Raw genomic sequence first — 72,089 nt, 5'->3', positions numbered from 1 at the left:
AGTTTTCGGGTCCGTGTCCGGATATTTGAGCATTTTAGGGACAGGCTGGAGAGATTAGGCAGGGTCAGATATGAGACACAGGACAGAACAATTGTCCATTAGCGATCTACATCGATTTTCCTGTGTGGGGGGTGGTGCAGTGAACGATCTTTTTGCCCTCACTTGAGCCCACTGAGGAGGAGGAGGAGGAGGGAGAAAAAAATATATTTTTATCAGTCTGTTGTGTGCAGCGTTCAGCTATATTTTGCTACAAAGTGCTGTTCTAATCTGCTATTTAAAAATTACAAATTTAAAGGGGATTTTTTTTTAAGAGCACTTGCCATGCTCTTAACTATATTTTGCTGCCATTTGCAGCACTCTAGCCTTTTCCATTTGTTTTTTAGAGCCATTTTAGTGCCTGAAAGTTCGGGTCCCCATTGACTTCAATGGGGTTCGGTGTCCGGGTAAAGTTCGAAAAAAGTCCGGGACACGGACCCAGACTTTTTTTTCAAGTTCGGCCAAACCCGCCGAACACGGACATCCAGGTGTCCGCTCAACTCTAGTTATGTATTATAGGCCTACAATTCTTAGTAATTACTGTACTGACTTAAACCTGACCAAAACAAGACTCTAGTAGACATCCCAGATGTGATAAATTTGAAACACAAACGCATGAATTATAATCTAATCAATAATATAATTTTATTATATAATATAATATATAATATATATATATATATATATATATATAAAAAGGAGGTGATACAATGTAATCTGAAATTATATATAATAAATTTATAATATATATATATATATAATATATATATATATATATATATATATATATATATATATATACATACATATGTATATAAATATATATATATATTATAAATGTATTATATATAATTTCAGATTACATTGTATCACCTCCTTTTTATGTGTTTGTGTTGGTGCAACTTTTGAATTTCCCTCCCAGTTCCGCCCCCATGCACCATTGCTGCTGCAGGGAACGGAACCAGGAAGTCATCAGAGTGACAGACGAGTGGCGGGGATCTCGGCGGCGATCACAGCAATGGGAGATCATCGCTGGATCGCCAGGAGAAGGTAAGGAACACCGCTGCAGGCTCTGCCCATCTACCCCGAGCGTGAGTTAAAGCAGAACTTAATTTGTCACTAAACCCTCATCATAAAAAAAACTATCAATTAATGGTGTATTACATGCTGTTCATACTCATCCATTGAGATTCCTTTTCTGTATTCTGCAAAAAACCTGGTTGATCCTTCTGCTCCCTATCTCCCCCTCCTGTCCATGTCCCCAATGCTGTTGGGGATTTTTCAGAGCTGTGGTTGCAGCTAGTGCACATGCTCAGTTTGTAGTGAGTTCCTATGCTGAGCATTCCTTCCTTTTACATCTGAGCAGCCCATGTGACTATAGAGTCACATGTGGGCGTATACACAGTGGTATATGACAGCCCACTCCCTCCCTCCTCCTCCATGCCCACTAACCAGCTAAACACAATGGGGGCAAAATTTTGCATCTTGATTGATGGAGGCTTTACCTCCCTCTTATTCTAAGACATAGGCTGGAGGGGAGTGACACAGCCTACGACTGGCAGAAATCTGCCCACACCATGTTATTGCCAAAAAATAATAAAGATTTGATTTTAAATATGTATATTTTCATGACAATTTAAAACAGCGTATTGATATTATTTATTTTTTTCACTCTGTATCCCAAAGGCTGATATTTGGTTTTTATTTTTTATTTTTTGAACATGTGACCACCAGCAGCAGAGAACTAGAAGCTCCTCCCCTCCTCTGCCTATGTTTCCCTGCAGATCAGCTGGGAAAGATCTGGGTCATGTGACAGCTGCATATTGATTAGGAAAAATATACTTTTTTTTTTTATATAGATTATTTCTTTTTATAAAAAAAAATTACATTGCCATCATCCATATACAGAAATAGAAGGGACAATGTAAATTAAACAGTGTGCGTTTATTATCACTTTAACTCTAATGAGCACCACAAACCAAAAACACTATTGAAATTATTTTTAATATTCACAGCAAACTCACTCTTCCATCTATGTCTCCATTACATAGTTACATAGTTGGTGAGGTTGAAAAAAGAGATCAGTCCATCCAGTTCAACCTATGATGTGTGTATGATTGCTGTTAACCGTACATTGTATACCCCTGTATGTTGTGGTCTTTAAGGTGCCCATCTAATAGTTTTTTGAAACTATCGATGCTCCCTGCTGATAAGACTGCTTGTGGAAGAGAATTCCACATCCTTACTGCTCTGACAGTGAAGAACCTCTTACGTATTTTAAGGTTAAACCGCCTTTCCTCTAGTTTTAGTGAGTGGCCATGTGTCTTATTGTATTCCCTTTCTCTAAAAAGTTTGTTCCTTATGCTAGGGACCTCACCAGTACAGTATTTGTACATTGATATCATATCCCCCCTCAATCGTCTCTTCTCCAGAGAGAATAAGTTCAGTGCTTGTAGTCTTTCCTCATAGCTGATGTCCTCCATTCTCCTAATTATTTTTGTTGCCCTTCTCTGGACTCTCTCCAGTTCCAGCACATCCTTCCTGAGGACCGGTGCCCAGAACTGGACAGCATACTCCAGATGCGGCTGGACCAGAGTCTTGTAGAGTGGAAGAATAATCTCTTTATTTCTGGAGTAAATCCCCTTTTTTATGCATCCCAGTATTCTCTTGGCTTTGCTTGGCTTTGCTTGCAGCGGCTTGGCATTGCATGCTACTGCCAAGCCTGTTGTCTACCAGTACCCCCAGGTCTTTTTCCATCCTAGACTCACCCAGAGGTTCCCCCCCCCCTAGTGAGTAGCTTGCTTTCGTGTTTCTGACGCCCAAGTGCATTACTTTACATTTTTCAACATTAAACCTCATCTGCCATGTAGTTGCCCACCCCGTTATTTTGTTCAGGTCCGCTTGTAAGGTTTCCACATCCTGCATAGAAGATATTGACATGCTTAGTTTAGTATCATCCGCAAATACCAAGATTGTGCTAGATATCCCCTCCTCTAGATCATTTATGAATAAATTAAACAGGATTGGTCCCAGGACAGAACCCTGGGGGACCCCACTTTCCACACCCGCCCAATCCGAGTACTCCCCATTAATCACCACCCTCTGGACTCTCCCCTGGAGCCAGTTCTCTGACTTCCTGAGGTGTATTATTTAGTTTTGCATTACAAGCTGGGTTTGTGTAGCCCCCCGATTCTTTTGTGAAGACTGAAGAGAAGAAATTACTTAACACTTTCACCTTCTTTCTGTCCTCTGTGGCCAGATTCCCTTATTGTCTTTTATGGGACCAATGTGTTCTGGCCTCGCTTTCCTACTATTTTTATACTTAAAGAATTCCTTAGGGTTTTTTTTACTTTCTTCCGCTATATGTCTCTCATGTTCTATTTTAGCTGCCTTGATTTTGCCTTTACATTTCTAATGCTTTATTTTGTATTATTATGCTCAGAAACCACTTTGAAAAACACCCGTGCCCATCTTAAGTAAGGGCAGATGATCCATGTAGCATTTACTTCCTGGAATCCATCTGCCCTTAGCTCTGGCGCGCAGGCGGGGGGGGGGGTGGGGGGGTGCTTAGCTGAGAATGCCCCTCCTCCAGATGAAAGAAAAAAAAGCTCATGAAGACTCCTGGGATGTATGACATCATTTGGACTGAGGCCAGAAACCAGGAAGTAACTGAAGAGATGTGAAAAGTTACATATTTCGATTAAAATAGTTGATGATGACTGAGAGAGTTTAGTTCTGCTTTAAGTGGAAAAGCAGCAACATTTAGTGTGAAAAATGAACTACTTCTGGGCAAAGAGCCAGCAATAGGGTGAGTAATGCAGCCAGAGCTGCTTTTTTTAAATTTAATCTTAACTCGATTCTTTTTTTTCTTTTTCATTTTTCAATTCTTTTTTTCTTTACATTATTTTCTTTTTTTTTTATTTGAAGTTGGGCTTTAAAGCCTATCTGAATACTTTATTTGCTAAAGTGCTATGTATAAAAAAACCAACGGCCATGTTTTTCTAATTGTAAAATACAGATTTCACCCTTCCTCATCCCTTTTTGCATCTCGGTGTTGCTGACATCATATAGCCTCTTTACAGTCACTTCATGTCTATGTGTTCTGGTGTTGGCTGCCCATCAATGCTCGGGGCTGGCTTCCTGATGTTGGCAACAGCTGAACTTACCAAAAAGGCAGTTTTCACCCCATAATGGGAAGTGTCTGAAAAAGGACCTTCATAGCAGGATCACCATTATTTTAATTAAATCTACAGATTTAGTGCCACTTCACACTAGGAACTGCACAGGAACATGGTCCAAAAGTAGGGCGTGTACTTTTTTTAAAAACACACTGCAACCGTGCGATCCGGTGCCCAAACCAAGTGTGTTTGGAATGTGTGCAGGAAATGCGCACAGAACGCAGGTTTCCCACGTCACATTCTGGTATAAACGGGCATTTAAAAAAATTAAAAATTAAAAAAAAATTAAAAACATCTTTTCAATATACAAGTGTATATATATCCAAAACTTTTTTTCAGTTTTTCATTGGTGAAGGAAATGAGGGGAAATTTCAAAAACGCAAACAAAAGTAAATCTTATTTTTTTTTTTAAATGTTAGAACATATTTCACCTTTTTATTGCCGTCTGTTTTCATGTTGCAGATTTTCCCTCACCATTTCCTCCCTAAAGCTGGATACACACTATACAACTTTTGTTGTTAGATTTCCTTTAGATTTAAGCCTCGTACACATGCACCGAGTGTTGTTGTGTTGGTTGAAATGTGCTCTAGACTGCACACGAATTTTGTCGGCCAACAACAACCAACTGCAGAAGTGATGTCATGTTCTGGTTTACTTTCTGTGTGTTTTTTCTTCTCTGAGCATGCCCAGTCTTGCTCATCTGATTTTTGTCTGCCGAAATCTGTACTGACTGACGAACAATCGGCCGTTCTGTTGACGGCCAACAAAAATTTTATAGCATGCACGCCAGATTTTGTTCGGCCGAAAAGTCGCAGTCGGTTGTCGGAAGCATCATACTAACAACCGACAATCGGCCGATCGGACGTTGGCCGAAAATTCACGGCCAACAATCGGTGCGTGTGTACGAGGCTTTACCTTCAACTATGTAGTGCAAGGGCCTGCCTGATTGCATACAGATTGAAAGTGTTTAGGTCTGACCTCATATTATAGCTGCAAGAAAAAGTATGTGAACCCTTTGGAATGATATGGATTTCTGCACAAATTGGTCATAAAATGTGATCTGATCATCAAGTCACAACAATAATCACAGTCTGCTTAAACTAATAACACATAAAGAATGAAATGTTGGCATGTTTTTATTGTACACACCATGTAAACATTCACAGTGCAGGTGGAAAAAGTATGTGAACCCCTAGGCCAGTGATGGCGAACCTTGGCACCCCAGATGTTTTGGAACTACATTTCCCATAATGCTCAACTATACTGCAGAATGCATGAGCATCATGGCAATTGTAATTCCAAAACATCTGGGGTGCCAAGGTTCGCCATCACTGCCCTAGACTAATGAGATCTCCAAGAGCTAATTGGAGTGAGATGTCAGCCAACTGGAGTCCAATCAATGAGATGAGATTGGAGGTGTTGGTTACAGCTGCCCTGGCCTATAAAACACACACACCAGTTCTGGGTTTGCTTTTCACAAGAAGCATTGCCTGATGTGAATGAAGCCTCGCACAAAAGAGCTCTCAGAAGACCTACGATTAAGGATTGTTGACTTGCATAAAGCTGGAAAGGGTTATAAAAGTATCTCCAAAAGCCATGCTGTTCATCAGTCCATGGTAAGACAAATTGTGTATAAATGTAGAAAGTTCAGCACTGCTGCTACTCCCCCTAGGAGTGGCCGTCCTGTAAAGATGACTGCAAGAGCACAGCGCAGACTGCTCAATGAGGTAAAGAAGAATCCTAGAGTGTCAGCTAAAGACTTACAAAAGTCACTGGCAAATGCTAACATCCCTGTTAGCGAATCTACAATATGTAAAACACTAAACAAGAATGGATTTTTATGGGAGGATACCACAGAGGAAGCCACTGCTGTCCAAACAAAACATTGCTGCACGTTTACAGTTTGCACAAGAGCACCTGGATGTTCCACAGCAGTACTGGCAAAATATTCTGTGGATAGATGAAACCAAAGTTGAGTTGTTTGGAAGAAACACACAACACTATGTGTGGCGAAAAAGAGGCACAGCACACCAACATCAAAACCTCATCCCAACTGTGAAGTATGGTGGTGGGGATATCATGGTTTGGGGCTGCTTTGCTGCGTCAGGGCCTGGACGGATTGCTATCATCGAAGGAAAAATTAATTTCCAAGTTTATCAAGACATTTTGCAGGAGAACTTAAGGCCATCTGTCTACCAGCTGAAGCTCAACAGAAGATGGTTGTTGCAACAGGACAATGACCCAAAGCATAGAAGTAAGTCAACAACAGAATGGCTTAAACAGAAGAAAATACGCCTTCTGAAGTGGCCCAGTCAGAGTCCTGACCTCAACCCGATTGAGGTGCTGTGGCATGACCTCAAGAAAGCGATTCACACCAGACATCCCAAGAATATTGCTGAACTGAAACAGTTCTGTAAAGAGGAATGGTCAAGAATTACTCCTGACCGTTGTGCACGTCTGATCTGCAACTACAGGAAATGTTTGGTTGAAGTTATTGCTGCCAAAGGAGGTTCAACCAGTTATTAAATCCAAGGGTTCACATACTTTTTCCACCTGCACTGTGAATGTTTACATGGTGTGTTCAATAAAAACATGGCAACATTTCATTATTTGTGTGGTATTAGTTTAAGCAGACTGTGATTGTCTATTGTTGTGACTTAGGCTCCATGTACACGGGACGCTGGAAATGGCCGTTTAGGAGCAGTTGGGCGTTTTTTTCAGAAGCCCCTGAACCCATCTACATTTTATCTTATCTGTCCATGTACACCAGGTCGTTTACAGTCATTTGCAGGCAGTTGCGTTCAGGGACTGTTTTTAGAACGCAATTATTTGCGTTCGAACGTGTGTTTCCCGGCGTTTCAAACGCACAAACGCGTCCGAACGCGTCTAAACGCGTCCGAACGCGTCTGAACGCGATGACCCGCGTTTAGCGTTCGCGTTTTTCCATTTTAAAGGGGAATAATTTTTTTGACCTCTAGGAACGCTTCTAAACGCAAACGCCCGCAAACGCTGCTAAACGCCCGCTAAACGCGGGTACAAACGCGACTGAACGGACGTTTCAAACGTCCTAAAAATTCCAGCATTCAAAGGGACTTTTAACAACGTCCCGTGTACATGGAGCCTTAGATGATGATCAGATCACATTTTATGACCAATTTGTGCAGAAATCCATATCATTCCAAAGGGTTCACATACTTTTTCTTGCAGCTGTATATGGTTTTGGTAAGTCTAAAGGAAAAAAATCCAAAGCCAATTGTATAGTGTGTATCCAGCTTTAGAAAAGGCTGCCTCCCAAAAATGGAAGGGAAATACCTCTAATGCAAACTTATATAAGAATCAGTTCCCGCCTGCCCACAGTACATTTATTGGCACGAGGAGGCTGGATCACGTATACTGTATATGTCATCCAGCCTTTTCGGGGTCAGAGGCGCCCTGCTAACCCATGCTGTCACTGGCTACAGCAGGATTTTGTTAGAAGGTCCCGGCCAATGATTTATGACTGAGACCTACTGATCGGCTGTAGCCAATCACAGTACGCAATCACACAGGGCCTTGTACACAGATCAGCAATCTGGCTGTTTCTTCTCCCTGCAAAGCAGGGGCAGAAAACAGCCAGATCTGTTAGTAAAAGCAGCATATATTACAAACATTAAACTTGTTAGGCACACAGTTAACCCATTGATTGCCCTTTAATGTTAACCCCTTCCCAGCCAGTGTCATTAATACAGTGTACAGTATTATATTTGAATGTACTAGTGTCACTATTGATGTCAGTGTCAGTTAGTGTCCCTCCCAGCAAGAGTCTGTTAGTGCCAGATTGCCCACCACACTTTCACAGTCGCTATAAGTCGTTGAACACCACCATTATTAATATAGCATCATAGCTGCCTAAATTCCAGTATATATACCCCATTGTTTGTAGACACTGTACCTTTCAAACAAACCAATTCATATACAGTATACTTATTGGGATTTTCTTTTTCTTTTTTTTTTACCAAACACATGTAGCAGAACACATTTTTATAAATTTATGAAGCAATTTGATGATTTTTTTGATTTTTTTTTTATTGGATATGTTTTATAACAGAATGTAGAAAATATCAGGGTTCTTTTTCAAAATCTTTGGTCTTTTTTTGTTTATGTACGGTAATAAAAAAAAAAAAAAACAGAATTACCGTATTTATCGGCGTATAACACACACTTTTTCCTCCTAAAAATGGAGGAAAAAGCAGCAGTGCGTGTTATACGCCAATCTTAAAAAAAAAAACAGCCAGGAAGAATTGCCGAGAGCAGAAGGGGCGGGCCGGGCCGAGGAGAAGGAAGGACGAACTGTCATAAGAGCAGAAGGGGCCGGGCCGGGCCGAGGAGAAGGGAGAACGAGCGAGCGCAGTCAATGGAAGTCCCGCCTATGACAGACGTCACACGTCGCGGCAGAGGAGGTGGGACTTCCGATGACTGCGCTCGCTCGTTCTCCCTTCTCCTCGGCCCGGCCCGCCCCCTTCTGCTCTTATGACAGACAGCTAGTCCTTCCTTCTCCTCGGCCCGGCCCGCCCCTTCTGCTCTCGGCGCACCTTCCCGGCCTTTTTTAAAACAAATATGGTCAGTTCCAATGGCGCTTGCGAGGCTGCATATTTGGACATTGCGCTTGCGAGGCTGCATGGACACTGCTGGTGGGCTGCATACATGGACACTGCTGGTGGCCTGCATTATGGACACTGCTGGTGGCCTGCATTATTGACACTGCTGGTGGGCTGCATTATGGACACTGCTGATGAGGCTGCATACATGGACACTGCTGGTGGGCTGCATACATGGACACTGCTGATGAGGATGCATTGTTGGACTGCTGATGAGGCTGCATTCATGGGCACTGGTGAGATATCCTTTGATTTAAAAAAAAAAAAATGTTCTGAGTTCAAAGCTGTTTATTTAAAATTTAAGCTTTTTTTCCTGAAATTTCTCTCCAAATATTGGGGTGCGTGTTATACGCCGGCGCGTGTTATACGCCGATAAATACGGTATATCTGAACAGTGTACTAGTGTCACTATTGATGTCAGTGATCAAATGCCACCAAAAGAAAGCTCTATTTGTGCAAAAAAAATGATATAAATTGAATTAAAGCCCCGTACACACACACAGATCGTCGTCATACAAACGTCGGCGGACGAAAGATCGGCCGATTGTACGCGTGTTAGTATGGTGCCTCCGACAGCTGTCTGCACACAATCCGCGGACAAGAGTCTTTCTTGCAAACATGAAAATTTTTGTCTGCAGACACCAGAACGGACGATTGTTCGCCTGTCAGTACAGAAATCAGCCGACAGACCGCAGATTTGCAAGACTGGGCATGCTCAGAAAATAAAAAACACAGGGAAAGTTAACCATTACATGACATCACTTCTGCAGTAAGCTGAAGTCTGCGGACAAAATTCTTGTGCTGTCCTTGTGCTGTCTTTGCACTTTTCAACAGACACCGACATCCCGGGGAGAAAAGACGAACATTTGTATGACGACGATCTGTGTGTGTGTACGGGGCTTTACATACACTGTTGTATGAGTGCACAATTACAAATTAAAGTAGTGCAGTGCTGAATAGCAAAAAATGTCCTGGTCATGAAGGGGGTAAAACCTTCCGCAGGTCAAGTGGTTAAAAAAATAAATAAATAAATAAATAAATAAAATACTGTATATTTGTGTCTCCCCATCTCAGCTTATGAAGTACTGTATAAACTGCCTATTTTTCTAGGAAATTATTTAGTACTTACCTTACACTATAGTAAGTCCTCCTATGTCATACTGTACAATGCAGCAGTGGTATGTAATGAAATGGATTGGAGGGAAGGAGGTAACAAGACCAATTGGAAAGTGGCAAGAACGGGAGCTTCTAGGGACCAGTTGTCATGACATGACGTGGCAGAGAGGAAGGCTGTAGGACCATGGAGTAAGGTAAGTACCACGCTTTAATAAGTCATCATCTAGAAAAATGTATAATATATTCTTTAACTGCTGAGAAAGGTGTGTATTTTTTTATTTTTATTTTTTAAGAACTGACCGGATTTTATTTAGAAAAAAAAGTTTTTTTGATTCAAAGATTTTATTCAGAGTTTTCCAAATAAAGAATATACAAATAATGAATTGCATTAACTTTTACAGCAAGGGTATAATAACCAATAAAACCATAGAAAGTGCAGCGCTAAAGACATGAAAATAATTGGATAGATCCAATATATATGATAACCCAATATTATATAAACATAAAAATCAAATGCAACAAAAAACCATATGAAACTGCATATAATATAAACATCAAAAATAATATAATGACCAATAGTCAATATAAGTATAATTAAAAAAAGGTTTTCTATACGTTTACAGCTCTCATTCCAATGCCACGGGTCCTGGTTCTGTGGAAGATGAATGCTCTCTATAATTTATCCCAGGCTAGGCTTGTGATGGTCAATAACCATCGCAATTATCCAGTGATTCATAAAAGTATGATGGCGATACCTTCCTGTTGTACTCACAAGATAAAGTGGAAGTAAGTTGTATGAAGACAAAGTGTACCGGGTTCAAGAAATGAGCTGTCACTGTAAGAAGGTGACTTCATCCCACATCAAGACTGAACTATTGACATGTGATTGTTAGAAATCTTCTGTTTGCCCATTGCAGCTGATCAGTTATATCTGAAAAGGTCGTGTAGGTATCAGTGCTGCAAAGTATGAAAATCATGTTGAGCAGCCATCATTAAATGGCGGCCTGCGGTCAAAACACGGACCGAGGGACGCTCCTGTCCGTACCATCAGGCCGCTAGTGTAAAGTGGCTCATCTCCGCCGCTCAGAGGTCATTGGTTGCCGGGACTCCCAGCAACCAATGACGGCGCATGTGCACCCCACCCCCTGCTGCTGACTATCCCGCAGCTCTCAGCTCGTACTCCCTGCCGGGGTTCTGCCAAAAACTCCAACTTGCCGAGAACTTAAACCACTTCACTTTCGGTGACTCTACACCAGGAAAAATTGGAGATTTTGACCACTTGGTGTTTTCCCAGACCACCGGCAGCCTATACACTCAAGTTCATGCTATAATGAGTGGACGTTGTTAATCTGGCTGCTAATTGTCACCGCTTTATAGGTGGCCATGTTGTTGGTTATTAGCAGGCAGACTAAAAATGCACATTCATTATAGTGTGTACCAGAGTGTATACGCTACCGCCTGTTCTGTGAAAACACCAAGTGGTGGAAATCTCCACCATTATTCCTGGTGTAGAGTCACTGGAAGTGACGTGGTTGGAGTTCTTGGCAAGTTGGAATATTCGGCAGAACACCGGGCTGCGAGGTATGGCGTGACATCACCTGCACCTCCCGCCCCCTGCTGTCCACTATCTTGCAGCTCCCAGCTCTCACTCCCTGCCGGCTGTGAGGTATTGTGTGATGTCATATGTGGGCCCCGCCCCCTTCATCAAGATTCCCTGAGCAGCTTCCGCCCCCTGCAGCTGGCTACCTCTACCGACTCCTGCTCCCTGCCTGCTCTCAAGGTATGTGGGATGTGTACTTCATTGGTAATTACAGGGAAACACTGATGGGCACATTTTATGTTAAGGTTCACTCTGATGGGCACATTTTATGTTAAGGTTCACTCTGATGGGCACATTTTATGTTGTGCCCATCAGAGTGCCCCTTAACATTAAATGTGCTTATCAGCATGGCCCTTATTTTATGTTAAGGGGCTGATGGGCACATTTTATGTTAAGGGGCACACTGATAGGGACATCAGAGGTAAGGGGGCCCTCTGACGGGGACAATTGATGCAAAGGGCACACGTAATGTGATGGGGACACCTAATGTAAGGAGGCACTCTGATTGTGACACCTAATGTAAGGGGGCACTCTAATGAGGACACTATGTAAGGGGGCACTGTGATGGGGCAACCTTATATAATGGGGCACTCTGATGAGGACAAATGATGTAAGGGGGCACACTGATGTGAGACATCAGATGTAAGGGGGCCTTCTGATGCAGAAACCTGATGTAAATGGGCATTCTGACATGAATACCTGATGTAAGGTGGCAAGGGAAACACATTACTTAAGGGGGCACTCTGATGGGGACACCTGATGGGGTAGTCTGATGGGGGATCCCAATGTAATAAATTACTCTGGTACAGGCACCTGATGTAAGGGGGAACACTAATGGGGACATTTACATTTACAAAGTATTACCAGAGTGTGTTGAGGAAACAGTAACAAAAGTGCCAGAGAGCGTGGCTTTCCCCCAAAAAAGGAAAGTAGACGCGTACAATCTTTCATAGCACAGACTTGAGATTCAGACCTCAGTCCAAAGAAAATTTTAGTGACCGGACCTCCTTGAATTGTAAAGCATTTACTAGAACATAACCAATTACATATTCTACTGACGTGACTGCAGTGATCTGACACCTGACTGTGGTATTGCCGATGCTGCGGCTGCTTTTTGCCCAATACAACCCAAACTCACCAACATACCCCCCTCTTACTTATCTAAAGAAAAAAGGACACTACTACCGTTTTTGGGTTTTAAAAGGCCATAGCAGCCAACTTTATTACAACTAACTAGTAAAACACTAGTTAGCAAAGAATTACCATTATTCAACAAAAAACAATCCAATACCGAAAGTTCAAAAGCGAATGACCATTTAGGATCTTGGAAGGCAACTTGACTTCCCCCTGGCTGTATCCCTGACCCCAATAGACCTCCAGGCCCTCAGCCGCCACTGCACCAGCTCAAGGACTATGAACCATTGGGATACCTTGATACAGCCTAGTGACGTTGCCAGGGGTAGGTCCACCCATACCTAAGATGGGCCCTACCCCTCCATATTCCCTTTCCAAGTAGTCACAGCCCTCCAAGACCCTAAAACCCCAGCCACTGCCATGACAAAGAAAACACACGAACCGTGCCCCAACTAAAAGCACATTCAAACAGCCTAATCCGAAACAACAAACTGATACTCTCATTATGCATACAGCATACTTCACGCTATAAATGTAGGAAGTCAAAATTTACATAAATATTGTAAAAAATATTTTTTTTTATTTTTTTTTATTTATTTATTTTTTTTAATTGTTTTTTTTTTTTTTAGGCACTAACGACAAGTAAAATTTTTTCTTCTTTTTTTTTTTTTTGTTTATTTTAAACGCACAACCTGAAATTATAAAGGGCGGGCGGGCGGGAGAAGTTCTCCTATTGCTGTCTGGTCTCCAACTGACCGGACCCCTGGTCCCACCCTAAACTAGCCCCTGCTAACCCCACCTTGCCCCACCCTGCCCCACCTTCCCAAAAACCAATCACCTACTTTAATTCTTACTTAAAAAACTTAACCCCCACTGGGTAGCAACCTTCCCTGCAAACCCAGTCATGTCCAGCCTTCCGCCTACTGCTGTGCATCCATCTCCAGGCTTCCCCCCTTGCCATGCATTACTGTAGTTTGCACATGGCCTTAAATGTCAAATAAACAGGAACAAATATTTGTCCATAGACAACTTCCCAAAAAGTACAGACACGCCATCCTAACCATAAATAGATTGAATTGCTCACAGAAATCATGTTATTGTGAGCTAATGTTTTTTTGTAGAGCTGTATTTCAGAAAAGACAGCTCTTTGCACTAACTTTCCACTGTCCTTTGCGTAGATGTTCACTGGTGATTAGGGTTGAGCGGACACCTAGATGTCCGTGTTCGACGGGTTCGGCCGAACTTTAAAAAAAAGTCCGGGTCCGTGTCCCGGACTTTTACCGAACTTTTCCCGGACACCGAACCCCATTGAAGTCAATGGGGACCCGAACTTTAAGGCACTAAAATGGCTCTAAAACACCAAAGGAAAGGGCTAGAGTGCTGCAAATGGCAGCAAAACGTAATTAAGAGCATGGCAAGTGCTCTGCAAACAAATGTGGATAGGGAAATAACTTAAAACAACAAAAAAAAACAGAAAAATAAAACAATGTTCTTCTTCATCTCTGAAGGACGAGGCCCATATGGAGTAGGAGGGAGGTTGAGGTGGTGGTGGATGTGGCGGTGACATAGGCGTGCGCACAGGGTGTGCTGGGTGTGCCTGGGCACACCCTAATCACCTAGGGCACATAGCATTGCCAGTGAGGAGATGGGAAAGATCTCCCTGGGACCTGCTCTGCTCTATTTCTCCTTGCCTACAGGTACATGGCCCCGATACATTACTCTCCCTGCTGGCAAACACATGCATGTGTATTTCAACTTTGGGGTGCACACCTTAATGCAATAGGCTGCGCACACCTATGGGCGGTGTAGGTGGAAGCGGCGGTGGAGGAGGACCAGGGCCGGATTAACAGCATCATGGGCTTGGTGCTGAGGATTTTGAAGGGCCTTAAGGGCCGTGCCTTGCCATGCACCCAGAGGAGGAAGGGTGCAGCCATGCATGCCTAATTCAACATGGGATGCTGTCTCTGAAGCCCATAAACACATCCATGCATCGCCAACTGTCCCTCCTTGTCCGGCCTTCACGCTGTGTGGGGAGGTTCTGAGGGTGCTGCCTGGGGAAGCGAGCATAGAAGCCAGACTTCTGTGTTTACAAGTGACAGAAGAGCGGTAACAGTGAATATGGCCAACCCGGGGCCTATATAAAAGGTAGGGGCCTGGAGCTGCAGCTCCAATAGCCCCTACATTAATCTGGCCCTGAGGAGGAGGACGAGGTAGCCAACACTGCTTCTTTTCAAAAATTTTAAATGAGGGTACACCCCAAAAGAGTGAGAAAGAGCAAAAATGGAACAATGGGTGGGTAAGGTCGGTATCCATTGCTATTCTGCATAAGGTACGGAAAAGTCCCGTGGGATCCATGCCTGGTTCATTTTAATGAACGTGAGCTTGTCCACATTGTCTCTGGACAGGCGGCTGCGCTTGTCTGTTATAACGCCCCCAGCCGTGCTAAATACCCGTTCAGATAATACACTGGCTGCAGGGCACGCCAGCACCTCCAAGGCGTAAAGGGCAAGCTCAGGCCATGTGCCCAATTTGGAGACCCAGAAGTTGAAGGGGGCAGACCCGTCATTCACTACATGTAGGCGTGTGCACACATACTGCTCCACCATGTTGGTAAAATGCTGCCTCCTGCTAAGACGTTCCATCTGAGCTGCTGGTGCTGCTGTTTGTTGTGGCGTGCTGACAAAGCTTTTCCACATTTCGGCCATGCTAACCCTGCCTTCTGAGGTGCTGGCGGTGCCCTGGTTGCGTTGGCGACCTCCTCCTCCTCCTCCTCTGCCTTGTGCTTCCACTGTGGCCCCGCTGTCAGATGGGAATGCCAGCAGCATGGCGTCTACCAGCGTGCGCTTGTACTCGCGCATCTTGCGATCGCGCTCCAGTGAGTGAATTAAGGACGGTACGTTGTCCTTGTAACGGGGATCCAGCAGCGTGGCCACCCAGTAATCAGCACAAGTTAGAATGTGGGCAACTCGGCGGTCGTTGTGGAGACACTGCAGCATGTAATCGCTCATGTGTGCCAGGCTGCCCAGAGGCAACGAAAGGCTGTCCTCTGTGGGAGGTGTATCGTCCGTGTCCTCTGTATCCCCCCAGCCACGCACCAGTGATGGCCATGAGCTGGCCTGGGTGCCACCCTGCTGTGAACATGGTTCCATCTCCTCCTCCAGCTCCTCCTCCTCCTCATCCTCCTCATCCTCCAGAACTGTGCCCCTGCTGGACAATTGCATCCCTGGCGTTTGCGTGTGCAGGAACCCACCCTCGGAGCCCCTTGCGAATGACTGCCCTGAAAGCCTTGGAAATGTTACCTCTTCATCCTCCTCCTCCTCCTCATCCTGTGCCACATCCTCTTCCATCATCGCCCGAATTGTTTTTTCAAGGAGGCATAGAAGTGGGATAGTTAAGCTGAGAACGGCGTCATTGCCACTGGCCATGTTGGTGGAGTACTCAAAACAGCGCAACAAGGCACACAGGTCTCGCATGGAGGCCCAGTTAAATTAAATAGCGGAATAGAAAATATGATCCAAAAAAAGTGTATGTATATCACACGTACACAACCACACTGGGCCCCAATTACTATTGTTTGTACCCCTAAAAGGCTAGATGAGGAGTAGGGGGAGTATGGAACAGGCAGCACCCTCAAACCTTCAGAAGTATGAGATGAACCCCAACAACTTGGAAAGGTGGATCTCTCTCACACGTACCAACACAGACTATCCCCCAATTTAACTGATCCCCAAAGGTTTTTGATTAAATAGCGGAATAGAAAATATGATCCAAAAAAAGTGTATGTATATCACACGTACACAACCACACTAGGCCCCAATTACTATTGTTTGTACCCCTAAAAGGCTAGATGAGGAGTAGGGGGGGTATGGAACAGGCAGCACCCTCAAACCTTCAGAAGTATGAGATGAACCCCAACAACTTGGAAAGGTGGATCTCTCTCACACGTACCAACACAGACTATCCCCCAATTTAACTGATCCCCAAAGGTTTTTGATTAAATAGCGGAATAGAAAATATGATCCAAAAAAAGTGTATGTATATCACACGTACACAACCACACTAGGCCCCAATTACTATTGTTTGTACCCCTAAAAGGCTAGATGAGGAGTAGGGGGGGTATGGAACAGGCAGCACCCTCAAACCTTCAGAAGTATGAGATGAACCCCAACAACTTGGAAAGGTGGATCTCTCTCACACGTACCAACACAGACTATCCCCCAATTTAACTGATCCCCAAAGGTTTTTGATTAAATAGCGGAATAGAAAATATGATCCAAAAAAAGTGTATGTATATCACACGTACACAACCACACTGGGCCCCAATTACTATTGTTTGTACCCCTAAAAGGCTAGATGAGGAGTAGGGGGAGTATGGAACAGGCAGCACCCTCAAACCTTCAGAAGTATGAGATGAACCCCAACAACTTGGAAAGGTGGATCTCTCTCACACGTACCAACACAGACTATCCCCCAATTTAACTGATCCCCAAAGGTTTTTGATTAAATAGCGGAATAGAAAATATGATCCAAAAAAAGTGTATGTATATCACACGTACACAACCACACTAGGCCCCAATTACTATTGTTTGTACCCCTAAAAGGCTAGATGAGGAGTAGGGGGGGTATGGAACAGGCAGCACCCTCAAACCTTCAGAAGTATGAGATGAACCCCAACAACTTGGAAAGGTGGATCTCTCTCACACGTACCAACACAGACTATCCCCCAATTTAACTGATCCCCAAAGGTTTTTGATTAAATAGCGGAATAGAAAATATGATCCAAAAAAAGTGTATGTATATCACACGTACACAACCACACTAGGCCCCAATTACTATTGTTTGTACCCCTAAAAGGCTAGATGAGGAGTAGGGGGGGTATGGAACAGGCAGCACCCTCAAACCTTCAGAAGTATGAGATGAACCCCAACAACTTGGAAAGGTGGATCTCTCTCACACGTACCAACACAGACTATCCCCCAATTTAACTGATCCCCAAAGGTTTTTGATTAAATAGCGGAATAGAAAATATGATCCAAAAAAAGTGTATGTATATCACACGTACACAACCACACTGGGCCCCAATTACTATTGTTTGTACCCCTAAAAGGCTAGATGAGGAGTAGGGGGAGTATGGAACAGGCAGCACCCTCAAACCTTCAGAAGTATGAGATGAACCCCAACAACTTGGAAAGGTGGATCTCTCTCACACGTACCAACACAGACTATCCCCCAATTTAACTGATCCCCAAAGGTTTTTGATTAAATAGCGGAATAGAAAATATGATCCAAAAAAAGTGTATGTATATCACACGTACACAACCACACTGGGCCCCAATTACTATTGTTTGTACCCCTAAAAGGCTAGATGAGGAGTAGGGGGAGTATGGAACAGGCAGCACCCTCAAACCTTCAGAAGTATGAGATGAACCCCAACAACTTGGAAAGGTGGATCTCTCTCACACGTACCAACACAGACTATCCCCCAATTTAACTGATCCCCAAAGGTTTTTGATTAAATAGCGGAATAGAAAATATGATCCAAAAAAAGTGTATGTATATCACACGTACACAACCACACTAGGCCCCAATTACTATTGTTTGTACCCCTAAAAGGCTAGATGAGGAGTAGGGGGGGTATGGAACAGGCAGCACCCTCAAACCTTCAGAAGTATGAGATGAACCCCAACAACTTGGAAAGGTGGATCTCTCTCACACGTACCAACACAGACTATCCCCCAATTTAACTGATCCCCAAAGGTTTTTGATTAAATAGCGGAATAGAAAATATGATCCAAAAAAAGTGTATGTATATCACACGTACACAACCACACTAGGCCCCAATTACTATTGTTTGTACCCCTAAAAGGCTAGATGAGGAGTAGGGGGGGTATGGAACAGGCAGCACCCTCAAACCTTCAGAAGTATGAGATGAACCCCAACAACTTGGAAAGGTGGATCTCTCTCACACGTACCAACACAGACTATCCCCCAATTTAACTGATCCCCAAAGGTTTTTGATTAAATAGCGGAATAGAAAATATGATCCAAAAAAAGTGTATGTATATCACACGTACACAACCACACTAGGCCCCAATTACTATTGTTTGTACCCCTAAAAGGCTAGATGAGGAGTAGGGGGGGTATGGAACAGGCAGCACCCTCAAACCTTCAGAAGTATGAGATGAACCCCAACAACTTGGAAAGGTGGATCTCTCTCACACGTACCAACACAGACTATCCCCCAATTTAACTGATCCCCAAAGGTTTTTGATTAAATAGCGGAATAGAAAATATGATCCAAAAAAAGTGTATGTATATCACACGTACACAACCACACTAGGCCCCAATTACTATTGTTTGTACCCCTAAAAGGCTAGGAGTAGGGGGAGTATGGAACAGGCAGCACCCTCAAACCTTCAGAAGTATGAGATGAACCCCAACAACTTGGAAAGGTGGATCTCTCTCACACGTACCAACACAGACTATCCCCCAATTTAACTGATCCCCAAAGGTTTTTGATTAAATAGCGGAATAGAAAATATGATCCAAAAAAAGTGTATGTATATCACACGTACACAACCACACTAGGCCCCAATTACTATTGTTTGTACCCCTAAAAGGCTAGATGAGGAGTAGGGGGAGTATGGAACAGGCAGCACCCTCAAATCTTCAGAAGTATGAGATTGTGTTCACTGTACCCCACAAAGATTGAGTTCACTGCACCCCACAATGATTGTGTTCACTGCACCCCACAAAGATTGTGTTCACTGCACCTCACAAAGATTGTGTTCACTGTACCCCCCAAAGATTGTGTTCACTGCACCCCACAAAGATTCTGTTCACTGTACCCCACAAAGATTGTGTTCACTGCACCCTAAAAGGATGTTGTTCACTTCACCCCACAAAGATTGTGTTCACTGCACCCTAAAAGGATGTTGTTCACTGCACCCCAAAAAGATTGTGTTCACTGTACCCCCCCAAAGATTGTGTTCACTGCACCCCACAAAGATTGTGTTCACTGCACCCCAAAAAGATTGTGTTCACTGTACCCCCCAAAGATTGTGTTCACTGCACCCCAAAAAGATTGTGTTCACTGTACCCCCCAAAGATTGTGTTCACTGCACCCCACAAAGATTCTGTTCACTGTACCCCACAAAGATTGTGTTCACTGCACCCCAAAAAGATTGTGTTCACTGTACCCCCCCAAAGATTGTGTTCACTGCACCCCACAAAGATTCTGTTCACTGCACCCCACAAAGGATTTTGTTCACTGCACCCCAAAAAGATTGTGTTCACTGCACCCCAAAAAGGATTTTGATCACTGCACCCCAAAAAGGATGTTGTTCACTGCACCCCAAAAATGATTTTGTTCACTCCACCCCAAAAAGATTGTGTTCACTGCACCCCACAAAGATTGTGTTCACTGCACCCCAAAAAGATTGTGTTCACTGTACCCCCCAAAGATTGTGTTCACTGCACCCCACAAAGATTCTGTTCACTGTACCCCACAAAGATTGTGTTCACTGCACCCCAAAAAGATTGTGTTCACTGCACCCCAAAAAGGATGTTGTTCACTGCACCCCAAAAAGGATGTTGTTCACTCCACCCCAAAAAGATTGTGTTCACTGCACCCCACAAAGATTGTGTTCACTGCACCCCAAAAAGATTGTGTTCACTGCACCCCAAAAATGATTTTGTTCACTGCACCCCAAAAAGGATTTTGTTCACTGCACCCCAAAAAGGATGTTGTTCACTCCACCCCAAAAAGATTGTGTTCACTGCACCCCAAAAAGATTGTGTTCACTGCACCCCACAAAGGATTTTGTTCACTGCACCCCAAAAAGATTGTGTTCACTGCACCCCAAAAAGGATGTTGTTCACTGCACCCCAAAAAGGATTTTGTTCACTGCACCCCAAAAAGATTGTGTTCACTGCACCCCACAAAGGATTTTGTTCACTGCACCCCACAAAGATTGTGTTCACTGCACACCAAAAAGGATTGTGTTCACTGCACCCCAAAAAGATTTTGTTCACTGCACCCCAAAAAGATTGTGTTCACTGCAGCCCAAAAAGATTGTGTTCACTGCAGCCCAAAAAGATTGTGTTCACTGCAGCCCAAAAAGATTGTGTTCACTGCAGCTCACACACAGAAAAATGGATGTGGATCACTGACACCTGCCTATCTCCAATCCCACACCACACAGCAATATCGATTGTAGTTTGTAGAACACAGTTTCCCTAAAATTCAGCAGACTCTGTCCCTAACAGGATTGAGAAGAGATCGTAGATCAGGATTGAGTGCAGATTCACCCCACCCCCCACACAGCAATATCGATTGTAGTTTGTAGAAGACACTGACCCTATAATTCAGCAGACTCTATCCCTAAAATGCCTACAACTCGCCCTGCCTAAACACTCCGACCTGTCCCTCAATTCTATCCGGACACAAATGGTTTTTTCCTGCCTATCTTTCCCTAATCAGCAGCCAGCACATTGATGTGTGCTCTGTCCCTTAGCTAAGCAGCAGAATGACGCTGCTGCGGCGGCTGCCTCGAACTTATAAAGACTTGGTCACATGCTTCAGACGGCCAATCACAGCTACTAAGACATTTGCAGGCATGGCTGGGATGGCTTAAGGCACACCAGTTAAACGATTGTTGATTGGCTGTTGAAAGCCCGCCATGAAAAGAGCGCCAAAGCATGCAAAACCCGGAAATAAAACGACCGAACACGGATTTTTACCCGAACATACAGTAAAGTGTCCGTGTCCGTGTTCGGGTAAAAAAAATCCAATTATTCGGTACGAACACGAATAATACAGTCCGTGTTCGCTCAACACTACTGGTGATCTCTAAGATGAATGTGCCCTGACTGTGATCACAAGAGTATATAATTGTAAACTGGCAGAAATAAAAAACACTTTGAAACATGCACTCATTCATCTCTGTAGCTACATTCGCTATAGAAAAATTAATCTTCAAAGTTTACAACAGAGTGGTATTTTTTAAGTGTTTTTTCCTAATATTTTATATTACCAGAGAACGTTGTCAGTCTGCCAGCCCTCTAATGTAAACACATGTAGCACCCTCCTAGGTAGGTGCTAGGGAAACGCATTTGGTGGCTCTTTTCTGCTTCTAAGGAGAGCCTGATCTGTTAGTTTGGTCTTTCACATGTTTCAAGGTGTGATTTATTGGGTCTAAGGGAGTCTACCCACTGTATCCAATAAGGGAGCTTGTTGAACAGTGGAGGAAACCTGATCAGTAGCACACCAGGGTTTATGGCTGTCCCAATGGCGGACATTGCCTCAATGCATTCTGGGATGGGCAATAAATCTTGAGGGAGCATGTGACAGGTGTCTTTTGGCGGGAGCAAAGTCCCAGGAGGAAGTGGACGGCTGTCTCTCCTCCTGCAAGTGTGATAAAGGTGGTTCAGGCAGTCGGCCTAGTGAACCAGGTGTGGAGCCGAGCTGCAGAGTGCAGAGTGCTGACAAGTGGAGCTGCTGGCAGAATCATCTTGGGAAAAACAGTATCGTGAGTACCAGGAGATCTGACTAAGGGTCTGCCTAGGAGAGGGGACCACTCCAGAGAAATCAGGGGATCAAGGAGCTAGCTCACACAGGGAGTGTATCAGTAAAGGGGGTGCCGTGTAGTTGACCCTGAAGATTAGAAACAAAGGGGGTGCCAGGAAGGGCCCTGAAGTTGTTCTGCAGTACCGACCAGTTTACCTCAGAAAGCTCATTCAAATATACTTCACAGCTAAAGGCAAAGTGAAACAGTGGCCTAGCCGTGACTAGCGTTACTCAGCGTTACTCAGCATTTTCAAGTTGTCCCAGCCTATTGAGCATAGTGTATAAAGTTGTTGTATCCCACTCATTCCCTTCTCCTATTCAAGTTCCAAATAAAAACACAAAAACCAAAGCTACCGGACTGTTTCCTGACTGAGCTAAAACACTTGGGAAAAATGTCAGACTGTCATGTTGTTGCTAATGGTAACCCAGGGGAACCCGTAACCAGCAGCTCCCAAGGGAGTAGTGCTACACACATGGCCAATTTTGTTAAGCTGTTATAAACCTACTTTTAGGTCTCATGCACATGCACATGGATATTTTAGAGGCCAAAAGGTGCTCAAGAAAAAAAAAAAAAGCCCAGCACATTCCTACACCTGGGTGGTACATGTAGTCATCATGTAGAGATACACAAAATGCACATAGGTGTTTACACCCAACCATTCACTGGTATGGCTAGCTGTACGCACCACTTGAGGCTTCCCAGGTGCAGCAAATGATATATCTCAGCAATGGGATCCAGCACAGTGTAGAAAGTCTGGACACACCAGTTACTATATTGCAGTCAATGAATGACAGTACTGAGAATATGGGATCCAAAGTACAGTTCTTTGATGCTCAACTTGGATAATAAACCAAAATCGCAAGAATGGAGTTGGTGAAGCTTAACATTGACCCACATAATTGAATGTTGTTATCAGTGGCGGCCGGCCCATAGGGGGCGCAGGGGCGCCGCCCCCCCCCCCCCCCCCAAAAAAAGAAAAAGAAAAAAAAAAGATTTAAAAAAAAAAAAAATTTTTGCCCACAAGGGGCGCCCGTCTCATTGGTGCCTATGGGGGTGGGGTTTTCCACCCGCAGAGGCGCCGATAGACGGCCTTCTGGGGCGTAACTGTAGCGCAGAGCTCTGCGCTCCACCACCCCTCTTTCGGCGTCCGCCGCATTGGCCTTACCATCACCTTACCATCACCTGTGCCATGCCTATTCCATCACCTGCCCCATGCCTGTACCATCTGTGCCATGCCTATTCCACCACCTGTGCCATGACCTTACCATCACCTGTGCCATGCCTGTACCATCTGTGCCATGCCTATTCCACCACCTGCGCCATGCCTATTCCACCACCTGTGCCATGACCTTACCATCACCTGTGCCATGCCTATTCCATCACCTGCGCCATGCCTGTACCATCTGTGCCATGCCTATTCCACCACCTGTGCCATGACCTTACCATCACCTGTGCCATGCCTATTCCATCACCTGTGCCATGCCTATTCCACCACCTGTGCCATGACCTTACCATCACCTGTGCCATGCCTATTCCATCACCTGTGCCATGCCTATTCCATCACCTGCGCCATGCCTGTACCATCTGTGCCATGCCAATTCCACCACCTGTGCCATGACCTTACCATCACCTGTGCCATGCCTATTCCATCACCTGTGCCATGCCTGTACCATCTGTTCCATGCCTATTCCATCACCTGCGCCATGCCTGTACCATCTGTGCCATGCCTATTCCACCACCTGTGCCATGCCTGTACCATCTGTGCCATGCCTATTCCATCACCTGTGCCATGCCTATACCATCTGTGCCATGCCTATTCCACCACCTGCGCCATGCCTGTGCCATGCCTATTCCACCACCTGCGCCATGCCTGTACCATCTGTGCCATGCCTATTCCACCACCTGTGCCATGCCTGTACCATCTGTGCCATGCCTATTCCATCACCTGTGCCATGCCTATACCATCTGTGCCATGCCTATTCCATCACCTGTGCCATGCCTGTACCATCTGTGCCCTGCCTGTACCATCACCTGTGCCATGCCTGTACCATCACCTGTGCCATGCCTGTACCATCTGTGCCATGCCTATTCCATCACCTGTGCCATGCCTTTACCATCTGTGCCATGCCTATTCCATCACCTGTGCCATGCCTGTACCATCACCTGTGCAATGCCTGTACCATCACCTGTGCAATGCCTATTTCATCACCTGTGCCATGCCTGTACCATCACCTGTGCCATGCCTGTACCATCTGTGCCATGCCTATACCATCTGTGCCATGCCTATTCCATCACCTGTGCCATGCCTGTACCATCACCTGTGCAATGCCTATTCCATCACCTGCGCCATGCCTATACCATCACCTGTGCCATGCCTATACCATCACCTGTGCCATGCCTATACCATCACCTGTGCCATGCCTATTCTACCACCTGTTCCATGCCTATACCATCTGTGCCATGCCTATTCCATCACCTGTGCCATGCCTGTACCATCTGTGCCATGCCTATACCATCACATGTGCCATGCCTGTACCATGACCTCAAAGTCATGCAATTTTTTTACCTCGTTTTTTGCCGCGAAGCAATACCTATTACATTTTTTGTTTTTGCGCCCCCCCAAAAATTTTGAGCACCAGCCGCCACTGGTTGTTATTATCACCAACTTTCAAGCTCTCTACTTTGTCAAAATAGAAATACAAAAGCCATGGATTTTTTTTTTCCAGGGCCCGACAAACACTTTAGCAAGCAGTTCAATTCCAATACCACCTAGAGTATAAAACGGGAAATTGTTATCAAATACTTACCGTAATTTTCCTTTCCTGATGGACTCCATGGCAGCAGTTGTCGAACGTATGCTGCCATGGAGTCTATCAGGAAAGTGAATTTACCAAAATTTTGCACTGTGCACAGGCCTTTTAAAATGTAATTTCAGGTCATATTTGTTAAATGGGAACTTCAATACAAATAATTGCATAGTTGAAATACATGTTTAACCTAAAATCCCATTCCAAAGTATATGTGATTCTTTTTGGCCAGTCTTGCGATTCATATACCTTTACCACAATGCATAATCCAATGTCTATTCACACTTTGCTGCAGAGGAGCAATACAGCTTATCTCCCCATTCCAAGTGGGTTTACTAAAGAATGGTGCATCCCTGTACTTCTAATGTAGGCAGACTATTACTAAGCTGAGTGGGGCTGTGATATGATATCAATAGCAGTGCATCAGAATAGGATGTGCCCCCGTAATTTGCACAGTTTCCCACATATGCAATGTACTTCACCTTCCAAGTGAATCAGGCTTAAAGTATTACTAAACCCAAGACTCTGCATTCACTAGATCTGGTCTCCCACAGTACACAGAACATGAAAATGCAATTATTTAAGATAAACTGCTAATTACTTTTTCTCATCAGCAGTATATAGCAGTCTTGTGACTTTTATCCGTGTCTGGTAAAACTTGTGGGAGGAGTTTTCATTCTCTTCTGACTGTCCCGTGAGGCTGCATGTCCCCTGACCCTCTGTCTGGACAGTGCTGATTGGCCCTGTGCTGATCACATGCACTCTCCCACATAAAAAAAAAAAAAACTCTCTAGCAATACACACAAAGCTGAGCATGTGCAGAGTGAGTACAAGGCTCTGTTCTACCAGGAGATGGATTGGGGACTGAAGAAGAAGTGGTGGATCAGAGAAGACAGGATCAAACAGCCTATTTACACAATGCAGAGGATTAATCCCCTTAGGTTCCACAGTGAGTATAACAAAATCTATTACCCGTGTCTAGGTGTCCAGAGGACCATCTGCCACATCCCAAAATACCGTAGTAAAACACAAGGGACAGAGACACCCCCTAAGTAAGTGGAACTTTGAAGGCAGGAAAGAGGTGAAAAGGTAAGTATGTAAAATCAAAATAATTTATTGAACAATTGTTAAAAAGGTAACATATCACATTGCCATTGATAAAAACAATGAATCATGCATGGAGGATTACAAGTGTACCATACGTTCAGTCAGGGAACCAGGTGGGTCGTGGACTGTGGGTAACCAACCCAGCAAGCGTTCACCCTGACATAGCCAAATCCAACATGTTTCGGAATATACAAATTTCTTTTTCAAAGAAGAATGCGAACAAGGTACTTAAGTAATCATGCAGTAAAGTCAAATAGTTGCAGATAAATAAATGGAGGTGTGCCCTGTGGTGACCAAATCAGGATGTTGCACCCCACATATAGGCCATAAGTCTACAGGCCCTGGGTGTACGCATTCTGGAGATTTCTAATAAAGGACTTCTCAAAACTGTCTCTTGTCATTATTTACACTACACTGCCTTTTATGGGGTGAATGGGTAGGGGTACAATGTAACCCATACTCATTCACATAGGGAGGGGGTCCGGGATGTGGGGGGCCCCCTTGTTACAGGGGGCATCCAGATTCCAATAAGCCCTCTGCCCGCAGACCCCCACAACCACCTCCCAGGGTTGTCGGAAAGAGGCCTTTGTCCTCATCAACATGGGGACAAGGTGCTTTGGGGTGGAGGGATGCAGAGCCCCCTCTGCTCCAAAGCACCTACCCCATGTTGAGGGCGTGTGGCCTAGTATGGTCCAGGAGGGGGGTGGGGCAGCTCGCTCATCCCCTCCTCTTTCCTGACCTGCCAGGCTGCATGCTCGGATAAGGGTCTGGTGTGAATTTTGGGGGTGAGCCCACGCCATTTTTTCGGAGTAGGGCTCCCCTCAAAATCCATACCAGACCCGGTGGGCCTGGTTTGGAACCTGGGGGGGACCCCCACGCCATTTTTTTTCACATTTTGGCGTGGAGTGGCCCCTCAAGATCCTCAGAGCGCAAGTCTCATCCTGATCTGACTATTATGCGACTTCCATTAAAATCAAAAGTGCTGAAAGCTGTATCAAAGACGGCTCATAGGCAACCATTGATTTTGAATAGAGGCAAAAAAATGCTGCTAAAAGCCAACATGGCCAAACGTGCATTAACGCCAATGGAAAAAGCTACTAAAAGCACATTTTTACAGCTACTTTTTCCTGGTATTAGCAGTGGCTCTGCAGCTCGTTTTTTCTAACGCCCTGTGTGCATGAGGCCTTAGCAGGACTGCGACATTGCGGCCGACAGATCGGACCCCTAACTGACATTTTTGACACTTTTGGGGGTACCAGTGACATTACTACAGTAATCAGTGCTAAAAATATGGGGTAACACATCTTCTGGAGCTGTCCTAAGCCTAAAGACTTCTGGACCGAAGTACGGCGCATTTCCCAATTGATGACAGAAAGAGACATCCCTGATGACCCAGCATTCTTCTTGCTCCATTGCTCAGGTATGGCCCCCCGAAACGATAAAAAATGCTCTGTGTTACGGCATCTTATGGATGCGGCAAAATCATGCATAAGTCTTTGCTGGAAAAGCACTACTCCCCCGGCGACGTCCCTTTGGTTACAGAGGGTGAAATGGATTAATGATCTGGAGGACTTGGTGCTCACCGCACGTGGTAGAAGAGAGCAATACTATAAAACGTGGGCTTACTGGAATGCGTTTATTCTTTCTGATGAGGGTTGGGCTTTGAGTGACTCCCTCCTGCAGCCGTTGACCTGACTGGCGACGGGGTCACCCGTACGGGATGAACACACGCACACCCTCTTTGTCACCTCTCTCCCCCGCCCTTTCTACACACCTACTTTATCCGTTTCCTTGCTGGTACCACACCCAGCTTTCTCTTTCCACCTGCTCTCCCTTCCTTCTTTTCCCGATCCCCTTTCCCCATGTACCCGTTCTGTGTAATCCTATTCCCTCTATTTTACTGTCAATATATTGACCGAATGGTTTAGGTCTCGCATGTATACTCTTCTCTGTTAGGTCGAACCCACAAACCATGCTGACCATAGTCGTCATTTGGTACAATACTCAAAAGGCCGACCCCTACCTTGGTTATATTTCTTTCGAGTGATATGCATACATGCACAATGATTCCTTGTTTATTTTGTTACTGAGACTCCGTCTCTTGCACTTTATAGTCTTCTTGTTTGTTGACCATTTTTGTTTGATTGTGTTCCGCTGCATTTTGTATCTTGCCTGTGTTTTCTAAAATAAAGAATTTGAAAAAAAAAATATGGACTGTTACTGTAATAATGACATTGGCAGGGAAGGGGTTAACCTAGGGGCAATCAAAGGGTTAAGTGTGAGCCTAGGGGAGTGTTTTCCAACTGTATGGAGGATGGACTTGAGGTGCTCTGTGATCATTTCAGAGAGAAAAACGATCAGCTGTGTTTACAATCGCTGACCGTCCTTCTCTCTCAGCGGGGAGCAATTGTGGGTGCCTAGCGGCAATCATGGCTGCCGGCCCCGCGGTTCAACATCCCAGCTGCTTAGTTGGGGCAGGAGAGCTGCCCGCGGCGCACGCTCGCCCCCCAGCACCCTGCACGCGACCAACGTAGAGCTACGTCGGTACGCGCAGGAGAGCAAGCCCGCCGCAGTTTAGGTCCGCAACCGGTTAAACAACTTTTACTGCTTGATTAGAATATGTAAATATTTTATTGTGCATGACTGGGCCACAGGCAACTGCAAGTCCATTTCAGGCAAACTAGTGAGACATGTCAATAGTCTTATCCCAGCTCAGATTTGGGCTGTTCCAGGTAATCCACAATGCTGGTTTGTTATAGCCATTTCTGAAACCAGAGTGGCAATCAATATCAGTAGCGATAAAAATTAAAATTATAAAATGTTTTTTTTTTAACCTTTTGTCATTTTAATGTTACAAGCTCAACTCCTGTGATGTAGCAACAGGCCTAGAACATCTATAGAGCCAATAAGTCAATCAGTTGCTAGTGCTTGGGTCAGGTCCAATGTGGAGTCCCGTCTTGAATTCCAACTGTATTCCAAACAAAACCCAAACAAGAAATGCAAGGATACTGAAATCCAGTTTTAGGGTCCATTCACACTAGCGCGACTTGTCAGGCGACTTGGTCGCCTGACAAGTCGCGGTCGGTCGCTCACCATTGAATAGTACAGGACCCTTTCTAATAGGAGCGACACAAGTCGCTCCGACTTAGAAAAAGGGTCCTGTACTACTTTGGGGCGACCTGGAGGCGACTTGCATTGACTTCAATTATATGAAATCCCTGCAAGTCGCGCCGAGGTCGCGGTGCACAGCGTGCAGCGCGACTTCACAGGTTGCCCCAGCAAGTCGTGTTGCGCCAGTCTGAATGGACGCAAATTTCTTTATCATCCACAGAAGCAAATGCAATGGGTCAGTGAAAAGTCACTGTATTCATGAAGGAGAGCAATTGCTGCTGTTCAGCCATTATCCCCATAATATGATTTTAGGTTTATTTTCTATAGTAGAGTTTAGGTTTTTTCAAAACAAGGTCTCCTTTTTTGAGGGGTGGGGATTTCTCTGAAAACCCAAAAAGATTCAGCTAGCAGTCATAGTTTTATACTTGGAGTAAAAACCTTTTCCTTTGACAACAAGAAACCACACAGCAGTCCGTGGTAGATGGTATACAAAGCAGAAGCACCGCAATGAAAGTTACCTTGTAGACAAGTCTATTCAGTTAAACCACAGCAAAAACATAAAAAAAGCAAAAAGTAATTTAAATTAGTTTACGAGGCCTCCAAGGGTAAGCTGGGTGACTGAGTCTACAAATGTAAAGGTGATGACAAGGAAGCACTTATAGTAGTTTTGTAAAAGTATAGCCTGTGAAGGAGCTTCAGTAGGAACAAGCCTGCTCATGTAGTTGCCTTCATCAAAAGGGCAACTAAAACCACACAAAAAGAAAAACAGATCTACACCAAGATATATTGGATAACTTTTATGGTACAACTCAATAACTTGTTAAATAGGATGGGCCATTGAGGAAGGAGTGTAAGTTCAGTAGAGTTGGTAGGCCAGCAGTTATTCAAGACAAGGACCAGTTTTGGTTGGGCCTGTTCTACAGATAATGTAGACTTCCAGGTAGACTGGTTCTCCGAGCACTTTGACCACAGGCAGTGCCAGGACAAGGCCATCTAGAGCCCAAACTCCTCCTAGCATAAATTCTCTACTCCTCAAATTTCCCTCCCCAAGTACACATCCTCTCTACCCCCCCCCCCACTCCAAATCCCCCCTCCCAGCACAAAGCCCTCTTCCTAGCACAAATCCCCCCCCCCCAACAAAAAAAATGTCCCCTGCTAGCACAAATACCTCCCAAGCATGCCTACCGGCACAAACACCCCGCCCCCACCCCAAAATAAAAATGTCTCCTATTACCACAAATTCCCTCCCCCCTCTACCACATAACAGAACCAATTCCTCTTTCCCCTATCCCCTTCTCAACACAAATCCCCCCCAAATCACCTTTTCTAGCATCACACCCCCAAACTTCCCCTCCTAGGACAAGTCTTACCCCCTGCTGTTCCCCTAATTCCCCCGCCAAACACAAATCCCCCCCCCCCATCTCCTTGTGGGCACCCCCCATCTCGCATGATACCACAGTGCCCAGGGCAGCCGCCCAACCCTTGTCCCAGCCCTGACTACAGCATACTCTTCTTCAGTGTAGTAAACTCCTTTGCCAAGATCTGCAAAAGACAAAATAAGTTATATATAGTATGCGGAGCGTTAATTATTTTCCCACTCAACAGCAAGTCTAGAAGTAGATTGGACATCAGCAGTTTTACAGGCTAAGAATCTGCATAATTTTACTATGCAATTCTCATCTCTGTATAAAGCAACCGTGCGACGCTATGGAAATCACATAAGTGCTTCATTCAAATGAAAACATATACATAGTACAAAAAAAAACCCATATAAGTGCATGGAGCTAATGAAAATGAAAATTAAATGTCCCTACGAAGAACCAGCAGATAGGATAAGCAATCTTCTCTGCATGTGACAGAAGGAAACAGATGTAAATCCCAGCAGCCTCAAAGCTTCTCAGAAATAGGACTGCAAACCACCTCGGGGTATAAAAAGGAGGGAGCTTACCAGAATCCCTAATAAAGAGTGGTCAAACAACGCATGTTTCAAGCACCTTGCCAGACAGTTGCACCGCTATGTATCCCATGGGTGAATGGGCAATAAGGATCAATGTAGGAATGGTGCCATAGAAGAAATGAGAAACACTCTCCATAGTGTAAACCAGTAGGGTAGACAATATTTAATAAGGTAAATGCACTTACAATGGGTAGGTTGTGTACAAAAAAATTCACATCACATGGATGGTCTATTTGCTAAAAACCAAGATGGCAACAGCTAGTTCACGCATGCACAGTGGCATGTATTCCAGCTCCGTCCAACGTATTTCCTCATTCGTGACGTCATTAGGGGTACAACCCATCCATGCGATTCAAATTTTTTGTATACAACCCTAGTTAATAGTACAGTATTAAAAACGAATAGGTTTCCTCATCTCTTACCTCATTGTACTGTTCCTAGTAACAGAAGATCCCAACCATGTCTGTATTTCTCTCATAAAATCGATCAACACAAAATGATCCTTTAATTCTAAGAACAATCAAATTATGTCGATAATAGGAAATTTTTTGTAATAGTGATGGGAAAATTGTAAAAGCGGTCGAATGATCATTTCTAATTTCAACCAATGTTTTGTTCAACATTCTACCCATCAATGGCCAGCTATACAGCTTCAATAGTATTCTTGTAGTTCACTGAACCAGGGCCGGGACAAGGGGTGGACAGGAGGGGAGGCTGTCCTGGGCACTGTGGTATCATGTGATGTTCAGGGGCACCACAAGGAGATTGGGGGGAGGGGATTTGTGTTGGGAGAGGGAATTCGAGGGAGGGCCGGCAACTGAACCCAACTGAACACGATACTGCTCCAAAGGGGAATTTGGGAGGGGGGCAACTGAACCCAACTGCCCACGATACTGCTTCAAAGGGGAATTTGGGAGGGGGGGCAACTGAACCCAACTGCCCACGATACTGCTTCAAAGCCCTATCTGGCCTGCCCAGGGCCTGGACAAGGGGTGGGCAGGAGGGGAGGCTTCCCTAGGCACTGAGGTATCATGTGAGGTTTGGGGGCACCACAAGGAGATTGGGGGAGGGGATTTGTGTTGGGAGGGGGAATTTGGGGAGTTGCGGCAACTGAACCCAACTAAACATTATACTGCTCCAAAGGGGAATTCGGGAGGGGGGGTGGCAACTGAACCCAACTAAACAAGATATTACTCCAAATCCCTATCTGGCCTGCCCAGGGACAGGACAGGTGGTGGGAATGGCGGGGGGCGGCTGCCTGGGCACTGTAGTATCATGTGAGGTTTGAGGGCACCACAAGGAGATTGGGGGGAAGAAATTTGTGTTTGGAGGGATAATTCGGGGGGGGGGGTTGAACCCAACTAAACAGTATACTGCTCCAAAGGGAAATTGGGGGGGGGGGGGGTTGTGGCATTAACTGAACCCAACGGAACACAATACTGCTCCAAATCCCTATCAGGCCTGCCCAGGTCCGGGACAAGGGGTGGGCAGGAGGAGGCTGCCCTGGGCACTGTGGTATCACTTGAGGTTTGGGGCACGATAAAGAGATTGGGGGAAGGGGAATTGTTCTGGGAGGGGAAATTTGGGGATGTGTGCTAGGAGTGGTGATTTGGGGGGTTTTGTGTTGAGAGGGGAGATGGGAGAAGAGGATTAATGGCAGTATGGGGGATTTGGGGGTTTGTGCTAGAAAAGGTAATATGGCGGTGAGGGGGGATTTGTGCTAGAAGAGGAAATTTTATTTGGAAGATGAATTTGTACTAGTAGGTATGATTGCGGAGCATTTGTGCTAGGGAGGGAAACTTGGGGGTTTGTGCAAGGATTAGTGATTGGGGGAGGGGAATTTGTGCTGGGAGGTGGGATTTAGAGTGGGGAGGAGGGAACTTGTGCTTGGAGGTAAATTTGAGGGGTAGAGAATCTGTACTAGGAAGGGGATTTTTTTTTTTTGGAGGGGGGAGGGGATTGTGCTGGGAGCATATTTTGAATGAAAGGATTTAAGCTAAGAATGCAGATTAGCGCTTTTTTTTGGGGGGGGGGGGGGATTTTTGCTGACACATAATGCTCATACATCTTATGGAAGGGGGGGGGGGGGCGCAATTTGGCATTTTCGCCCTGGGCTCTAGAAGACCTTGTTCCGACACTGCACTGAACTACTGGGATGAATATGCACACACTTCCAATTGGTGGGAAAAAAAAATAAGTCTGTAGATCAAGTACATGGTGTGCTATGTCTCTAGTAAGCAAGTTTTAGATGTCCACAGGAGTAGGATTGATTAGTGTAGTATTTGAGTATCAGCTGCTATCATCCTATTCATCATTTTGGGCAATGAAGTTGAACCCATATTCAGCTTTACCAAGTGACATCACAGGCCAAAACTAGACTTTTTCAGAAAGAGTCAGTACACTAGATCAAAAAGTCACTTTGAAAACCACCATTTTTTTTTTTAAATTACATTTTTGAAGATTTGAAACATTTTTTTTACATTTTGAAGCTTTGGGGATGCATCAAGACACAGTATAAGAACTGAGCAGAGGTTTCAGAGGTCCAGCTAGCATTTTAGAACTGTCATTCAATAAAGAGGACCTTCACAGATTTTTCCCTTCTGCAAAGCTGTGCAAGTGCCTATGAAATACCAATAAAAGCTTTATTTTACAATTTAAAAGTACACCAATGTACAGGTCAACAGAACATACAGTAAATAGCAGGAAAATGCCTAGCGCATGTACATTAAAACCACTTAAGCCCCGGAGGATTTGGCTGCTCAAAGACCAGGGCCTATTTTGCGATTCGGCACTGCGTGATTTTAACAGACAATTGCGCAGTCGTGCGACGCTGTGCCCAAATGAAATTGACATCCTTTTTTTCCCCACAAACAGAGCTTTCTTTTGGTGGTATTTGATCACCTGTGCGATTTTTATTTTTTGCGCTATAAACAAAAAAAAAGCGTCAATTTTGAAAAAATAAGAATATTTTTCACATTTTTTTTATATGAAATTCCCCAAAAAAAATGTAAAAATCAAAATTTGTTAACATTTTAGGCCAATTTGTTTTCTGCTACATATTTTTGGCAAAAAAAAATCGCAATTGCGTTTACTAACTTAGGGAAATATGTATGTCATTTTTATTGTTTTTTTTTTTTTTTTAACTAGTAATGGCGGCGATCTGCTTTTTTTTTTTTTTTTGCGGGACATTGCGGCGGACAGATCGGACCCCTGACTAACATTTTTAACACTTTTGGGGGTACCAGTGACATTACTACAGTAATCAGTGCTATAAATATGCACTGTTACTGTAAAAATGACACTGGCAGGGAAGGGGTTAACTTTATTAGTGATCAAGGGGGTTAAGTGTGTCCCTAGGGGCGTGATTCTAACTGTAAAGGGGCGTGGCTTATGATGTAACCACAGAGACATACGTTCCTACATAGCAGGATCGTATGATCTCTGCAGTTACACCAGGGAGAATGACAGGCGGCTGTGTTTACATCATTCGCCTGCCTTTCTCCCTCTCCAGAGGGAGATCGCGAGTGGCCGGTGGACATCTACAGGACATCTACAGGCTCCTGGGCGAGCGACTTAGTAATACGTCGCTTTGCCCAGGAGGGGCTGACCACCGCAGTAAATATACTGTGGGCGGTCGGTAAGTGGTTAAGTTACCGAATATAGGATGTTGTGTAATAGGGTGCTATAGAATTACATTGCTTACAGATAATTTATTTTAGGAATTCAAGGAAACTACAAAAAATTGTAAATAGCTAAACCAGCTGTAACTCTTCCTCACTTTTTTAATTCAGCAGAATTTTGTAGAATTTCGTATTTCCCAGTAGCTCAAAAAAAAAAAAAAAAAGAAGTAGTCTAAATATCTCGCCATGGGGGGAGATTTACGAAAAATTGGTGCACACAGAATCTGGTGCAGTTGTGCATAGTAACCAATCAGCTTCCAGGTTTTATTGTCAAAGCCTAATTGGACAAGCTGAAGTTACTGAAGTTAAAAGCTGATTGGTTACTATTTTAGTAAATCTCCCAAATTGTGTGTGGTGGACACTAGCCCTTATTTAACCAGTTCCCGACCGTCCACCGCAGTTTTACTGTGGCAGGCTGGCTCAGCTGTGCGACCCGACGTACTACTACGCCGGTCGTGCGCGTGGTGCTGGGGGGCGAGCACGAGCTGCCGCCAGCACGCTCCCGCCCCCATTAGGCAGCGGAGATGCCGATGCACAGGGCTGACAGCCACGATTGCCGCCAGCCACCCGCGATCGCTCCCCGCTGAGAGAGAAGAACAATCAGTCGTTGTAAACACAGCTGACTGTTCTTCTCTCTGGAATGATCACAGAAAGCCTATGATCCTTCTATATAGGATCACAGGTCTCTATTGTCATTTCACAATTTTTATTGAAAAATTTTTTTTAAGCAAATAATGAGGTGCGAAATAGTACAAAAACAGATTACTCAATGATGTTACAGTGGAAATTGTCAAAATCAACATATTCTGGTTACAATATAACTATACCATATCATAGTTAGTGTACATACCAATCACGTCCGAGGGGGTTAGATGGTGGCATGCGAGCACGTAGCGCAACAGTCAAGATCATTACCATAGTTCACTGTAGGCATAGGGATGTGAATACAGTATCATGTTTGGCAAGTCAGAAACATTATTCGTATTTGGTTCCAAGGCAGGAACTAATCCAAAGAACACCACATTTCCAAGTATGGACCAGGCTAAGGACAGCCTTGAAGCCCACTCTTAAACGCACTGACTAAAAAATTCAGGTCAAAATTAGAAGTTGTGGAAGAGGTTAAAAGGAAGAAAAAGACAAGAAAGAAGAGGAATTGCCACCGATCCCCATGCTCCAGAACACTGATCCCCCCCTCCACCCCACGCCCTACGGGGATTGAAGATATCTAATCCAGGGGTTCCCGACCTTTTCAAAACTGTGTTGTTGGTCGCAAAGGATGCTAGCCAGTTTTTCATCTAGCAAGATCCAGGAGCTTTTTTTTCACTAACGCTAGATTTATCAAAGGAGTTTTCCATGCTCACGCTATGGTGATCTTGGCTGCCAGAAAAATAAAACATTTTTATTTTTCATTTTGAGTAAAGTATGATATGGTTATAACCCGTCAGATTTTTTATTTTTTTTTTGCCATCCATGTCCCATTGGGGAGATTTACCTTCATGTTTCGTCCCATAGCCAAACAGGAAGTGAGAGGGAATACCTGCAAATTAAGGCAATCCCTTGCCTCTCCCCCCAGGTCACCAGAAGTGGTGACCCCATTGGAAGATTTTCCCTTCATTACTTTTCTGGGGAAAATCCAACATTTGTGATTTTTTTTTGTTTTTACTTTTATTTTCAATGATAATGGTAAAGAAGACAAATAGTGAGAGGGTGAATCTCTCTAACGGGGACAAAGGCAGCAATACAAACCTAATAGGTGTTCTAATCCCCTCCACTCCAAAAAAAAAAAAAAAAGCTTTGCCTTTAGTTATACTTCATTGAACAGATCTGTGTAATAGGGTTAGGTTGCACATAAATTATACAACAACTCATTGTCAAGTCCTACTTCCAGTGGGACTGAATATTGAGCCTGGAAAGGAAAATAAGTATATATTAGTCACCAGAAAATAAGAAAGATACAAAGGTTTTGGCAAGACACTAGTTTGGTATAAATCACCGCTGAAGTAACCCTCTGCAAAACCCATTAACAAATATTTAGTTCAACAAAACGCAATCTTCACTGGGCTTCAATTTACCTATAATAATAAAGTGCAAACTTTAAATGTATTCCTGTAGATATGGCCAAGGTGTTAGCAACCTTACCTGCTACCGAATAGGTACAAATGATACATTTTACCTTCAGGCTGGCCATGAGCATGTTCAGGCTGATACTGCTACCCGTCTTTAATGTGCCAAGCAATGAACCATGTACATTTGTTGCCAAAGAAGCAGGGCATTCTAGCATTATTTAGGGCGTAGCATCATCCCATTGCTTCACAGGTATCTTTGGGTACAAGTGTTCTAGCAGTCCTCCCGACTGACAGAAGAGCAAATGTCTAGGGTTGTGGCATCTAAACAAAAAAGGGGATTAGAATCTACTAAATTTTAAATTTCCACTCATTTACTGTTCCAGTGACTGCCCCAAGTAGTGAAAGGCAAGCTACATAGTGAGATACAAACTGCAAATAATGGGAATAACACTCGCGCCAAATAATTAGCAAATAAATAATAAATAAATAATTATATGGAAATATATAGGATTGCAGCTGCTACACATCCACCACATGGGGAAACAATATACTGTAGCTATATCTGGAAATTTAAAACCTCAATTCTAGCAGCGCAAAATCCTACCATACAATAAAGTGCATATGTGATTAATATAAAATTATTCCTCCTGTGCGTTATTAAAGTGCTATAGTGAGAAATGAGGGCTCACCCCCTTATGTGAACCATATATCCAATGCTCAAACTCAAATATAATGCTGTGCAATCCTCAAATATTAAAGCATCTTAGTGACATACTTAATCCTTACAGTTATAAATATAAATAAGTAATCGTGCAATATGTATAAATTGATAAGGTGCAAAAATATAAATCAATAAAGTGCTTCTGTGCTGTGTGCAATTATCCACTCTAGTTATCCACTCAAAGTCCAGTGCATATACAACTTATAATGTCCCAGTGAAGTAATCACAACCATGCAGGGGAGCAGTGATGGTGGATATCTCCTAGACACTCGTGCAGGGATGGCCGGAGTTAGAGCTTACCAGATGTAGTTGATCCCTGTTACCGTATGGAAACCTGGATCATGCAACTCTTGTTTAAATACTCCAGTATCAGGGTACACTCTTGTCCACTCTCCTGGGTATCAGGGTGACCTGTTTATCTCAGGGTGGGTATTAAAACAGAAACAAGGGACTCCTCATGGTGTAGTATTTTCATAAATCAAATCCATTTATTAAAAAGATTAAAAACATCTAACCAACAATATATCAGTGCCCTATCGGCATCATGCAGCTAGACAGTCGAATGCACTATTACTGGATGGAGGATGTATACCGAGCTCGTCAGGATACAAAGAGTTTGTTTCTTCCTGGAGTACGGTCTGACACCCGGCGTGCGTTCCACGGCTACAATCCACAATGAGGCGACGTGCGTGTCAGCCTGACATGTTTCGTCATTACATTGACGTCTTCGGAAGCTGGACAGAAATTCTCATTTATAAGATTAAAGATTTATTGGACTGTAGCACACTTCTAGGTAGGTGCTAGGAAAAGGAATAGTTTGCTCCATCTGCTTATCAGGGGAGCCTGATCAGTAGCAAGGCCTGTTGCATGTGTCCATGTGTGATTCATCTGGCCTGAGGGAGTGTCCTCACTGTATCCAATAGGGGAGCCTGTTGGACAGTGGAGGAAATCCAGCCAGTGACACACAGGCTTTTATGACTATCCCAGTGGGTTGGCACAACAGTGGAGCATCCTGGGATAGGTGATAAAAGCCAAGGGCACATGTGACAGGGTGTCTTTGGGCGGGAAGCCAGGTCCCAGGAGGAGGGTGACGGTTGTCTCTCCTCCTGCTGCTGAGGAAGGTGGTCACAGTCAGTCGGCCTTGTGGACAAGAGGTGTGGTGCTGAACCAAGAGGTCCAGGAAGCTAACAAGGAAGTTGGAGGCAGAGCGACCCAGGGAAAAACAGTGTCCGTGAGTACCGGGAAGCTTGCCAGGGGTCTGCCCATGAAGGGGACCACTCCAGTGGAGTGTCAGTGGACAGAAGGTCAGCACACACAGTCAGTGAGAAAGGGGGTGCCAAGTTAGACCCTGAAGAGGAACATAAACGAAAGTACATATTCTTTATCTTCACTTCAGTGGCAAAGTGAAGCAGCGGTCTTGCCGCATTCTACAGTCAGTTGTCCTCAGAATTTGTGCATAGTTCAAGTTGGAGTATCCCACTCATTCCTTCTCCCATCCAAGTTGCAATAAAAACACAAAAAAACCAAATCCCCTGGACTGTTCATTGTCTGAGCCAAGAACTTTTAATGCTGTGTATCTGCTTTCAGTTGCTAATGGTAACCCAGGGGGAGTCCAAGCAGTGTAATTCTCAGCAGCTCCCCAGGGGGCAGTGCTACAGGACCATTCTGTATTGGACATTTCTTCTCCATCTGTATCACTCAACTGCACCATCTACAATTTTTCCAGATGCAGCAGCATCATATTTTCCATCCTATCATGGGATGAGGAAAATTTTGTTAAGAATAAGCATTACGCTAGTCAGCGACTAAGGTCAGTCATCTCTGGAGTCTTAAGCAGTTCTCCCAAAACTTGGTGATCTATGTCTAAAAACCTCCATAAGCCTTTTCTCCAAGGACTCTTGAAATACTTGTAGTGTGCGAGTTACTTTCCTTTGTCATATAGCCAGCACAGGCACTTTCATAAAAGTGTGCAGAACCAAAATTTAAGTTTTGAGTATCAGGAAACTGAACCCATGTTATGTAAAATTACGAATTACATATCCTTGAATCAAGGTGTGCACACCCAGCCATCATCTGTAAGGATTCTTTCAAAATGGCAGTAATGCTAACTGCCCTCTGAAAATCAATCCATGGCAAATTGCTTTTCAGAGGGCAATATAGCAGCATCTGACAGGCATTAACCACTTATGCCCCGGAGGATTTGGCTGCTAAACGACCAGGGGGTATTTTGCGATTCAGCACTGCGTGACTTTAACGGACAATTGCGCGGTCGTGCGACGCTGTACCTAAACAAATTTGATGTCCTTTTTTTCCCACAAACAGAGCTTTCTTTTGGTAGTATTTGATCACCTGTGCGCTTTTTACTTTTTGCGCTATAAACAAAAAAAGAGCGTAAATTTTGCAAAAATAACAATATTTTTCACATTTTTTTATATGAAATTCCCCCAAAAAAAAATGTAAAAATCAAAATTTTTAACATTTTCGGCCAATTAGTTTTATGCTACATATGTTTGGTAAAAAAAATCGCAAAAAGCGTATTTTTATTGGTTTGCGCAAAAGTTATCGCGTTTACTAACAAAGGGAAAGATTTTTGTCATTTTTGTTGTTTTTCTTTTAACGCGTAATGGCGGCAATCTGCGATTTTTTTTGCGGTACTGTGACATTGGGGCGGACAGATCGGACCCTTGACTGACATTTTTGACACTTTTGGGGTTACCAGTGACATTTCTACAATAATCAGTGCTATATATATGCACTGTTACTATAAAAATACACTGGTAGTGAAGGGGTTAACTTTATTTGAGAGGGAGGGGCTGTGTGTGTCCCTAGGGGCGTGATTCTTACTGTGATTGGCTGTGACTTGAGGTGTAAGGACACTGATCAACGGTTCTACATACTAGAACCGTGTGATCAGTGTTTTTACACCGAGGAGAATGACAGGTGGCTTGTTTACACAAGCTGCCTGACTTTCTCCCTCTCCCCCGACGATCGCCGAGTGACCGGCGGACATCGGGTCCGCCGGTCACACGCGCGGGGGGGGTCCGTGACCGCGCGGGAGCGCGCCTCCGGCGGCGCGCGCTCGCTCCCCAGACCCTCCCAGGCTAGTGACGTTAATTAACGTCACTTTGCCTGTGAGGGGCTGACCGCCGCAGTAAATTTACTTGCGGCGGTCGGCAAGTGGTTAAGGAGACTCTGATTCCTAATCTATTTTTCCTTTTTTTAAATTGTTGAATGGCAATTTTACATTGTGGGACTGTGAGCCAAGCATAAAAGTGCATATCACGATAAAAAGCAGGTCACATCTTTTCCCATCTTTCTAGGTGGGGTTGCTACTGAGATACATGGTCAACAACGTGCAACCTCCTCCATTCACAAGTATACATTTAGTCATTGACAGTGCTTGTCTCAAGTAACAGACACTTTCCCAAAACAAGCACTGTCACTAGGTATGCAGATGGGAAAGGGCGTGCCAACTGTCGCCTGCACCATAACAACCAACAATGCAGTGTAGCCTGGCCACCTGCATCCTAGCAATCAATAGCACTGTGTAGCCTGGCCAACCGCATCAAAGAAGCAGTGAAGCTGGATTGCCAAGTGACCTACCTTTCTGAGCCTGCTTGAAAAGGTGGGGGAGAGGGGACAAGGTAACTCATAAAGCTCCCAACGAACACACTCAAAAAACAATGGGGTGGTGGCAGCGGAGCTATACCCAAGCGTCATCCAGATATCGAGCTTCTATGTGAGGAGAAGCAAGGAGTCCTTGAAAAAATGAGCTTTTCTTCTGAAAAACAAAGATGGTTCATTGCAGAGAGAAAATGAGGTATCTGAAAATGCATTTATAGACCAGTATTCTATTTTTTTTTTACTAATCATGAGAGTTCTTCTTTAAGCACATGAATGCTCATTACATCTACATAGAAGAAAAAAGTGTCAAAGAAGGCATTTACTACAGGTTCTTCTAAACAATCCTCAGGGAGGCTCAATGAGTCCCCCCAATATAGAGGAACCTGCAGATTTTGACTTACACAAAGTAGAATAGACCCCACCTCGTCATATGTTTGGTAATGTGGGAAGATCAGACAATGTGCATTGTACAGTTGCAGATTGCGGCTAAGCAGTTGCAAACATGTCCATGATCAGGTCATTTTCTTCCTTCAGTTACATGACCCTGGTTAATGTCCTTCATGACACAACACCAAATAAGGTAGAGAACTGCTGTGCCCTGTCCTTTGTCTGCTAAAGAATTTTCTGTATCATGTCAAGTGCTTTATCTCTAGTCTTACACAATTACAGATTATGGCTGAGGCCTCTAGGTATACAATATAAAAAGCCACCATGTCACACATGTACATCCAAATATATCTATCTTAAATGATACATGGTGAGTACACCCTGTATGAAAGAACTTCAAAATGTCTTACTTTTTTTTTACACTTTTTTTGGGCACGTTTACATGGACACTAGGGGGCAGTAAAAGTCACCCCCTGACTACCCCCAGATTACGGCTGAGGCCTCTAGATATACAATATAAAAAGCCACCATGTCACACATGTACATCCAAATATATCTATCTTAAATGATACATGGTGAGTACATCCTGTATGAAGGAACTTGAAAATGTCTTACTTTTTTACACTGTTTTTTTGGGCATGTTTACATGGACACTAGGGGGCAGTAAAAGCCACCCTCTGGCTACCCCCCTAAAGAAGGGCATGTAGCTGCTCAGAGATGTACACATACCACAACCCTGATGCCATATCTAAAAAAATATATATATTAATTAACCACATATCACATATCTTCTACTAACTGAGCCTTAATTCTCGAATCTCCTTCCTTGACAACTGAAATTATTTTACTATTTACTGAACAACTGGCCCAATAGAATAAACTGCTCAGCAGACAGAAGCCATTATTATTGACCAACCCAAATCAAAACCTGTGTAGGGTGGCCTACTTGGCGTGAGACCGATTGCTAAAGCCTAGTGACTAGGATACATCAGAATTGGGACAGTACCTTCCAGCAGTTTGTCTAAGCTTCTGGATCCTACAAGAGCCTTCCAGAAAGTTCACCTATAGGCGGCTTGGTAACTCAGGCCATATCTATGGCTCACTCTTGCACAGTTCAACATCTGAAGGGGAACTCCTTGGCTTGAGAGGCCTCTCTTTTCCCAATAGTCTCAAGCACTGCACAAGGGGCTGACGGTTAATCAGTAGAGTGCGGTAGCCCCAAGCTGCTTAAATTAATGGAAAACCCAAGAGCAATACTCCATCACAGTACCTTTCTTTTTTCCCACTGGCCAACTAATCATGCTCTGCAGAGCCCATTAGCAGTCTAAAGCCTCGTACACACACAACGAATTTCCGCCGACCGGTCGTCTGTCTTTTGTCCAGAGTGGTGTTTTGTTGGTTGGAATGTGCTCTAGACTGCACACGAATTTTCCCGCACGACAGAATTCTACTTCAGAAGTGATGTCATGTGTTGGATTGCTTTGTATGTGTTCTTTCATCTCTGAGCATGCCCAGTCTTGCTCATAAGATTTTTCCCCATCGAAATCTGTACTAATGAGACGAAAATCAGTTTTGATGGTCGACAAAAATTTTATAGCCTGCACACCAGGATTTTTTGGCCGAAAAGTCAGAGTCGGTTGTCGGAAACATCATACTAACAAAGCCGAAAATCGGCAGATCTGTCGTCGGACGAAAATTACCGGCCGAATTTCAACTTGTGTGTACGGGCCTTAAGGCCCGCCATAGTCAAGGCAATTTTCGGGTTGCAGGAAAGAAAGTTACTAAATTCGCTGATGAACACAAACAGCATTGACTGGGATTTAATCCCTCTAACGAAGCCACTGTGTTCTATAATAGCCGCTAGCAATAATTTACATGGTTCAAATCTCGGCAGGTCCCTGCTGAGACGGACAAGATTTGAACCGTCTATGACCAGCTTAAAGTGATTGTAAATGATCACCTTGTAAAACAACCCATTTGTTTGCCTTTCATTTAAAACTGAAATTAAAGACAAACATTTGTGTATAGATATAAAAAGAAGACATTATAAATATCTTTTTTACCTTTTTTTTTTTTTTTATAAGTGATTGCATTCCCTCTGTTCTCAGCTGCATAAGAGCTAGGGGGAGGAGAAGCAACAGCACACTGATCTTTCCAGTGAAAGGCTGTGCAGGAGGGGGGAGTGTCATGACAAATCTAATAATTGGAGGAGAGCCACCTGAGTTCCCAGCACAGCTAGGGAACTGCCCATGGTGAGCTCTCCTGCTTAGTATGGTCAGTTTTGAACAGGGAAACAGAGGAACTGGCAGAAACACCAGAAATTTCATACAAAGGGAGCAATACAAAGAGAACGGGATACTATATCATACAAGTACATGGTACAGCAGACACATACAGTATCTCACAAAAGTGAGTACACCCCTTACATTTTTGTAAATATTTTATTATATCTTTTCATATGACAACACTGAAGAAATGACACTTTGCTACAATGTAAAGTAGTGAGTGTACAGCTTGTATAACAGTACATTTAGGACATTTTAACTTAGGGGTATACTCACTTTTGTTGCCAGCGGTTTAGACATTATTGGCTGTGTGTTGAGTTATTTTGAGGGGACAGCAAATTTACACTGTTATACAAGCTGTACACTCACTACTTTACATTGGAGCAAAGTGTCATTTCTTCAGTGTTGTCACATGAAAAGATAGAATAAAATATTTACAAAAATGTGAGGGGTGTACTCACTTTTGTGAGATACTGTATCTGGAATTTGAAATGCTGGGGTAACAAACACTTTAACTCACTCTTCATCCTAGAACAATACAGACAAAGAATGTCAATTCAGGTTTCCGATTGCATTTGAGCAGTTTTATTTTAACATAATTTGTCAGTCAACAATCTTGTTGTCATAATTTTATTTATGTATTTCAGGTTCTTATATAGCGCTGTCAATTTACGCAGCGCTTTACATATACATTGCACATTCACATCAGTCCCTGCCCTCAAGGAGCGCACAATCTAAGGTCCCTATTCCCTAACTCACATACATACACAGTAGGGCCAATTTTTTTTTTTTTTTTACAGGATCCAATTAACCTATGATGCATTTCCAACATGGTGGCTTAAAGGCAAGTCACAGAGAAATCTTCCATAACTTGTAGTGCTTGGTTGCTCAGTTTGTTCCTTAAGCATCTGCCGACCAGCCACCATAGTTATACTGCTGCAGGTCTGTTACGCAAAATGACATACCTGTATGTCGTTTCGTGTAGCAGTTAGTGGGAGCCATTGGCGAGCGCGTGCAGATTGGCTAGAGGGGGAGCCAATCAGTGGGTCCGGTGGACACGTTGTCCAGCAGACGCGTTGTCCGGCAAATGCGACGTTCGCCAGGCACCCACTATCACTCCCCATGGAGAAAGAATGGCGGTCTGCCGAAGTTAACACGGCAGACCGCTGTTGTGTCAGTGATGAACACAGGGATCCTGTGATCCTCCTATTTAGGAACACAGGTCTCTGTGTTCATTCATTGAGCCTACCCCCCACACAGTTAGCAAACACCCCCTAGGCACACATTTAACCCTTTAATCGCCCCTGGTGTTAACCCCTTCCCTGCCAGTGTCATTATTACAGTAACAGTGCATATTTTTTAGCACTGATTACTGTAGTAATGTCACTGGTCCCTCCAAAAGTGTCAGTTAGGTGTCCGATCTGCCCGCTGCAATTTCGCAGTCCCGCAAAAAATCCTGATCGCCGCCATTACTAGTAACAAAAAATAAATTAATAAAAATGACATAAATCTTTTTCCTAGTTTGTAGACACAATAACTTTTGCGCAAACCAATCAATATACACTCTTTGGGATTTTTTTTACCAAAAGTATGTGGTAGAACACAAATTGGCCTAAAATGATAATGATTTTTTTTTTTTTTTTATTGGGAATGTTTTAGTGCCTGTGCACACTTGTGCGGATACGCTGATCACATTTTATTTCGGAGCGCACTGCTCCTTCATTACATGCGATCTCCTGTGCGGATGCGAGTTCAGCCATACACTTTGTATGGCTGAATTTGCAGCGCATCCGCAACAAACTCGCACATGAGGCATTTTTTGAGCCACCTCAGAATCGGATCACACAGTGGTTCACACTTGTGCGATCCGATTCTATGCAAACGTGCAGATCGCACTGCGATATGCGATCAAACTGGGGGTGTCGTTAACATTTAATTGACACCCCCCTGTGCATCGCATATGGCAGTGTGAACTGCCAGATGTGCGGATGCAATGCGGGAACACGCTGCATATTCGCATCGTTCCCGCTTCGCACAAGTGTGAACCGAGCCTTAAAAGCAAAAAGTAAAGAAATATTGTTTTTTTTTTTTTAAGAATTGTTGCTCTTTTTTTGTTTATAGTGCAAAAAATAAAAACCACAGAGGTAATCAAATACCACCAAAAGAAAGCTCTATTTCCGGGGAAAAAAAATACATCAATTTTATTTGGGTACATCATCGGACGACCGTGCAATTGTCAGTTAAAGTAATGCAGTGCTGTATCGCAAAAAATGGCCTGGTCATTAAGGGGGTAAAACCTTCTGATCCTTAAGTGGTTAAAAGATGAAACTTCTGTCAAAGGGAAAGGATTACAATCCCTGTCAGGTTTTTTTTTGCTATCTGTGCCCCTGTTGGGGAGATTTCACCTGGTGACCACACAGAAAGTGAGGACATTTTCTCAAAGTGGGCAGAGACAGCAATAAGAACCTAACAAAGTCTCTCACCTTTCTCCGCTCCTCTTCAGAAATGGTTTACTATTGTAACCAGAGCTTTTTTTCTCAGATAAAGGGTGCAGGATCTCTCTCTTTCTGGGTCAATTCTTGTCTCTGACCCTACCCACCTTGGAGCACCGTTTCTTGATTTAATCCCCCAACCTGTCAGTGCTGCCCCCTTTAGAGAATACAGAGCCAGGTATCATTTTGTGGTGCTAAGTAATTTGTATGGAATTTAGTAATAATGGCACGAAAAAGCAGTAAAATAGATCCCCTGCAGCCACCAACAATAGACTCTCCCCAGCAACCACAGATCTCCCAGCAGCCAGCATCAATAGACCCCTTCCTCAACAGCAGGTCCTATCCAGCAACAATTGACTCCCCAGCATCATAAGCCCTCCTCCAGCAAACCAGCAACAATTGACTTCCCCAGAAACAATAAACAACCATGCAAAAATAGATCCCCTCCAGCAACAATAGATCCCCTAGCAGCCAATATCAATAGACCCTCCAGCACATCCCAGCATCTCTTAAATACAGTACAATTCAGTACTAAAGGTGCCGAAACTGCGTTCCCCCACGTTCCCGCTGAAAAAAAGCCCTGATTGTAACTGCTTTCATTTGATCACTTCCTGTCTTAGTAATCACATAAGAACTCCACAATGGCTTCAGAAACAGCAATCAAATTTAGAGTTTATAACCCTTCCCCATTTTTTGCAAAAAAAAATTGTGCTTAACCACTTCCCGCCCGCCCTATAACAGAATGACGGCGGGAATGTGGTTGTGTTATCCTGACCGGACGTCATATGACGGCGGCAGGATAACACAGCTCTGGGCGCCCCCTGACACCCTGCACCTTCGATCTCGGTAAAGAGACTACTGACGTAGCTCTTTACCATGTGATCAGCCGTGTCCAATCACGGCTGGTCACATAGTAAACAGGAACAGCCGTTGATCGGCTTTCCTTAGTTCGTGCCTGACAGGCACGAGTAAAGGAGCGCCGATCGGCGGCTCCCCTGACAGGGGGGGGGTGTCGGCACTGGTAATCAGATCATTGATTACCAGTGCAGACCCTCGGGGGGGGATGCCACTAGATCCACCAGGGATGCCCACTATGACCCCAGGGATGCCCACTATGACCCCAGGGATGCCCACTATGGCCACCAGGGATGGCAATCAGGGCTCAGGGAGCCCCCCATTGCCCTCCCCATCAGTGATGCCCACCAGTGTCCTCCCTATCAGTGCTTCCCACAAGTGCCCATCATTGCTATCCTTTAGTGTCGCCCACCAGTGCCCATTATTTCCCACTAGTGCCGCCTATCAGTGCCCATTAGTGCCCATCAGTGCCGCCCGTCAGTGCCGATCAGTGCCGCCCATCAGTGCCCACCAGTGCCGCCTATCAGTGCCCATTAGTGCCCGTCAGTGCCACCTATCAGTGCCCGTCAGAGGACAGAGGATGAAGATGGCAGCGGTGAGCTCACCACTGAACCGTGGGACAGGTGAGTGGCTGTTTTTTCAAAGTTTGCAGCTACACTGTTTTTTTATAGGTGCCTGAAACTCCTCTCTAAGTTGTGATTTAACTGGACATAGTTGCAATATTAAAGAGATGTTAATGTTAAAAAAAAGAACTCTACAATACCAAGATCTCCTCCATCTGCTGCTTTGTGCCCCCAACTAGAGATCTTCATCTCACCAACAACTAATTTGTATCACTGTAGAGAAGAATGTATAAAGTCATAAATATATATTGTGCATCAAATTTGCCTATAAGATCTCTTCATTGGGGTCAGTGTAACGAGCATCATTGAACTTACCTCTAAGCAAGCAGTGTAAATAAAAGGGAGGCCCGAAGAAAAAAGAGCAAACCTTAGATGGAAGGCCGGCATGACTGGGGCAGAAGGGGTTTGGGCATAGGAGGAGTCAGGATAAAATAATTGGGATTGGTAGAAGCTGGGAGTAGTTGGGGCTTCACTAGGTAGAGCATGGGAAGGGGTTGGGACCAACGTTAGTTGTGGAAAAAACGTGGACGGGACATCTTGACCCTTGGGATCCTTCTTCTACGCAGCCATGATGTTGTAATTGATGCAGTATGTGGTCTGGCATTGTCATGTTGGAAAATGCAAGGTCTTCCCTGAAAGAGACGACGTCTGGATGGGAGCATATGTTGTTCTAGAACTTGGATATACCTTTCAGCATTGATGGTGCCTTTCCAGATGTGTAAGCTGCCCATGCCACACACACTCATGCAACCCCATACCATCAGAGATGCAGGCTTCTGAACTGAGCGCTGAGAACAACTTGGGTTGTCCTTGTCCTCTTTAGTCCTGATGACATGGCATCCCAGTTTTCCAAAAAGAACTTCAAATTTTGATTTGTCTGACCACAGAACAGTTTTCCACTTTGCCACAGTCCATTTTAAATGAGCCTTGGCCCAGAGAAAATGCACTTCTGGATCACGTTTAGATATGGCTTCTTTTTTGGCCTATAGAGTTTTAGCCGGCAGCGGTGAATGGCACGGGGGATTGTGTTCACCAACAATGTTTTCTGGAAGTATTCCTGAGCCCATGTTGTGATTTCTATTACAGTAGCATTCCTGTATGTGATGCAGTGCCGTCTAAGGGCCCGAAGATCACGGGCATCCAGTATGGTTTTCCGGCCTTGACCCTTACGCACAGAGATTGTTCCAGATTCTCTGAATCTTTGGATGATATTATGCACTGTAGATGATGATAACTTCAAACTCTTTGCAATTTTTCTCAAAGAAACTCCTTTCTGATATTGTTTCACTATTTTTCGCCGCAGCATTGGGGGAATTGGTGATCCTCTGCCCATCTTGACTTCTGAGAGACACTGCCACTCTGAGAGGTTCTTTTTATACCCAATCATGTTGCCAGTTGACCTAATAAGTTGCAAATTGGTCCTCCAGCTGTTCCTTATATGTACATTTAACTTTTCCGGCCTCTTATTGCTACCTGTCCCAACTTTTTGGAATGTGTAACTCTCATGAAATTCAAAATGAGTCAATATTTGGCATGACATTTAAAAATGTCTCACTTTCAACATTTGATATGTTATCTATATTATATTGTGAATAAAATATAAGTTTATGAGATTTGTAAATTAGTCCATTCCTTTTTTACTCACAATTTGTACAGTGTCCCAACTTTTTTGGAATTGGGTTTGTATATACACAGTATATACACACACATTTCATCAAGGGTCTTCTGGCCACTCCAATGACTTCATTGGTTCTGTTTGGCAAAGTAGCACTCTGAGCCTAGGCCGCCATAATGACACACTTCCAGGGGCAGGTCCATGACAGCCTGGGCCTAGAGGAAGTGGGTTAAATGAGACTGGTCATCATTCAACTCAGAAGAATAGCAACATTTAGTGGAGTGGTGGAACAGAATGTAGGGGTATTTCCAAATTGAAGCTACCCCTATTGAAGCAAAATATGCTTTTTATTTTTTTTCTTTGAAAGGACATAAAAAGGAAAATAAAATTTAGTAGCAGTGCAATAGTTTATGGAAAGTTTGAATTTGTCTACCTAACATCCACAAAGAGATATCACTCTCAGATTTCAGCAGAAAATGTCTAGGCAAAATTACTTCTATGACTTCTGGAATCTGTCCAGCCCTTAAAATAGTAAACGGGATATGTCTGTAAATGTCTAATGGCTTTCCAGGGATAGCCAACAACCACTCAGTGACACAGTTCTGGAATGTGATCAATATTCACTTAATGTCACAGTCCACTGATTATGCCATGATAAATGATGGCTCACAAACAATTAAAACAACCAGGTTGTGTATATAGAGCAAGGTGATCCTTTTCAAGAGATGCCTATCACAGAGTTGGGTGGTGTATTATGTGCCTTTAGCTCTTACTGGAAGACGTGTCACTGAAGATGGATGGACACCAACTAACCCTCCATAAAGGAGACATTAAGCAAACAGTATCCAACTCTTTTACCTGAAACGTCTAGCAGGTGTATAAATAAGTCTGTATTCAAGGACATTCTGTATAGACAAAATAAATAGAAAAAGACAACATAGATGTCAATTTAGTAATCTAAGGGCACTGCTCCTCCCAAATGTTGGACTGTTTTGATTTGGCAAAACATTGCCACTTGCTGCTAGTGTTAAAGCTTTCTCGTCCTCCCACACATTCCTATAGTGATTGGCTAAAGGAAGATATACTGTCAGTGGCAGAAGGCAGTAGGCAAGTTTCAACACTACTAGGATATGTCAGAAATCTACCCTAATCACCCTAATCTACCCTAATCACCCTAATCTACCCTAATCACCCTAATCTACCCTAATCAGAATGCCCAAGAGTTTGGCTCTGAAAGCTGCATGAAGTGTGCAAACACCACAAATTGCCTAAAACCTATACCTATCACCTGCATTTTTTTTTATTAAAGCGAAAAAAGTAACTCTTGAATTTTGCCCTGCTATGCTGTACTGTCTTACATTTGGTTTCCTATTAAGCTCAGGTGATTGCTTGTGCTGGGGGAGTTGACCTAGCAAGAGAGTCAGGCCCCTTTCACACATGCTGTCCGTTTGTCTGTTTTTCATCCACCCGTTGACGGATGAAAAACGGACATCAATGTATCTCTATGTAAAAACGGATGACAACGGATGATCATCAGTTAACATCCGTTTTCATCCGCTTTCGTCAATGTCTGTTTTTTGAACAGATGAATGCCCTATTTTTCATCCATCAAAAAAACGGATCGGACTAAAAACGGATGACAACGGATGAAAAACGGATGACAACGGATGAAAACAGATGACAACGGATGAAAAACGGATGGAAACGGATAACAACTGACAAAAAATGGATAACAACTGATGAAAAACGGATGAAAAACGGATGAAAAACGGATGAAAAAACGGATGAAAAACAGATGAAAAATGGATGAAAAACGGATGGAAAACTGATACATTTGACGTGACTGAACTGATAAACTGAACTGTGTGAAAGGGGCCTAAGGAGAACCAATTGCTTGAGTCATGCATATTTATTTCTCCCTGGCCAACTACTAGGAGGTTTAGGGCTCTTTCACACGGCCGTTCATTTTTTTGGCTCCGATCCGGTCCTTTTTTTTTCACGGAGCGGATGACACTTGTGTCATCCGCTCTGTATGTCCGCATATCATCCAATCCGTTTGCGGATGATATACGGACATAAGTGTAAGTCTATGGGCATTGCGGATGTCAGCGGATGACACCGCTGACATCCGATTTTGCTTCCTTTCCGTTTTTTGAACGGAGGAAAAATAGGGTTCTCTTCCGTTCCAAAAAACGGAACAGAACTGAAAGGAAGAAAATCGGATGTCAGCGGATGGTCATCCACTGACATCCGCAATGACATTGACATACATTATGTCCGTAAATCATCCGCAAAAAAATAGGATGATTTGCGGACATACGGAGCGCCCGTGTGAAAGGACTCTTATTGTCAGTGGTGCATACATTTTCAGAAGCTATCTTACCTCCCAGGCCTGGAGAGGATGTATGCTGCTGTTTCTGACCTCCCAGGCCTAGTCCTGGGGATCCATTTACCTATAAAGATTGTAAGTAGAGTTTTGGAGTCCGCTGTGTTCTAATGGGTATTCCGTGCCCCTCTCGCCTTGGAGTTTTTTGTGGCAAACAAAATTATTTAAGCATCACACAAGTGACCAGTGTCCATCTGTCCAAATCCACAAGATTTAAATGTCAGTCTAACTGACTTCTAGAGGTCTCCTATAGCCTCTAGGGCAGTGATGGGGAACCTTGGCACCCCAGATGTTTTGAAACTACATTTCCCATGATGCTCAGAGCATCATGGGAAATGTAGTTCCAAAACATCTGGGGTGCCAAGGTTCGCCATGACTGCTCTAGGGGGTAAGGGATCGCTACATGGCTTTAAAGTGATAGACTACAGGTGGAAAAGGGGGTAAGACTGACTTTTTCCTGTGTAATTAAGAAAGCCCCTTGTGGAACTGCTGAAAGTCAGACAAAGTGAAGGGGAAAGTGCTGTGTGTCTGACCTTGCTGACTCTAGATTCCTAAAAAAAAAAACGTGGACTCTGAAAGGTAGTTGAGCTCTTCCCCATGTATCAGGAATCCAATGACAGTGTTTAGCAAATGGGACAGTCAGCTGCAGAAGATTAATGCCACGATAAAAACTAAAGCCATATGGCAGGAAGGTTGTCTGTTGAGTCAGTTTAAAGTAAATGCCAGTGCCTAAAGCATCATATAATCTTTAACATGTAATATCAAAGGTTGTTTTCCATTTCCTTTCAGTGAAAAATATAAGTGGTCATGATAATTGTCTATGCACATGTATGTTTCATGGTTGTAACCATTAGGAGGCCCATCTTAAAGAGTAACTGCACTGTGCAAAGTGAATCTGAATGGGAGTGACTTTCATAGACATCATGTCTATTGTGTGGATAATAATAAAGTATGTACTATAGAGTCACCATCCCTGCGAGAGTCAAGAAAAAAAATTCCATCCCTACTGCATCCCCATAGGGAAAAGGAATAGCAAAAATGGGACTTTAATTGTGCAAAGATAGGAACCAAAACTAATAAAAATCCAAGCTCTTTATGAAAAAAAATGAAAAACTCACAATAAAATCTATGTGGTACATCACATTTTAAGCCATATCAGCATATGTCACATCAATAAATGTAACGTTGGAATAATTCAAACGACGTCAGCCTAAATCAAATAGACAATGTGGAAAAGGTGTGCTGGATCAATGCTTTACGCTCATTCTTCTTCTTCAGGATCCACAATGATAACCAAATGAGATATGGCAGCATAAATTTAATCACAAGCAAAATACAGTATCTCACAAAAGTGAGTACACCCCTCACATTTTTGCAAATATTTTTTATATCTTTTCATGTGACAACACTGAAGAAATTACACTTTGCTACAATGTAAAGTAGTGAGTGTACAGCTTGTATAACAGTGTACATTTTCTGTCCCCTCAAAATAACTCAACACACAGCCATTAATGTCTAAACCACTGGCAACAAAAGTGAGTACACCCCTAAGTGAAAATGTCCAAATTGGGCTCAAAGTGTCAATATTTTGTGTGGCCACCATTATTTTCCAGCACTGCTTTAACTCTCTTGGGCATGGAGTTCACCAGAAATTCACAGGTTGCCACTGGAGTCCTCTTCCACATGATGACATCACGGAGCTGGTGGGTGTTAGAGACCTTGAGCAACACCACCTTCCATTTGAGAATGCCCCACAGATGCTCAATAGGTCTGGAGACATGCTTGGCATCACTTTTACCCTCAGCTTCTTTAGCAAGGCAGTGGTCTCCTTAGAGGTGTGTTTGGGGGCGTTATGTTGGAATACTGCCCTGCGGTCCAGTCTCTGAAGGGAGGGGATCATGCTCTGCTTCAGTATGTCACAGTATATGTTGGCATTCATGGTTCCCTCAATGAACTGTAGCTCCCCAGTGCCAGCAGCACTCATGCAGCCCCAGACCATGACACTCCCACCACCATGCTTGACTATAGGCAAGACACACTTATCTTTGTACTCCTCACCTGGTTGCCACTACACACGCTTGACACCATCTGAACCAAATAAGTTTATCTTGGTCTCATCAGACCACAGGACAAGGTTCCAGTAATCCATGTCCTTAGTCTGCTTGTCTTCAGCAAACTGTTTGCAGGCTTTTTTGTGCATCATCTTTAGAAGAGGCTACCTTCTGGGATGGCAGCCAGGCAGACCAATTTAATGCAGTGTGCAGTATGCAGTATGGTCTGAGCACTGGCAGGCTGACCTCCCCCCCTTCAACCTCTGCAGCAATGCTGGCAGCACTCATACATCTATTTCCCAAAGACATCCTCTGGATATGACACTGAGCATGTGCACTCAACTTTTTTGGTCGACCATGGCGAGGCCTGTTCTGAGTGGAACCTGTCCTGTTGTTAAACCACTGTATGGGTTTGGCCACCGTGCTGCAGCTCACTTTCAGGGTCTTGGCAATCTTCCTATAGTCTAGGCCATCTTTATGTAGAGCAACAATTCTTTTTTTCAGATGCTCAGAGAGTTCTTTGCTCTGAGGTGCCATGTTGAACTTTGAGTGACCAGTATGAAAGAGTGAGAGCGATAACACCAAATTTAACACACCTGCTCCTCATTCACACGTGAGACCTTGTAACACTAATTAGTCACATGAGACCAGGGAGGGAAAATGGCTAATTGGGCCAAATTTGGACGTTTTCACTTAGGGGTGTACTCACTTTTGTTGCCAGCAGTTTAGACGTGAAGGCTCTGTGTTGAGTTATTTTGAGGGGACAGCAAATTTACACTGTTATACAAACTGTACACTCACTCACTACTTTACATTGTAGCAAAGTGTCATTTCTTCAGTGTTGTCACATGAAAAGATGTAATAAAATATTTACAAAAATGTGAGGGGTGTACTCACTTTTGTGAGATACTGTAAGTAAAAACACATATGTTATAATAACATGATTATATAATTATATTACATTCAAAATGCAACAGAGAGGTGATGGAGGAAAACAAAACAAAACCCTAAATAATCTCCCACAAGAGAGGATCCAAAAACCTCAAATGCTCAAATGAGCCACAACTTTTGTAGCCCCAAGTATTGTCAAATATGCAGTATAATCAAAATGTCCACAAGCATTGAAATATCCCCCCCTATAAGCATGTGGTGTGGGTTTCTCCTCCATCTCCTCTGACTTTCATTATCAATCAGCTGATGCACTTGCAGGGTTCCAATCAAGACAATTGCAATGTCTCAATCCCTTTAGAAGTAATTAACCCTTTGGGAGTATCTCACCAATAATAAAATCCCTATTGCACAGGATGCCTAAAATCTCACATGTATCTTAGTGCAGACCTCTGTGAAAATCAGTGAGTCATTCACGCAAGCAGGGGATGACATTTCTGGGGTGTAATGTACACCAATGGTATACAGAATTCCTCTAGGTTGCCTTGCCACATTGCATTGAATTTTACAGAAAACTACAGTGCTGCAGCTTGAAAGGAAAGGTAATTTTAATACCATTCAATTACAGTATGGTCAGTGTAGCAATTGTATAATATTTTTTTTTATTTGCTATTTTTACAAAATTGAAGTTACCTTTTAAGCAATGATGTTCAGTCCATGTTGGAGCACATTAAGACAGGGTTTGGCTAAAAGAGGCTTGTGAACATCAGCATTATTTGATGCAAAAAAAATAAATAAATAAAAAGAAGCGAAAACTATCATATTTAAAACACGGAAATTGTTTACCAAATGAAGTTTCATGCAGTTATGGGTCACAGCTAAATTTCAATTGTAATTGTTGTGACCTTTTAAGGACATGCAAACTGCATCAATCTGGTTGTAGAGAAATCCTAGAGTTCAGACATCGCTGCTCAGAGTACACAGTCCCAATTAGTTGATGTTCTGTTATACAATATAATGCTTTACAATCACAAAAGTATTTGACGTGTCTGACTCTGTGGGGGATGTTGTGAAATATTAATTCTGGAACAGTAAATCCCGTGTGCAATGTTTAGCAAAAAGATATCAGCGTGCGCAGAAACATTCTAAGTAACATGACAAAGAAGGATTTGTCATCAGTGCATGCTGGAAAATTCAATGTGAGTTAAGACACAAAGTTACAGTGAAATTATTATTTCCACATTTGTTTACGGAACTTCGCTAGAGCTGTCAGTGGTATAGTGGCTTCTTTGGTGGTGAATGACTCCTGTGTTCATCAATACAGCCAAAAAGCCAAATGTTCCCATTTCCTCAGAAACCAGGGAACTGACATCATGCAGAAGTAAACCAAATTAGCTATTTGTGTATAGAAAGGATTTTAAGTGTCTACAACTCTTCAAGACATCCAATGCTGACCATTGTGTTTGAGGGAGTCCACCAATTACTGCAAAGTCTATGGCAAAGTCTTCTGTATAGAAATATATTACATCCACATTCAAAAATTGTGGGCTCAGACTGCTTGGCTGATTTGCAAGGGGGTGAGGTGAAAGATTGATGGACATCGGCTGCAGGTGCCAACTCTGACCTTTCAGCAGAAGACTGGGTGGGAGACAATGTGAAGGAACTGGAGGCACTGTCAGCAATCCAATCTACTATCGCCCGTACTTGTTCTGGCCTCAACATTTGTAGAGGCGCATTAGGCCCTACCAAATACTGCTGCAGGTTCTGTCGCCTACTCGCAGCTGAGAAAGGTGTTTGACCTGTGCGTGTAGCTGTCAGAGATCGACCACGTCCTCTCCTTGCAACAGGAGCTCCACCAGCAACACCACGACCCAGGCCACGTCCCTTATTTGACCTTCTCATATTTATCGAATTTTGGATCTTCCTCTAAATGGGTTTTTATTGATAAGCGGAATACAACAGCAGTATCCAAAGGGTGTATCTCACTGTAACATATGCAGACTAGGCCGCAATTACATTTTTATCCCCTAAATGGGTTTTTATTGCAAAGCGGAATACAACAACAGTATGCATTGGATGTATCTCACTGTAACATATGCAGACTAGGCCGCAATTACATTTTTTTCCCTTAAATGGGTTTTTATTGCAAAGCGGAATACAACAACAGTATGCAAAGGGTGTATCTCACTGTAACATATGCAGACTAGGCCGCAATCAAAATTTTTCCCCCTAAATGTTTTTTTTTGCAAAGCGGAATACAACAACAGTATGCAAAGGGTGTATCTCACTGTAACATATGCAGACTAGGCTGCAATTAAATTTTTTTCCCTTAAATGGGTTTTTATTGCAAAGCGGAATACAACAACAGTATGCAAAAGGTGTATCTCACTGTACCATATGCAGACTAGGCTGAAATTTACTTTTTTTCCCTTAAATGGGTTTTTATTGCAAAGCGGAATACAACAACAGTATGCAAAGGGTGTATCTCACTGTAACATATGCAGACTAGGCCGCAATCAAAATTTTTCCCCCTAAATGTTTTTTTTTGCAAAGCGGAATACAACAACAGTATGCAAAGGGTGTATCTCACTGTAACATATGCAGACTAGGCTGCAATTAAATTTTTTTCCCTTAAATGGGTTTTTATTGCAAAGCGGAATACAACAACAGTATGCAAAAGGTGTATCTCACTGTACCATATGCAGACTAGGCTGAAATTTACTTTTTTTCCCCTAAATGGGTTTTTATTGCAAAGTGGAATACAACAACATTATGCAAAGGGTGTATCTCACTGTAACATATGCAGACTAGGCTGCAATTTATTTTTTTCCCCCAAAATAGGTTTTTATTGCAAAGCGGAATACAACAACAGTATGCAATGGGTGTATCTCACTGTAACATATGCAGGCTAGGCCGCAATTAAATTTTTTTCCCCTAAATGGGTTTTTATTGCAAAGCGGAATACAACAACAGTATGCAAAGTGTGTATCTCACTGTAACGTATGAATGAAAATCTGAAAAATAATTGTCCCCTTAATTGGTGCTTGTTGAATAGCAGATTTGAAATGCAGTGTCTAAATGCTGTAAGTCACAGCAAAATATGAAGGAAAAAAGTTTTTTTCTTTTTTAAATGCAGATTAAGCAGACACATATGCACTGAGCTTGCATTAAATGTCCGCTACACACCGCACGCCTAACAGGTTGGATACTGTTGTATTGTTCTATTCCGCTATTGAATAAAAAAAAAAACATTTGAATGAAAAACTGAAAAATATTTTTTTCCCCCTAAATACTGAAAATTAATTATTTTTCCCTTACATTGGTGCTTTTTGAAGAGAAGATGAGAAAAAGCTGTGTCTAAACAATGTATGTCAAAGTAAAATATGAAGGGAAAAAGTTTTTTTATTTTTTAAATGCAGATTAAGCAGACACATATGCACTGAGCTTGCATTAAATGGCTGCTACACACCGCACGCCGCCCACCTAACAGACTGATAAAAGTTTTTTTTTTCTCCCTCCTACTCCTCACTGGGCTCAGGTCAGGGCATAAAGATTGTGCACTGCACCCCCACACAATAAAATCAATGTAGATCGCAGTCTGATTAAAGAAGATTCTTCCTATTCTTTCCCTCAAAGCAATCTCCAGCCTGCCCCTACAATAATCTTCTATCTCTCCCTTAGCAGCAGCATCAGTAACCTCTCCCTAGTATAGTTTGAGCCGAGTGATGCGTGGCGCTATGTGACTCCAGCTTATATAGAGGCTGGATCACATGCTGCACTGGCCAACAGAGGCGGCTCTAGACTTTTTGAGGCCTTAGGCAAAATTAAAATATGAGGCCCCCCTTGCGCGATAAAAAATTTCGACCATGTGTGTGCCCCTATTAATGCAGAGCAACCAGTGTGCGTGCCCCTATTAATGCAGAGCAACCAGTGTGCGTGCCCCTATTAATGCAGAGCAACCAGTGTGCGTGCTCCTATTAATGCAGAGCAACCAGTGTGCGTGCCCCCATTAATGCAGAGCAACCATGTGCTATACAGAACGCCAATAACAAAAAAAGGCATTCCCCCAAAACTTGCCCTCATCCAATGCAGAGCGACAATTGTGCGTGCCCCCGTTAATGCAGAGTGACCATGTGTGTGCCCCTATTAATGCAGAGCGTGTCCCCATTAATGCAGAGCAACCATGTGCGTGCCCTCATTAATGCAGAGGGACCATGTGTGTGCCCCTATTAATGCAGAGCAACCAGTGTGCGTGCCCCCATTAATGCAGAGCGACCATGTGTGTGCCCCTATTAATGCAGAGCAACCAGTGTGCGTGTCCCCATTAATGCAGAGCGACCATGTGCGTGCCCCCATTTATGCAGAGCGACCATGTGTGTGCCCCTATTAATGCAGAGCAACCAGTGTGCGTGCCCCTATTAATGCAGAGCAACCAGTGTGCATGCCCCCATTAATGCAGAGCGACCATGTGTGTGCCCCTATTAATGCAGAGCAACCAGTGTGCGTGCCCCCATTAATGCAGAGCGACCATGTGTGTGCCCCTATTAATGCAGAGCAACCAGTGTGCGTGCCCCTATTAATGCAGAGCAACCAGTGTGCGTGCCCCCATTAATGCAGAGCGACCATGTGTGTGCCCCTATTAATGCAGAGCAACCAGTGTGCGTGCCCCCATTAATGCAGAGCGACCATGTGTGTGCCCCCAATAATGCAGTGACCAGTGTGTGTGCCCCCAATAATGCAGTGACCAGTGTGTGCCCCCAATAATGCAGATTGACCAGTGTGTGCCCCCAATAATGCAGATTGACCAGTGTGTGCCCCCAATAATGCAGATTGACCAGTGTGTGCCCCCAATAATGCAGTGACCAGTGTGTGCCCCCAATAATGCAGTGACCAGTGTGTGTGCCCCCAATAATGCAGTGACCAGTGTATGCCCCCAATAATGCAGTGACCAGTGTGTGCCCCCAATAATGCAGTGACCAGTGTGTGTGCCCCCAATAATGCAGTGACCAGTGTATGCCCCCAATAATGCAGTGACCAGTGTGTGCCCCCAATAATGCAGATTGACCAGTGTGTGCCCCCAATAATGCAGTGACCAGTGTGTGTGCCCCCAATAATGCAGTGACCAGTGTGTGCCCCAATAATGCAGATTGACCAGTGTGTGCCCCCAATAATGCAGTGACCAGTGTGTGCCCCCAATAATGCAGATTGACCAGTGTGTGCTCCCAATAATGCAGTGACCAGTGTGTGTGCCCCCAATAATGCAGTGACCAGTGTGTGTGCCCCCAATAATGCAGATTGACCAGTGTGTGCCCCCAATAATGCAGTGACCAGTGTGTGTGCCCCCAATAATGCAGTGACCAGTGTGTGTGCCCCCAATAATGCAGATTGACCAGTGTGTGCCCCCAATAATGCAGTGACCAGTGTGTGTGCCCCCAATAATGCAGATTGACCAGTGTGTGCCCCCAATAATGCAGTGACCAGTGTGTGCCCCCAATAATGCAGATTGACCAGTGTGTGCCCCTAATAATGCAGTGACCAGTGTGTGTGCCCCCAATAATGCAGTGACCAGTGTGTGCCCCTAATAATGCAGTGACCAGTGTGTGTGCCCCCAATAATGCAGTGACCAGTGTGTGTGCCCCCAATAATGCAGTGACGTGTGTGTGCCCCCAATAATGCAGTGACCAGTGTGTGTGCCCCCAATAATGCAGATTGACCAGTGTGTGCCCCCAATAATGCAGATTGACCAGTGTGTGCCCCCAATAATGCAGTGACCAGTGTGTGCCCCTAATAATGCAGTGACCAGTGTGTGTGCCCCCAATAATGCAGTGACCAGAGTGTGTGCCCCCAATATTGCAGATTGACCAGTGTGTGTGCCCCCAATAATGCAGTGACCAGTGTGTGCCCCCAATAATGCAGTGACCAGTGTGTGTGCCCCCAATAATGCAGTGACCAGTGTGTGTGCCCCCAATAATGCAGTGACCAGTGTGTGTGCCCCCAATAATGCAGTGACCAGTGTGTGCCCCCAATAATGCAGTGACCAGTGTGTGTGCCCCCAATATTGCAGATTGACCAGAGTGTGTGCCCCCAATATTGCAGATTGACCAGTGTGTGTGCCCCCAATAATGCAGTGACCAGTGTGTGCCCCTAATAATGCAGTGACCAGTGTGTGTGCCCCCAATAATGCAGTGACCAGTGTGTGCCCCCAATAATGCAGATTGACCAGTGTGTGCCCCCAATAATGCAGTGACCAGTGTGTGCCCCTAATAATGCAGTGACCAGTGTGTGTGCCCCCAATAATGCAGTGACCAGAGTGTGTGCCCCCAATATTGCAGATTGACCAGTGTGTGTGCCCCCAATAATGCAGTGACCAGTGTGTGCCCCTAATAATGCAGTGACCAGTGTGTGTGCCCCCAATAATGCAGTGACCAGTGTGTGTGCCCCCAATAATGCAGTGACCAGTGTGTGTGCCCCCAATAATGCAGTGACCAGTGTGTGTGCCCCCAATAATGCAGTGACCAGTGTGTGCCCCCAATAATGCAGTGACCAGTGTGTGTGCCCCCAATATTGCAGATTGACCAGAGTGTGTGCCCCCAATATTGCAGATTGACCAGTGTGTGTGCCCCCAATAATGCAGTGACCAGTGTGTGCCCCTAATAATGCAGTGACCAGTGTGTGTGCCCCCAATAATGCAGTGACCAGTGTGTGCCCCCAATAATGCAGATTGACCAGTGTGTGCCCCCAATAATGCAGATTGACCAGTGTGTGCCCCCAATAATGCAGTGACCAGTGTGTGCCCCTAATAATGCAGTGACCAGTGTGTGTGCCCCCAATAATGCAGTGACCAGAGTGTGTGCCCCCAATATTGCAGATTGACCAGTGTGTGTGCCCCCAATAATGCAGTGACCAGTGTGTGCCCCTAATAATGCAGTGACCAGTGTGTGTGCCCCCAATAATGCAGTGACCAGAGTGTGTGCCCCCAATATTGCAGATTGACCAGTGTGTGTGCCCCCAATAATGCAGTGACCAGTGTGTGCCCCTAATAATGCAGTGACCAGTGTGTGTGCCCCCAATATTGCAGATTGACCAGTGTGTGTGCCCCCAATAATGCAGTGACCAGTGTGTGTGCCCCCAATAATGCAGTGACCATTGTGTGCCCCTAATAATGCAGTGACCAGTGTGTGTGCCCCCAATATTGCAGATTGACCAGTGTGTGTGCCCCTAATAATGCAGTGACCAGTGTGTGCCCCTAATAATGCAGTGACCAGTGTGTGTGCCCCCAATAATGCAGTGACCAGTGTGTGTGCCCCCAATATTGCAGATTGACCAGTGTGTGTGCCCCCAATAATGCAGTGACCAGTGTGTGCCCCCAATAATGCAGTGACCAGTGTGTGCCCCTAATAATGCAGTGACCAGTGTGTGTGCCCCCAATATTGCAGATTGACCAGTGTGTGTGCCCCCAATAATGCAGTGACCAGTGTGTGCCCCTAATAATGCAGTGACCAGTGTGTGTGCCCCCAATAATGCAGTGACCAGTGTGTGTGCCCCCAATATTGCAGATTGACCAGTGTGTGTGCCCCCAATAATGCAGTGACCAGTGTGTGCCCCTAATAATGCAGTGACCAGTGTGTGTGCCCCCAATATTGCAGATTGACCAGTGTATGCCCCTAATAATGCAGTGACCAGTGTGTGTGCCCCCAATAATGCAGTGACCAGTGTGTGTGCCCCCAATAATGCAGTGACCAGTGTGTGCCCCTAATAATGCAGTGACCAGTGTGTGTGCCCCCAATAATGCAGTGACCAGTGTGTGTGCCCCCAATATTGCAGATTGACCAGTGTGTGTGCCCCCATTAATCTGGACCGCCGAAGCGGTCTGCTTCCTTCTGTCATCAGCGGGGGGGGGGGTTAGAATTGAGAGGATCAGAGTGGCTGTGTTTACCGCTGCATGATTACAAAAAGCTGAGTACAAGTTCTTCTTACCCGGCGGAGAGGATGTCCTACAAAGTCCCGCCTCCTGAATACCGGCTCCTATGATAGACGTCACCAGTGTTCTGTCTATCATAGGTAAGAGCCGGCCCAGGAGGCGGGACTTTGTAGGACATCCTCTCCGCCGGGTAAGAAGAACTTGTACTCGGCTTTTTGTAATCATGCAGAGGTAAACACAGCCACTCTGATCCTCCCGATCCTCTCCATTCCGCCCCCCGCTGAGACAGAAGGAAGCAGACCGCTTCGGCGGTCCAGATTTTAATCCGTGTGGGTCCGGAGTCCGCCTATTGAGGACCCCGGATCTATTCAATAAAAAAAAAAAAAAAAAAATGTTTGGGAAAGATCATGCGAGGCCCCTTTAACTGCGAGGCCTTCGGCGGCCGCCTTACCGGCCTAATTAGAGAGCCGCCTCTGCTGGCCAATCACAGCCATGCCATCAGTAGGCATGGCTGTGATGGCTTCTAAGGGCACACTAGTTAAACGCTTGCTGATTGGCTGCCTTGCACTTGTTGAAACAGCGTCATTAAAACCACGCCAAAACATACCGAACAACGGACAGTATCCCGAATATACATTGAAATGTTCGGGTCTGTGTCCGGGTACCGAATACCCAAAAGTCCGGTACAATCCCGAACAATACAGTCCGGGTTCGCTCAACCCTAATTGTGGCTGAACAATTTGCTATCTGGAGCGTAGAGGCGATAATTGATATGGATTGAAGTAATACTACTCACTTTATATGGCATTTGCCTTCTGCTTATCTCCTCCGCTCCTTATCTACATATGCTGCATTTGCCGCTCTGACTTTGAATGCACCACATTCATTGTCTGTTTGTTCCTGCTTAAAAACCGCTGCTTAGTATCTCTTGCTGACCTGCTTGATTTATTTCTGTCTGATGAGACTGCAATACTGGTAAAGTCCTGTCATGGACAAACTATGGTCAGCTGCATATGGATCTCAGTCTAGCACAACTGCTTAGAGATCACTGCTGATAAGTTAGATGGCTCGGGTACTCACAACACTCGGGTACTCACAGCACTCGGGTACTCACAACACTCGGGAACTCACAACACTCGGGAACTCACAACACTCGGGTACTCACAACACTCAGGTACTCAGATACTTTTTGTATCTTCTATACATGACGTGGTAACCTTACAAGCAGACCTGAACAAAATAATGGGGTGGGCAACTACATGGCAGATGAGGTTTAATGTTGAAAAATATAAGGTGATTCACTTGGGTTTTAGAAATACAAAAGTTACTCGCTAGGGGGTGAACCTAAGATAGAAAAGGACCTAGGGGTCATAGCAGACAACAGGCTTGGCGATGGCATGCAATGCCAAGTTGCTGCAAGCAAAGCCATCAGAATACTGGCATGTATAAAAAAGGGGATTCACTCCAGAGATAAAACAATTATTCTCCCACTCTACAAAGACTTTGGTCCGGCCACATCTTGAGTATGCCGTCCAGTTCTGGGCATCGGTCCTCAGAAAGGATGTGCTGGAACTAGGGAGAGTCCAGAGAAGGGCAACAAAGATAATTAGGGTAATGGAGGACATCAAGACTACAAGAATTTAACTTATTCTCTCTGGAGAAGAGACGCCTGAGAGGGGATATGATATCAATGTACAAATACCGAACTGGTGACCCTAGCATAGAAAACAAACTTTTCACAGAAAGGCGTTACACCATATCTACTGGAGGAAGAAGCCATGATGGATATGGATAACGCATAGAGGTACCAATTGGTGGGCAGGTTTGACGTTACATATGTGATCATCTTGGATTTGTGAATTTTAGTGCCGGTTCACACTTCCGCGTGTGCGGCGATCGCATGTAATATCGGAGCGCACTGCTCCTTCATTACATGCGATCGGATGTGCAGTGTGAATTCAACCATACACTTTGTATGGCTAAATTCGCACTACACCCACACAAAAGTCGCACATGAGGCATTTTTTCAGCCGCATCAGGATCGGATCGCACCGTGGTTCACACTTGTGCGATCCGATCCTGTGCAAACTGTCAGATCGCACTGCGATATGCGATCAAACTGGGGGTGTCGTTAACATTTCATTGACACCCCCAGCGTATCGCATATGGCAGTGTGAACTGCCAGATGTGCGTTTGCGATGCGGGAGCAGGCTGCGAATTCGCAGCCTTCCCGCATGGCACAAGTGTGACCCGGCACTTAAGCTGTTTTTTAATATAATAAATGTGAGTTTAATATTTGAAGCTGGGATTTGTCTTATTGCTTCATAAACATGTGGGTACTGCACCATTGGAGATTCTCTTTTTTACCTCTACGTGTGTTTATTTGGGGCAAAATCTAATATTGTGGAGGGATCTAGAGAGCGGATGACAGTGTGTATAATTGCCTAAGACTCCTAGTGGGTTAATCATGGAGGTGAGCAGACACTTCACCTGGTGATTGCAGCACAAAATTTAAAGAGTAGACACACATGATATAATTCACAGATTGCTCTTTTTACAGAAATTTCTTTGGAATTTTTTATTGCACATTTGCACTTTGGAGTGCTTCTTCTTTTTTGTCAGCACTTTAGGATTTATTGCTTCACTTGCACTTTATTCAATCAGAGACGGAGTCTCTGCACTATTGTTGCACTTTACTAGGTGTTCATTGTTTGAATTGCACAATATTTTTTATTTACTTATTATATTTTATGTCATCGTATGTTTAGTAGTTAGTTTATTATTATATTAATTTTCTAGCAGCGCTATCACATAGTTTTATTTATATCTATTTTTATCCTGTAGATGTGGGATCAGATTTTGGTGGTAGCAGCAGCTTTTATAGATTTAATACTGTTGTTTTTTTTAAGGGTAGCGCACAATTATTTTTGTCTTTCTCATTCTCCTAACAGGAGAAAAAGCAGAGTTAAAAACACGCCTAAAGCGACGTTCAGGTGTGGCAAGCTTTTGGGCATTCATTCATTTAATTGGGTAGAATATTAATTTAATCTGACTTTTGAAATAAATGAATACTCAAGCTCTAATTGTGCCTAGCGTTTAGATGCGTTGTACAAGCATTTAGGCGCTTTGGACTTTTTTCTGCCCAAATGCTCCTCTCCTGAAATTTATTTTTGTGCGTTTAGATTTCTGCCCCTAAACACCCTGCCTCCACACTCCTGTAAACGCCTAGGTGTACATGAGCACATAGGCTAACATAGAGGGGCAATTAAAAATCAAATGCCTGTAGAATGGGCATTGCCAGCTGCAGTGTCCATGAAGCCTTAAGCCCCGCACACACGCGTCAAAAATTGGCAGGGAATTTTCGGCCAACGTCCGATATGCTGATTTTCAGCTTGTTAGTATGATGCTTCCGACAACCAACTCCGACTTTTCGGCCGAAAAAAATCTGGTGTGCACACTATAAAATTTTTGTTTGCCGTCAACACAACGGCCGATTTTCGTGCAGTCAGTACAGATTTCGACAGGGAAAAATCTGATGAGCAAGTCTGGGCATGCTCAGTGAAGAAAAAACACAAAGAAAACAAACCAACACATGACATCACTTCTGAAGTAGAATTTTGTTGGCCGAGAAAATTAGTGTGCAGTCTAGGCACATTCCAACCAACAAAACACAACTTGGACAAAAGTCGGACGATCGGTCGGCCGATAATCGTTGCGTGTGTACGAGGCTTTACTCTTACACTCAAACTGTCTAAAATTTGGTATATATCACTTGCCACTCCATTAACCAATGAGACCCACACAAACAGGGAGGAACTGGAAGGATAAACAATGACCAATCTGGCAGCACTTTTGGGTGCAGTCCATTCTGAAAAATCTAATTTGTGCTGTCATAGGGCTCTGCCCTGGAATGACAATACATTTCCAGATTACTTTTTATTTTCTGGCAGTTGGTACTCAGTAATGACGGTGATCAGTAGGGGGGAGTGGTAGAGATATAAAAATGACAGCAGCTTGAAGAGTAGCCAGTGGAGAGTCCAGCTGTTAAATAAACTCCCTTTACTCTTTAAAGGGAAAGCATCATCATTTTTGGTCAATTTTTTATATAATTTGTTAGATTAATAAAGTTTGATATTTTGTATACAGTATATTTTTGTAAAACATTTATGTGACAGAGGTGTGGGTGGAACAGAACCCACACAGGCAGAACTAGAGTAGTTTAGGCACCCTTGGTGCAAAGGTTTCTTTATTAAAGGGATTGACAGAGAATTGTGTAAGGGTAGTTCCACGGGGAAGCAATTTGCAAACAACTATACACAGCCACCCAAAGGGGTGAGTCCGGGTACCCAGGCACTGTTCGGGCATTGCGAGGTTTAGGTCAGAGGCCACAGAGCATTAATCTGGACACAACAAGGGTTAAAGAAGCTGTCTGGCACAGCAAGGGTTAACATCTAACAGCACAGGACATTGCCCCAGGCACAACAAGAGTTAAATCAGCAGTCTGGCCAGCAAAGGTTAATATCCAGCAGCACAGGGCTATTGATCTGGCCAGCAAGGGACTAACAGAACTCAGCAGCCTTGGCAGAGGGACTTCCAAACAGGTTAACCAGTCCAGTTGTCATGTCATGTACCTGATAGGAGACTGAAATGACGAGGATGGCCTCCCTTGTATCTCCAGCTCAAGCACCAATGGAAGTGAAACAGATAGTGCCAAGAGACAGGAGGATGATGATGGCAGAACCTTGGGCTGGGGATGGTGACTTAGAAGATCCAGCAGAACATCTGGTCAGAAAAATCAGCAATGTGAGAAGAACCAGCAAAGGGGAACTCCGATTGCACCGCAGATTCGGAAGGCAGAGTCCATTAACGCTCCCAGTGAGCTTGCGACAGGAACACACAAGAATGACAGGATGCTGGATGCAGCCAGGACAGGCACTCAGAGGCAGAAGGGTAGTCACATAGTAAGCCAAGGTCAGCAGCGAGCAGACAGCAAGGTATAGAATCATAAGCTGAATCAGATTCATGCATGGAGCCAAGGTGAGGAATTGGTATACAATGGTACAAGCAAAATTCAAGATCAGGTCAGGGGCAAGCTGGGTCGGTATCAGGAATCATATACAGGGCACAGGATACAGCTGAAGACCAGACAGCACTGATACTGCGCTAAAGCATCTCCTAAATAGGCCATCTGGCACCAATGCCGATCCTGGGCATGCACACACATCTGCGCACATGCCGTAACACACGTGCACAACTATGTGCACCCCTAGGCATGCATGATTTCTCTGAGCTAACTGGCCAATAGGAGTTCTCTAATGCCAGTAGAAAATGTTTAGGCAGTGTGATGGGTCATGGGGAAGGAGAAGTAGACCTGGGTGGCCTGGCTTCAAGACCAAACAGGTAGTGCAATCGCAGGGCTCTGTCACTTACATAGCTCTCAACTGTCCCTGATTTCAAGGGATTGTTCCTCATTTGGAACAAAGTCCCTCTGTCCTTCTTTCCTCCGTATTTGTCCCTCATTTTGGTCTGATTTATATAGTTGTATGAAAAAAATGCACTATTTATCTTTCAAAAAATGTTTCCCAGTGCTAAACCTTTCTTCCAAATTCTAAATTGTTGCATCTGTAAATTTCAAAAGTTGGTATAAAGGAATAGTAGTGGTTTTCTCCTTTAAGGGGGGATGTCAGGGAATGTGTCCTATGCCTACATACTTTTTCTAATAGGTGCCCTCGTTCCCATCTCAAAAAGCTGGGAGGTATGCACTTGTCTCCCTAGTTTGGGTAAAAATACCTAAGGCAGAGCGTGATACCACACAGGTTGCACCTAAAAAACGTAGTTTGCAAAGCTTGCTGGCCTTTCTAATGAGTAAGCCCAGCAATGCCTGCATGCTTCTTTGTAGCATGTGTGTAGAGTAAAGCAGATTAAAAGAGCAGAGGGGCATGGTGGTTCCTTCCTCTGAATCATTAAGCAGCCTCTGCAATGTAATCTCTCCCATTGTTCAGGTCTATTTCACAGCAAACTTCAAAAAGAAATGGTGTTCTACCTTGAAGTTGAACATTTGTTGGCTGCCAGTCTGATGCTCTACCAACTGAACTACCTGGGCTCCTCGGACTCTGCTGGTATAATGGGGGTCCTGAAAGAGCCTTTCTTATAGGCGAGGAAACCAAAAAAGCGTGCACCACGTAAAGTGGGGGTCAGGAGTACTCCTATGGCGTGGAGAGTTCCCAAGAGCCCAGTGCCTCCTGATTTGCATTACACTACCTGTTCTGTTTATGGGCTGGGAGGGCAGAGAACCTGCAATGTCTATGCCCCCTAGGAGTGGTGCCCCAAGGGGCTCTTAGTGTCACTATTAGTCTTACAAACTCACTGTGAAAATGGTGTACAAGGTCACGTCACTTCTTTTTTTTTTTCTGCACTGTGCATCTAGGGCTAGGCCTTTTGGTCAAAACCAGAGCAATTTTTGTGATCAGGCTGCAAGTCCTAGCCAATGCACCTGCACTGGCACCTATTTCTTTTTTTCTCTCACGTTTTGTCACTTTGTACATTTATCAGTGTTTCTTTCACTTGGATGGAGGGTGTGGGTCATCAGGCCTACCCTGAGGTCTATGGGGAGGATGTGTGGCCATAAAGTTCCTTCCTCCCCTGAACCATGGGGTCTCTCTTTGAAGGAGCCCCTTCCATAGTACTTGTTGGTCGACTTTGGCTGACCATGATTAGAAGTGTCCGCCAGGCCATTTGGCTAGGTGAACCAAGTTTGAGCCTTGCCCCTGTCAGGAGCTTTGTGCCCCAGAGATCATGGAGTCCCACTTCTTCATAAGGTGAACTAGAAATACACCCTTAAGTGCACTTTTTTGTGTGTGTTTTTTCACTTACCTTTTTTTGTACACTTCTTACCCCATGCTGTCCACCAGTTTCCTCCTCCCAACACAATTTCCCAGCCCAAATAGCCCTGCGGCGTCCCCCCCCAGTTCACATGATACTACAGTGACCAGGGCAGTCGGCCCTCCTGCCCACTCCTTGTCCTGTCACTGCATGTGTGATCCATTATCTCCTCTATCGTAGCATCACTAAACTCAGAGCTACTGCGACTGGGGAGAATGCAAAAGGTTTGATTCATCTGGGAGTGTCTTAGCAATGTCCTAGCAGGCCAGGTGGGATGAAGGCCGGGCTTCAAGAGGTATATAAATGGCCTACACCTATAGCAAATGCATTATTTAATTTTGGTCAAAGCTGCACAGTTTTTTTTTGTCTACAGGCACCCTTTACCTGCATAGGCAGGTTTTTTTTTTGGTAATGGTGTAATGTATATTTTACCGATTTTACAGTTCGTGTGGAAAGAGGTGAAGAGTAGGGATGGGCGAACGGTTCGGCCGAAGCATGAGTTCAGGTTGAAAATTGGCTGTTTGCACGTTCAACGAACACCCGAATTATCGGGGAGTTCGACTGTTTGTTCGGCCCACCGAATTACCACAATGCACTGCGCCGCCACACAGTGCATTGAAAGCCCTGACTGGCTGAAGCAATGAAGCTTTGCCCAATCAGGGAACAGAGCACTGTCAGAGCCATGATTGGAGAAAATAATGATGACTCTATCCAATCATGGCTCATTGCTCTTAGTCCCACCCCACACTATAAAAGTATAGTGGTCATTTGTAGTGTGATATCGGCGTGGAGAGAACAGGGCTTTGTTCAGTGCTACCAGAAAGTTAGTGGGCTATTCTGATACTTTTGTCAGTGTAGAGTATCAGTTTAGTGTAAATCTAGTGATAGTTCAGTCAGTGTGAGTGTTGTAAACATTCATTTTTACTTTAGTGTCACTTTAGTATGAATCTAGTGATAGTTCAGTGAGTGTAGTAAGTGACCATTCATTTTTTATTTCATTGCGTTACGTGCTGTTTAACGCAGTATATTTAAGTGCGTTACGTGATGTTTACCGCTGTATATTTTAATGTGTTAGTGCATGTTTAACGCAGTATATTTTAGTGCGTTACTGCACGTTTAACACAGTAGATATCTGTGCGATAGTGTACATTTAACGCAGTATATTGCTGTGCGCTAGTGCACATTTAACGCAGTATATTTCAGTGCGTTATGTGCCGTTTACCTTAGTATATTTCAGTGCGTTCCTGCACTTTTAAAGCAGTATATTTCTGTGCATTTACTGCATGTTTAATGCAGTATATTTCTGTGCATTAGTGCATGCTTACCGCAGTATATTTCAGTGCGTTACGTGCCTTTTAAAGCAGTATATTTCAGTGCGTTAGTGCACATTTAACGCAGTATATTTTAGTGTGTTACGTGCTGTTTAATGCAGTATATTTCAGTGCATTACTGCAGGTTTAACACAGTAGATATCTGTGCGTTAGTGTACATTTAACGCAGTATATTTCAGTGCATTACTGCAGGTTTAACACAGTAGATATCTGTGCGTTAGTGTACATTTAACGCAGTATATTTCTGTGCGCTAGTGCACATTTAACGCAGTATATGTCTGTGTGTTTACTGCACGTTTATTGCAGTATATTTCTGTGCATTAGTGCATGTTTACCGCAGTATATTTCAGTGCGTTACATGCCTTTTAACGCAGTATATTTCAGTGCATTAGTGAACATTTAACACAGTATATTTCTGTGTGTTACTACACATTTAACACAGTATATTTCAGTGCGTTATGTGCTGTTTAACGCAGTATATTTCAGTGCATTACTGTAGGTTTAACACAGTATATTTCTGTGCATTAGTCAGTGCTGTATCTTGGCCTAGGCCAACAAGGCCCAGGCCTAGGGCGGCACTTTGCAGGGGGGCAGCAAAAAGCTGCACCCTGCAGGAAAAAAAAACAGCCTCCTCCCGGCACAAAAAGGTTCCCCTGCCGGCTTGCGCTTTTTGTATAGTGTCAATCTTATGTGGTGAATTGGGCCGGAGGGCAGTGTAGCTGGCCAGCTAGAACCTGTCCTAGGTTGCTAATATGACCTACATGCATATACAGCTAGACCTGTTAATAACCTCAATACAGTGCATATGTTTATGTGTGAGAGACAAAAGCAGAGTTATTTACTGTGATTTCATGTTTGGATGTCACATAACAGTTGTATGTTGTGTTCACAGAAGCAAAGGAAAAATATGCCTGTAAGATTCATTTGTATGCATGTAATGTGAGCTCAGACACAGCAGAGTTGAAACCAGAAAGCACAGAGTTAAACTTTATTACCCATAAGGAGTTTGTGGCCAATCACAGCCAATCTC

Source organism: Pelophylax lessonae (assembly GCF_965119305.1).
Source record: "Pelophylax lessonae genome assembly, chromosome: 4".
NCBI classification, from domain to species: domain Eukaryota; kingdom Metazoa; phylum Chordata; class Amphibia; order Anura; family Ranidae; genus Pelophylax; species Pelophylax lessonae.
Note: the sequence above shows the minus strand (reverse complement) of the source record.